The following is a 72089-nucleotide window of genomic DNA, read 5'->3' as shown; positions in this document are numbered from 1 at the left end:
TGGCAGCCGTTGTGGGGATGCTTATGGAGCACCATAAATCTGCAGTGACGAGGACGGGGCCACGCCCCGGGGCCCTCCAGACAGTGGGCTGTCCCAGCCTCTGCCAGCCCTGACAGGACGCGTAGACTGCTGCAGCTTCCACAGAGCCGAAACACATGTGCAGGCACGCAACGTCGAAACAGTCGAAAACTTGTGTCCTCAGGTGGCTGGTTCCCCCGCAGCCGTACCCAGAGTTCCTGCTCAGAAACACTTTCTCTCTCTTTCAGTCATTTTTAGCAGAATTTCTAGTCTTTGGCTGTGTTTGCTCATCGATCAGACAGTATGCAGAGCGTTTACCCACAATGCATTTCGCTCCTGCCCGGGCTGAAATCAGCCGGCCTGAAGCTGATTTCTCTTAAGCTCTAAACTGTGTAAACTTTAGCAACATTTGAAACATTTTCAGGTGAGAAAGTAGTCGTTTAGATCCCCAACGTGTTGAAAACCTGACAAAATACCGGCTGTTTACAATTTTGTTCCCACGAATTCGGCGCTACTAAAGCTAGCCGCAGTGAGCTAACGCACTTCCTGTTATTTTCACAAAATAAAATACCCGTTGCCTTTTATCATAGGGAAAGCCATTACCATACAATTGGTGCTTTTGTTTTGAAAACAGGAAGTGAACCTACCCTCGTTGTAGCTAGCTTGAAACTGCCGTTTTGACAGGAAATGACGATCGGCGACGTCACGTTACGTTGCATCTTGGGTAGTTTGAGTATGAGTAGTAACCTCATGATGCATACCCAACATTTAGGAGAATCTAGTATGCATCCGGGAAAAAAGTCAGTATGAGTAGTAGGAGTAGTAGGAGTAGTAGGAGAAGTATGCGGTTTCGAACACAGCCTTTGTCATTGTTGGTGATTGTATGCCTGCTCATGAACTTTCACCTCCTATAATTGACCTCCTGTTTCCCTAACAATGTGGCGCCCACAGCACAAAGCGTGTTACACATCCACGTGTGATACATGTGGCTGGAATCTTAATGAGCAGCAGCTACCACTCGCTTAAACATCGTTTTCAAATAGCTGCTGATTAGCACTCATTCTAAGGAGTTCGGGCTAATTCTTGCCAACAGTCTGAGTATGCCCACACTTTCCCGAACAGCGGTTTGGACTGAGATGATCTTCACATCTCTGTCTTTGGGCATCTCTGCTGGAACTGCTCCATCTTTAAGGTCCTCCAGAGAAGATGCAGTTTGGTTTCCATCATCTTCCATCTGTGTCTTTTGGCCTCTTTCACAGAATAACTGACACATAAGGACAGGTGGAAACATCTCTACGAATTGGTTTGGATGTAGTTTTACTCACATGACCGGTCTGAAACTGCTTTCTGCTTTCAATTCCTAGGAAATCAAACTATACTGTCCATAGCCTAAAAAACATAGATTTTCGCCATATTTTTGGATTATAATGTCACATAAATCAGGCCAGGAATGATTTATCAACAAATCCTTCCATAAATATCTTAAGAATACTGCTAAGTGTATAACTGGAAAGTTTGGTGTTAGTAGGTGCTCCATTGGCATTGGAATGCTAACTTTTTGGTAAATTCGGGCGAAACGTTTGGTTTCCATCGTCTTCCATCTGTGTCTTTTGGCCTCTTCCACAGAATAACTGACACATAAGGACAGGTGGAAACATCTCTATGAATCGGTTCGGATGTAGTTTTACTCACATTACCGGTCACATGAGCAAACAGCTGTTTTTTTTTAACTTCTTGTCTCACCAGAAAATGTGTGATTGGTGCGTTTGTGTCGCCATCCGTGGTTAGAGATGAGGAGATGGCGGCGGGAGCTCGGGCTGTTCTGTGCGGGGCAGCAGCTAAAGAGCCCAGAGAGCCAGAGCTAGCGCCCACAGAGCCCAGAGAGCCAGAGCTAGCGCCCACAGAGCCCAGAGAGCCAGAGCTAGCGCCCACAGAGCCCAGAGAGCCAGAGCTAGCGCCCACAGAGCCCAGAGAGCCAGAGCTAGCGCCCACAGAGACCAGAGAGCCAGAGCTAGCGCCCACAGAGCCCAGAGAGCCAGAGCTAGCGCCCACAGAGCCCAGAGAGCCAGAGCTAGCGCCCACAGAGCCCAGAGAGCCAGAGCTAGCGCCCACAGAGCCCAGAGAGCCAGAGCTAGCGCCCACAGAGCCCAGAGAGCCAGAGCTAGCGCCCACAGAGACCAGAGAGCCAGAGCTAGCTCCCACAGAGCCCAGAGAGCCAGAGCTAGCGCCCAGAGAGCCCAGAGAGCCAGAGCTAGCGCCCAGAGAGCCAGAGCCAGAGCCCACAGAACCACAGTCCATGGACCAACAGCTTCAAGCCCCTCCCTCCCACCCTCTTTTTGGGATGTCTGGGATCCATCCCTTGAAGGGGGGGGGGCTCCCACGTCGCCAGACGAGAAACAGAAAACATGTTGAAAATGAAGATTCCAGCATATTTGATTCATATTTATTCCTAATTTCATAGAGAATGAGATGTTTGTTTTTCTGATTATCTAACAAAGGAAACAACGATGTCACGTGATCACAACACAGACTGAATTAGACTCCCGGTGAAGTTTTCTGCTTGTTTCACAGACACTAAGCGTGTTGTGTGACGATGGCTGAGCCCTCAGGGGGAGCAGAGCGTGGAATAAATGTACGTATCCGTGTCCGTCGTGTCATACTTTGTATGTTAATACTTCACGGTGTTTGAGACAAGCGGTTTCCTGAGCTCAGCAGGGATCAGACACCACCAGCAGGCGGGCAGATTACACAGAGAGATGACTTCTGTGATGCAGGATGATGCTTTCCGGTCCGGTTCGTGCTCCTAAATGTTCTCTTTTTCCCTTCATCATTTTACCGTGCATCACCATGACAGCCATTCAGGTGGAGTTCTTCTTCCTCCGCCTCACCGAGTCATTAGCATTCTCATGAACTTTCACACCGTCTTAATTCTCAAATTAAACACCTGCTTCGTTCTGCTGTCTTTCTCCCCGTGCCTCATGTTTCAGGATTTCATGCTCTCTGCCTCTTTGTTTGTCCTCAGGATGCCAAAAAACGGTATTTACAGCTCGTGTTCTTTTATAGAAAATACAAGTTGATATTTTGAGATCAAAGAGAGAATATTTTCTCTTGAATGGATTAAATTTAATCCAGCATTTAGTCTGTGGTAATGTCAGAGGGATGACAGATGGAGGGCCAATCGTGGTATTCCTGGAATTACAGCAGCCCCCCCACCATGAAAAGCACAGACTGTCCTGCCAAAAACGGCCCCGCGGGTCATTAGTTTACGCTGAGAATAAATCACCTGTAATTAATCTTGATTAACAGACTCTATTGGTGATAAGAGCAGCTGCGTGTAAAGTTTCAGAATGTTCCAACTGCAGCAAAGAATGAGAACGAGTAAGAGGATTTGAGATTACGTCTGATTTAAAGAGACGCTGGTGTGTCTGTGGTGTAAAGTCATCACATTTGTTTGTGTGTTAGATCTCTGATAATTAGTGCTGGGCAGGGGCGTCTGTAGCTTGAGCAAACATTCGGGGCTGTGGCCCAGACATATTCATATCCTTGTCTCTACTAGGTATTTCATGTAGTGTCAGGCTGGACATTTCTGATGTGTGTTAGGCGAGTTTCTCTTAGCTATAGCCCTTATCCATCAGATTCTAAAGCGAATTAGCTTTGTTTTGTAGCGAAGTAAGGTGCGCCTTGTTGGCTTTTAATCAACAGGACGATTATAGCGAAATATTCTTTTACATTCATCATGACATATCAAATTGCTTTCTTTTTCCTTTTAAATTGGCATTAGGAAAACAAAACAACTTCCCCTTAAATATAAGTCTATATATATCGGCATAAAATAAAAGACTCAATACACACAAGTTCCAAAATATCACACCATTAACAACCTCAGTTCACTCTCATAGACTTTTATATCACCACAACTTTCTTTAGCACACCGAGAAGCAACAGAAAAATAGCCTCAGAGCAGCTAAAAAGACAAGTTTCTCACCGTTGCGCTCTGTATTTCAAAGTACGCCGATATCGGAGCTTGCAGCGGCTCTACAGGTGACAGGTGAGTGTTAGCCTGTTAGCCACAGAGCTAGCAGCGGCTCTACAGGTGACAGATGAGTGTTAGCCTGTTAGCCACAGAGCTAGCAGCGGCTCTACAGGTGACAGGTGAGTGTTAGCCTGTTAGCCACGGAGCTAGCAGCGGCTCTACAGGTGACAGGTGAGTGTTAGCCTGTTAGCCACGGAGCTAGCAGCGGCTCTACAGGTGACAGGTGAGTGGTTAGCCTGTTAGCCACGGAGCTAGCAGCGGCTCTACAGGTGACAGGTGAGTGTTAGCGTGTTAACCACAGAGCTAGCAGCGGCTCTACAGGTGACAGGTGAGTGGTTAGCCTGTTAGCCACGGAGCTAGCAGCGGCTCTACAGGTGATAGGTGAGTGTTAGCCTGTTAGCCACGGAGCTAGCAGCGGCTCTACAGGTGACAGGTGAGTGTTAGCCTGTTAGCCACGGAGCTAGCAGCGGCTCTACAGGTGACAGGTGAGTGTTAGCGTGTTAACCACAGAGCTAGCAGCGGCTCTACAGGTGACAGGTGAGTGGTTAGCCTGTTAGCCACAGAGCTAGCAGCGGCTCTACAGGTGACAGATGAGTGTTAGCCTGTTAGCCACAGAGCTAGCAGCGGCTCTACAGGTGACAGGTGAGTGTTAGCCTGTTAGCCACGGAGCTAGCAGCGGCTCTACAGGTGACAGGTGAGTGTTAGCGTGTTAACCACAGAGCTAGCAGCGGCTCTACAGGTGACAGGTGAGTGGTTAGCCTGTTAGCCACAGAGCTAGCAGCGGCTCTACAGGTGACAGATGAGTGTTAGCCTGTTAGCCACAGAGCTAGCAGCGGCTCTACAGGTGACAGGTGAGTGTTAGCCTGTTAGCCACAGAGCTAGCAGCAGCTCTACAGGTGACAGGTGAGTGTTAGCTACAGAGCTAGCATTAGCATGGACGACGGTAAGCGTTAACAAGCCTTTATTTTGATAACTGACTCGTGTTACCGACGTACTTGTCTCCGGACTTCCAATCGGTATGTGCTCTGACTTTCTTTCAGTGTAACTCCGGATTTTTCTCCTTTTTCTGTCCTTTTCACTAGTAACTGTGCTTTACTTCTCTGGTTAAGGTCAGAAAATAACGAAAAAATCGCGCGCCTGCAGTTCACCTCCGAGCTGAGAGGCTGAACGTGCCTGCGTAGCCCCTGATTGGCTGTTGAGGCACTCCCCACGTGGGGTCATACGAACTGTGTGGTGCATTCAAATGCAACAGGAATATTAAACTTTACCGATGCAAACATAAAATAAATACTCTCCCGCTTCTTTTATTGGTCTCTATGTCAGTCCAGAGAGATTCGAGGCTGAAGCCCCAAATGACCAGGTCTCTCGACGCCCCTGGAGCTGGGCGAGTTAACTCATTAATTATTTAACACCAATAAATATTTAATTGCGCATTAACGCAGGTTCTTTTTTTAAAACGAATTTTAAATTATTTTTTAAAAATGAAAAAAATAAAGAAATTGAGAGCTATTGTGCCTTTATTGGTTAGGAAAGTTCAGAGAGACAGGAAGCAGGGGGCAGAGAGAGGGGGAACAACACGCAGCACGGACCACCCCTGTATAATTATTTATTTTATTATTGTAAAAGTCTGTTTCTCACAGGCTTTTATTTTGTAAAAGTCTGTTTCTCACAGGCTTTTATTTTGTAAAAGTCTGTTTCTCACAGGCTTTTATTTTGTAAAAGTCTGTTGCTCACAGGCTTTTATTTTGTAAAAGTCTGCTGCTGTCTGCTGTGGAACAGGAAAAGAAAGTAATCGGCGGATCCACCAAACATGGAGAAGGGTACGGAACTTTTACTCGGCCATTTTCATGTTAAAGTTCGAAGCTTAAGACCTTTTTAGACTGGCGTTCGAACTCCGATTAGGGCCACTATGCATCCATTCTATCCGCTCTTTTTAAATTATCTTAATTTTATACAAATTTTATTCAATTCATTTTATTGCACTTGTGGAAGGCTTTTAATGCCCTGCAGCACTTTAACCATTTCTGAATCGTGTTTTATGTATTGTTGTTCTTATCCTGTTGTAAAGCACTTTGAATACCAGTTGGCTATTGTTAAAGGGCTATATAAATACAGTTTGATTGATTGATTGATTGATTGATTGATTGATTGATTAAAGTTCTTCCAGACGGCAGAGTCGACAGAACCAAAGTCATCTGTAAACACAGCCAAGTTGAATTGTCTTCTCAGCGTAGTAGTTCCAGTCTAAAATATCACTTAAAGGCAAAACACACAACTGATAGCAGCAAGTCATTCAAGGAAACAGACAGTGGAGCGAGGCTTCTACATAAAAACTACAGAAAGATGCTGATGTTAAAAGTGTGTTTGCACAACAAATGTTATGGCACTTTCATTCATATGGCAGCACATTTAAAATAAAGCTAAATGCTAAAAGCTATACACTACTTTTGGATTCATTTTTGGATTCTGCGTACAAATGAGATTAATCGTGATTAATCAGGGAAATCATGTGATTAATTAGATTAAACATTTTAATCGTTGCCCAGCCCTACATAAAATATTTATTATCATTCACAGATAATCACAGATTTATGATCAGTACCTCACAACAACCCTGATTTAAAAAGAGAAAAAGTTCAACTCAGTCAGAATCCAGAACAATTCATTCCGACGGCGTTCATAAAGGGAAGATCTGTGAAACATGGTCTCGCTGAGGAAACCATCAGATTGGACTGAATCTCCACTTTGGTTCAGGGTAGATATCTGGAACAAAAAAAAAATAGTTCTTATCATTAAAAACTGTGGCCTGTTGTTTTTCTGCGACCTCAGAGTGAACCGCAGCATCACCGTCCCGGAAGGAGAGAACAAGGGAAGAAGAAGGAAAGAAGAAGGAAAGAAGAAGGGAAGTACCGCAGAGGGCCTGAAGTGGAGCAGCGCTGCTTCTTCAGAGGCTTCAGGAACATATCTGAGAGATGGAGGATCACACTTTGTTATGTAACGCAGAACCGTGGCGAAAGAAGACAAAAGATGAAGATGAGAAGAGGATCCAGGATGGAAACAACACACTCTGAATCAGAATCAAACACACGGGTGAGATTCCCAGGATGTATCCTTCAGGGTCTATCTGCTGGCATGAATATCAGATGTGCTCATTCACGGCGGAATCGTACAGAAGGAGTGATAAGGCTCGACTCCGCGCTCCGCGGCCATGTTTGCGCTCTCAGGTTTCTCTGCTGACGCTGGAGTCATTGATCAGTGATCAGTTTGATACCCAAACACATAAATAAATACAGACTGAATGCTTTCTGCTTTTAATTTCCTCCCACTTTGGTCATATGTACTGTGTAATGGTGTTACTTTTTCCGTTTCAGAAGAGATTTTCTGGTTCTGACAGCAGAAATCTGCTGCTTTATTCCGTTTTTAGGCAGCACAGATTGTTTAATTACACCCACAGAAAAAAAAGAGAATGTCAGTGACTCTTTTAAAACAAATTATGATGAAGATTTGCGAATGAAACTGATGTTTTTTTCTGGTTGGGTGCCAAGAAGTCTTAATTGTTTAACTCGATTAAAATGACATCTGTCATTAGTTTCTGTCGGCCCTTGTTTTATGGATGCCTTTTTATTCCAAAGCAGGGAGAGAAAAAACGAAAAAAGGTTTTTAATTGCCTCCTGCAAAACAATGAGAGAACATCTGAATGGCCGCAGATCAGCTGTTTCAGTGCGCGCTCCGGTGCCAAACGCGCGCTCCGGTGCCAAACGCGCGGTCCGCTCCGCACTCACTGAACCGCGACGCCAAAGTGAGAGCAGCGGAGTTCAATAACAGCACTTCAGTGCGATCATTTGAGAAGCTGTTACAAGCTGTTTGGCCCAGAAGTTGATTAGTCCCAAACTATAACACATAAAGTCTAATTTATCCACTGGCCGGGCCCCCCCGCCCCCCCGCCCCCCCGCTCACCTCGCGCTCCGCATCCATCCGGATCCTGGCACCGGGATCCACCGTTTGGCAGGAGCCGGCCTATAAATACAGAGAGGCCTGCACAGAATAACGTGTTAATTACTAATCAGAGAGAAAGGGACCAACTGAGGGGTTTCTGGAAGGCTTTGTGGCTTTCATGTGTGAGCTTCAGTGTGTGGGTGGGTGAGCGTTCAGTTCTATTCTGAGCTGCGCGCTGATGGTGCCGCCGCAGCCGAGCACCTCCAGTCAGATGGGGGGGGGCAATGTGCAATGACTTCAAGGTGCAATGAGACGTTTCTGTCTTCCAAAACTTCTACATTGTTCTGGAGCCATGAGCCTGAAACCCGTCTGTGTAATCAGAGGAATGTGTTGGTGCTCAGGTGTAAATACCTGCTCTGAGCAGCTCGTGGTTCAGTCAGTGGTTCAAAGTTCTGCAGCCAACAGGAAGGGGCAGAAAGGGGCAGAAAGGGGCAGGAAGGGGCAGTCTGAGCAGGTTTAAAGGGAACTTAGATCTGAGTGCACTGGAAAAAATGCCCCTCCAAAAATAAGTAAGAAAAACAACAATTAAAAGACGTTTTTGCTTGAAATAAGCAAAAAAAATCTGCCAATGGAACTAGTGAAAATCGGCTTGTCAAGATTTCTTGACATAAAATGTGATATTTACACTGGAAAAAATCTACGTCTTACCAAGTATATTTGTCTCATTTCTAGTTAAAATATCTCATAACACTTAATATGAGACACAACTGCCTAACAAGTGCTATTTCAGCCAGATATAGGGACTTGTTTGAAGACAATACATCTGGAATATCTTGTTAAATGAAAAAGTCTTGAAAGCAAATTGTTTTGAGTCGGATTTCATATGAAACAAGCTTTTTTTTTTTACATTTGAAGAGGTTTTTAAGCTAATTTCAAGATCACTTTTAACTCAAAAGTCCCAAATATCACATTTTATTTCAAGAAATCTTGACAAGCCGATTTTCACTAGTTCCATTGGCAGATTTTTTTGCTTATTTCAAGCAAAAACGTCTTTTATTTGTTGTTTTCCAGTGTAGGACTTTTGAAATAAAAGTGATCTTGAAATTAGCTTAAAAACCTCTTCAAATGTAAAAAAAAGCTTGTTTCATGTGATATGTGACTCAAAACAATTTGCTTTCAAGACTTTTTCATTTAAGAAGATATTCCAGATGTATTGTCTCCAAACAAGTCCCTATATCTGGCTGAAATAGCACTTGTTAGGCAGTTGTGTCTCATATTAAGTGTAATGAGATATTCAATGAGAAAAATATACTTTGTAAGATTCAGATTTTTTCCAGTGTGGAGCATCTGGCAGGATGGGCTTCACTGTTTACTATGAGCGGTGAGCAGACTGTGATGCACACCAGAGAAGAAGTGGGGATGTGGATGTGCTGCTGGGACTCTGTAGCATCTGAAGCTAAGCTTTGTTCACCAGATTCTAACAGTAGGACAGACCTGTTTATGAGCCATTTTTAATCTAATTCTGTTGAATCCGTGGGTCATCTTTACATTCTTATCTGGGCTGTATGAATATCCAGAGCAGAATCTTATTAACTTCCCACAGAATGATGATAATAGAGCTTTCATTAGTAAACAGGGTTTTAGGAATCTTCAGGAACCATAAACCATAAATCCTGATTCTGCAACCTGAACAGAGGAGTGACTCGTGCACCAGGCAGCTGAGGTACCGGCCCAAGATGGATGAACCAAAGGCAGTTAGACACTTTAAAGGGACAGTTCGCCTCTTTAAAGGGACAGTTCGCCTCTTTTCACATGAAGCTGTGTAACATCCCATATCAGCAACATCATTTCTGAACATCTTCTTACCCCCTGCTGCGTCCTGTGAGCAGAGTTCCAGCCTCGTTTTGGTGCTGATGAAGGTAGTCCGGCTAGTTGGCTGAGGTTTAAAAAATAAAGCGTTTTGCTTCTCAAAACAATATGCGTTCAACAGAGTAATACATTTGCATCACAAAATGGTTCTCCAGGAAAAAGTCAGACCTCACAATCTCTTGGCCCTATTTTCTCTCCCTTCGTATCACTGCCTGCTGCCGCCTGCCGACAGCCGCGCCTGTTACGGTGTTTGCTGCTCGGAAGCAGGGTACTGCTCGCTCTGCACTTCGGTCTGCACAGCAGGCAGTGATACGAAGGGAGAGAAAATAGGGCCAAGAGATAGTGCCAAACCTAAAGCTGGTGAAACCTAAACTAAAAGAGAAAAGAACTGCTTTGTAACAACGACTCAGCACAGAAAGATTCTCCGTGTTTTAGTCTGAAAGCTTGAAAAACAGTCGCTACATTTCCATCTTTAATGTTTGGGATAGGTTTTACTTTCCTAAAGCAAACCAAGACAGAATTATGAGCCACATTTGGGGCTCCTAACGGAACGTTTTTAAACCAAAGAGTACACTGACCTTTCCTTAATAAGAATCCTAAACCTTATAACCCTGTTGATGTTAAAAAGGAGTTCCCAACCTCCTTCTTTTCATCAGACTGTTTTCCTAATATGAAATAATAATGTCCTGTTTGCAGCGGCTTCACGACGGAGCTGCAGCGGGGAAAGAAAAGTAGGTGAATTAAACTTTAAGGAGACAGCTTTGGAAATTTAGCCTCGTCTATTAAAAGTCCCATTTGAAGGAAACGGGGGTGGGGTGGGGGGTGGGGGTAAAGACGAAGAAAAAGGTTTGAAATAATGGTTTTCTTTTCTCACTTTGCACTCTCCTGGTTGGCTGACTGGTTGCCAGTTTGGCAGGGCCTCGTCATTAAAGATGGCATATGCAGTCGACGGGTCCCTCAGAGTAAATGCGAACTTCTTCTGCAGCCTGTCTCCCCAGACTCCCCCCCCCCCCCCCCCCCCCCCCACGTCCCACCCATCCCACCGAGCGCTCGCCTTCCTCTCACTGATGTTAAAAGAAATCTTTATTGTCAGTCACATATCCCATTCACTTTGTTCACCTGCACTGACAACCCTGAGCTGTGTCTGAGGGAAGTGTGTATACAGGTGAAGCTATCTGTGTGTGAGGATGCTGCCTCATGTGTGTGTGTGTGCGTGCACGTGTGTGTGCACGGCGGCTTACAGCTTACTCCTCACCTCTCCCCCATTCATCTCCTTCTGCTTCTGGATGTCGGCGTCCCAGAGTTTCTAAATGCTCCCTCATTAGCTGAAATCTGTTTGAAACCTCCGAGTGAGAGGTTGGTAACGAAGTGGTGCTATCTCCATCCCTCTGTCTCCCACCGTCTGACAGGTTGGGGGGGAGGGGAGGGTGGGGCGGGGTGGGAGGGCTGTTTGATTTCAGGATGAGGAGGCGAAGGAAACAGGGAGGACAGGATGTGGTAGGTGGACCGACGAGCGGTGGGGGTGTCACCTGTTTTGCGAAGCCTCTCCACCCCAGGAAAGCCTTCATGTGTCGGCCTGCTCCTCGGTGAATGCGAGAAGGATGACAAGCCCCGTTAAATTATTTATCCGGCTCAGCCAGCGAGTTTTGCCGGCTGCTTCATTATACCTGATTGGCTCCGTAATGGGGGGAATCATCTGGAGGCGCCGGGGCCGGCCGCGGAGATGTCCTCCTGCAGAAAGACGGCGCCGCGCTTCTGATCTTTCCCCCGCCGTAATGAGGAGGAAGAGACCAAAGTCCAGGTGCTTTCTCTTTGAAATGAGCCGGGGTGGCATGGCGGACGGCTGAGTCTGTTAGTGATGGGGCTGTTTCTGGGGAGTCTGGTGACAGGGGAGCCCGACGCCGCCCGGTGTGGGCTGCAGCTCAAACAATGGCTGTGTTCGAAACCATATACTACATACTACATACTACATACTGCATACTACATACTGCATACTGCATACTACATACTGCATACTGCATACTACATACTGCATACTACATACTGCATACTGCATACTGCATACTACATACTGCATACTCATCGATCGGACAGTATGCAGAGCGTTTACCCACAATGCATCTCGCTCCTGCCCGAGCTGAAATCAGCCGGCCTGAAGCTGATTTCTCTTAAGCTCTAAACTCTGTAAACTTTAGCAACATTTGAAACATTTTCAGGAGAGAAAGTAGTCGTTTAGATCCCCAACGTGTTGAAAACCTGACAAAATACCGGCTGTTTACAATTTTGTTCCCACGAATTCGGCGCTACTAAAGCTAGCCGCAGTGAGCTAACGCACTTCCGGTTATTTTCACAAAATAAAATACCTGTTGCCTTTTATCATAGGGAAAGCCATTACCATACAATTGGTGCTTTTGTTTTGAAAACAGGAAGTGAACCTACCCTCGTTGTAGCTAGCTTGAAACTGCCGTTTTGACAGGAAATGACTATCGGCGACGTCACGTTACGTTGCATCTTGGGTAGTTTGAGTATGAGTAGTAACCTCATGATGAATACCCAACATTTAGGAGAATCTAGTATGCATCTGGGAACTTCTCGCTTACTCAAACTCGCTTACTAACTCAGAAAGTGAGCATGAGTAGTAGGAGTAGTAGGAGAAGTATGCGGTTTTGAACACAGCCCAAGTCCGGTTTTATGGCCGGCTGACGCCCGGCCCAGGCTGTTCCCCGCCTCTCACTCTGAGGCGTGAGCTGGGATAAATGTGATGGACAAACTGAGAAGATGCTGCACGAGGTGGCTCATTTCATTAAAAAAAACCTGTGCGGTGAAAGAGATCCAAATTTCCTCCAATGTCAGGTGATTCTCATTTGATTTGAATTATTACACTTCAGGGAAACCAATTATGGAATAATTACATTCTCATTAACAATGTCACAGATGACTGCTTTAAAAAACATCAATGTTGAAAACAGAAAACACAAGAAAAAGAAGTAACTTTGCTCCCAATTACTGAACAGAATAATTCCAACCTGTTTATCTCAATAACTAAACAGAGAGAAAGAAACAAACGAGCTGAGCAAAGGTGCGCGCCTCCAAGAAGATGGCTCATTTTCAATTAACCTGATGACATGTAGTGTGATGCTATCTGTTCACGGCAGGAATCTGAAACAGCACAAAGATCCGTCACACAAAGATCCGTCACACAAAGATCCGTCACACAAAGATCCGTCACACAAAGATCCGTCACACAAAGATCCGTCACACAAAGATCCGTCACCGCTCTACATCATGAAGCTCCGGGACAGACCATGGCTGTGTTTGAAACCGCATACTTCTCCTACTACTCATACTAACTTTTTGAGTTAGTATGTGAGTTTGAGTAAGCGATAAGTTCCCGGATGCATACTAGATTCTCCGAAATGTTGGGTATGCATCATGAGGTTACTACTCATACTCAAACTACCCAAGATGCAACGTAACGTGACGTCGCCGATCGTCATTTCCTGTCAAAACGGCAGTTTCAAGCTAGCTACAACGAGGGTAGGTTCACTTCCTGTTTTCAAAACAAAAGCACCAATTGTATGGTAATGGCTTTCCCTATGATAAAAGGCAACGGGTATTTTATTTTGTGAAAATAACAGGAAGTGCGTTGCTCACTGCGGCTAGCTTTAGTAGCGCCGAATTCGTGGGAACAAAATTGTAAACAGCCGGTATTTTGTCAGGTTTTCAACACGTTGGGGATCTAAACGACTACTTTCTCTCCTGAAAATGTTTCAAATGTTGCTAAAGTTTACAGAGTTTAGAGCTTAAGAGAAATCAGCTTCAGGCCGGCTGATTTTGGCTCGGGCAGGAGCGAAATGCATTGTGGGTAAACGCTCTGCATACTGTCTGATCGATCAGTATGCAGTATGGAAGTATGTAGTATGTAGTATGTAGTATGCAGTATGTAGTATGCGGTATGTGGTATGTAGTATGCAGTATGTAGTATGTAGTATGTAGTATGTAGTATGTAGTATGCAGTATGCAGTATGTAGTATGTAGTATGCAGTATGTAGTATGTAGTATGCAGTATGTAGTATGCAGTATGTAGTATGCAGTATGTAGTATGTAGTATGCAGTATGTAGTATGCAGTATGTAGTATGCAGTATGTAGTATGTAGTATGCAGTATGTAGTATGCAGTATGTAGTATGCAGTATGTAGTATGCAGTATGTAGTATGCAGTATGCAGTATGTGGTATGTAGTATGCAGTATGTAGTATGTAGTTTGTAGTATGCAGTATGTAGTATGCAGTATGTAGTATGCAGTATGTAGTATGTAGTATGCAGTATGCAGTATGCAGTATGTAGTATGCAGTATGTAGTATGTAGTATGCAGTATGCAGTATGCAGTATGCAGTATGCAGTATATAGTATGCAGTATGTAGTATGCAGTATGTAGTATGCAGTATGCAGTATGTAGTATGTAGTATGCAGTATGTAGTATGCAGTATGCAGTATGTAGTATGCAGTATGTAGTATGTAGTATGCAGTATGCAGTATGTAGTATGCAGTATGTAGTATGTAGTATGTAGTATGCAGTATGCAGTATGCAGTATGTAGTATGCAGTATGTAGTATGTAGTATGTAGTATGCAGTATGCAGTATGCAGTATGTAGTATGCAGTATGTAGTATGCAGTATGTAGGATGCAGTATGCAGTATGCAGTATGTAGTATGCAGTATGTAGTATGTAGTATGCAGTATGCAGTATGCAGTATGTAGTATGTAGTATGCAGTATGTAGTATGTAGTATGCAGTATGCAGTATGTAGTATGCAGTATGTAGTATGTAGTATGTAGTATGCAGTATGCAGTATGCAGTATGTAGTATGCAGTATGTAGTATGTAGTATGCAGTATGCAGTATGTAGTATGCAGTATGTAGTATGCAGTATGTAGTATGTAGTATGCAGTATGTAGTATGCAGTATGTAGTATGCAGTATGTAGTATGTAGTATGCAGTATGCAGTATGTGGTTTCGAACACAGCCCATGTCTCCATTAGAGGAAATCCGAGGCCCCTTCAGCTCTTGAAATAATCTGTCGTCCCGTCCTGACTTTTTTCAAACCCACTGGCAGCTTGACTCACTTTCAGCAGGACTCAGAAAAGCCTGACCCCCCCATTTCTCCCCCTCCAGCCCGACCTTTCATGGCCGGCGGGCTAATTTTATGCTTCAGCGGACAGCAGTGGAGATGTGTCACTTAATTCAGCCTGGGATGGATACAGGTGTGCATGACACCTCTGGCTGAACTGAGCTCTTCTGTGGGGAACCCGAGGAGCATGTGGGGGGAGATAAAAGGCTTGGGGGGGACATTGTCTCTCCTGGAGAAGCAGATGACTCAGTTTGCTATGAGGACATGAAGCTCCATCATAGACGTGTTATAGTTTATAAAAAGTGAAAGAAGTTTAAAGCTACAGATCCAGCTGGGCAAGAAGATTTGGGTCAAACATCATGAAACTGGTTAGTTTTCTACGGTTAAACAGCAAATCTGATGTCATTGGTTGGTTGGTGTCTGGGGAGTAGAATTACAGACATTTTGCCCTCTGACGGCTTCTTTCCATCCCAGACGTTAGATCTGAGCAGGGACAGTCTGATTAAACTGTCTGTGTCACTGCTGGCCATCAGTGAGGATGCAGGTTTCACTCTTCAGTGGCGGACATCTTAAGTTCAGTCATTGGAAAAAGGAACTTAACCCTAAATCAGGGACGTCCAACGTCGGTCTGGAGGTTTTAGATGTTTCCCTGCTTCAACACACCAGGGGGGTACAAGCTGCTGGATCAGGAGTTCACTTAGTTTCTCACTCACTGCTTCTGTGTTTTGCTCATTTGAAGACCCAAGAAGAACCAGATGATGTTTATTATGTCCTGATACTGAAACTTTAAAACTGAGAGACGGGCTGAGTTCGAAACCGCATACTACATACTACATACTGCATACTACATACTACATACTACATACTACATACTACATACTACATACTACATACTACATACTCATCGATCAGACAGTATGCAGAGCGTTTACCCACAATGCATTTCGCTCCTGCCCGAGCCAAAATCAGCCGGCCTGAAGCTGATTTCTCTTAAGCTCTAAACTCTGTAAACTTTAGCAACATTTGAAACATTTTCAGGTGAGAAAGTAGTCGTTTAGATCCCCAACGTGTTCCTAAAGCTACTAAAGCTAGCCGCAGTGAGCAACGCACTTCCGGTTATCTTCACAAAATAAAATACCCGTTGCCTTTTATCATAGGGAAAGCCATTACAATACAATTGGTGCTTTTGTTTTGAAAACAGGAAGTGAACCTACCCTCGTTGTAGCTAGCTTGAAACTGACGTTTTGACAGGAAATGACGATCGGCGACGTCACGTTACGTTGCATCTTGGGTAGTTTGAGTATGAGTAGTAACCTCATGATGCATACCCAGCATTTCAGAGAATCTAGTCTGCATCCGGGAACTTCTCGCTTACTCAAACTCGCTTACTAACTCAAAAAGTTAGTAGGAGTAGTAGGAGAAGTATGCGGTTTCGAACACAGCCAGAGTCTTTCCTTAAACTGCGTTAACATGCAAAGAGCCCACAGAGACCGGTGAGGGGGGGTGTTATTACTTCTGCTTTAAACTGGGACTGATGCGCAGACAGCAGGATCGACCTTGAAATAAGACTTTAATGTCTCTGTGGTCTGAGTTTAGTGGGCAGTAAACGCAGATCTCTGTACTTTTGATGAAGCCAGCATCTAATAAAGTCTTTTTACGCCGGTGATCACAGGCAGGAGTGGAACTTTTAAACCATATTTAACAGTTTCTTCACTGTGTAAACTGGCAGTAAACACTTCATTTTCAGCAGTGAGGTCTGTTTGAACGTCTCTGTTGTTCCTGTAAACTCTCACGGAGGAGCTCGTCCGTTTAACTCGCTGCTGATTTAAATCTGATTCTCCTGTTTTCCTGGATTGAGTTTGACCATAAAACAGTGTATTTTCCTTTCTCGGGCCTCGGACATGATGAGTTTTCTGCCCTCCAACATCCGGTTTATGGGTGGAACATGTGAAGAGTTTCCCTGGTTGAACATGACGTTCTGCAGCTTTATGATTTAAAGTCAAACGTGCAGACTCCACAGATAAAAGAGCTGTTTTTCAGACGTATAATGGCTGCCGTCCGTGATTGAATATCTAATCTAAAACTGATTGTTCCAAACAGATGGCTGAGAAAACTCAAGGTGAAGGTTGGAAGCTGTTTCAGATCTTTAGAACACATTATATGATTTTCATTAGGAGTCATTACGTCTGCCCAGGTGTTATTGAACTGTTGATGGATTGACCAAACTTCCATTTCTCTTGTCTTCAGCAGCTGTGGGGGGAATGTTTCAGTCTGCGGTCAGACTGAACTCCTAACTTCAGTTTGACGACCTTTAGCTATTAAACGGTTTGCTTTGGACACGATTGGATTGGTTTGCTGGAGTTCTACCTCCTGTAAAGGTAAAGTTCAGTTCCCATTGCACATCAGCCCCTTCACTGTCCATTTTTAAAACTCATCTTAAAACTAATTTTTATTCCCTGGCTTTTAACCCAGCATGAGACTCTGTTTCTGTTATTGTTTTATTGTTTTTATTGTTTTAATATTGTTGTTGTTTATTGTTGTTTTTGCATTGTTCTTGTGTTTTATGCCTGTACAGCACTTTGTTTCAGCCACGGCTGTGTTAAAGGGCGTTATAAACAAAGTTGAGTTGAGTTGAGTTCATTTAAATTATATTTACTTTAAAAAAAAATTACAATTATTTTTTTTAAATGAAAAAATATATAAATATTTGAGGGCTTTTGTGCCTTTAATGGAAAGTTCAGAGAGACAGGAAGCAGGGGGCAAAGAGAGGGGGAACGACACGCAGCACAGGGGCGTCCGATTGCCACAAACCACCCCTGTTTTGTTATTTATTTTATTATTGTAAAAGTCTGTTGCTCACAGGCTTTTATTTTGTAAAAGTCTGTTGCTGTCTGCTGTGGAACAGGAAAAGAAAGTAATCGGCGGATCCACCAAACATGGAGAAGGGTACGGAACTTTTACTCGGCCATTTTCATTTTAAAGTTCTTCCAGACGGCGGAGTCGACAGAACCAAAGTCATCTGTAAACACTGCCAAGTTGAATTGTCTTCTCAGCGTAGTAGTTCCAGTCTAAAATATCACTTAAAGGCAAAACACACAACTGATAGCAGCAAGTCATTCAAGGAAACAGACAGTTGCACTGGAAAAAATGCCCCCCCAAAAATAAGTAAGAAAACAACAAATAAAAGATGTTTTTGCTTGAAATAAGCAAAAAAATCTGCCAATGGAACTAGTGAAAATCGGCTTGTCAAGATTTCTTGAAATAAAATGTGATATTTGGGACTTTTGAGATAAAAGTGATCTTGAAATTAGCTTAAAAACCTCTTCAAATGTAAAAAAAAAAAAGCTTGTTTCATATGATATGTGACTCAAAACAATTTGTTTTCAAGACTTTTTCATTTAACAAGATATTCCAGATGTATTGTCTTCAAACAAGTCCCTATATCTGGCTGAAATAGAACTTGTTAGGCAGTTGTGTCTTATATTAAGTGTAATGAGATATTTTGACTAGAAATGAGACAAATATACTTGGTAAGACTTAGATTTTTTCCAATGTAGAGCGAGGCTTCTACATAAAGATGCTGATGTTAAAAGTGTGTTTGCATCTGCTTCTGCCCAGTTTTCCAAGGCAAAGGTGAAGCCACACTCTTAGGAAATAAAGTACAGAATTGTACCTTTAGGGGTACGATGGCTTGTCACTGGGGCAGTAGCCTCAGAAGGTATAGTTTTGTACCCTTGTGGTTTGTACCTTACAGAGACCAATCTTGTACCTCTGGTGGCGATTTTGTACCCTTATACTGAAGTAGCCTAACACAGACTGTCTATTGTACCCCAGCATGTAGAAAAAAAGGTACATATAGGTACATTTTACCACTTGAGTGCATATATTTACTATTTGGACCCTCATAAAGGTACATATAGGTACCTTTAGGTCCAATAATTAACCCTAGGGGGTACATTAGTATAGATTGTACTGTGGACGGAGGCTGGTGGGTTTCCCCCCCGATGCTCAGAGTGCTGCTCGGTATCAGCAGAGCGGAGGAACGTGGAAATGTGGCACAGCTGTCCTCTGTGGGATTTGTCAAAGAACTTCTTTTGATTGTCTCTCCTTTCTTCTTTGTCTTTTTTCCTCTCCTTCTTCTTCCTTCTGTCTTCCTCTTCCTTCACCTTCAAGCTCACTGTCACCTCCCCCCCCCCCTCTTGCAGCTCATCAGCTGCATGCCCCAGCACACCTAACACCACCCATCCAGCCTTCATGAGGAGGTGGATGGATGGGGGGAGGGTTGCGATCGCCCCTGTTTATGCAATCCCCCTTGTTTTGAAGTGACAGGCCAGGGATAGATATGCAATATTAAAGAGAGGCCTTATGAATTTTTGACATCTAATTAGTTGCTTCCCCGTTAACATATCGTTGCTCGCGGGGGCATAGAGAGCTCCACCGGGGCCCCTCTGAAGTACAGGGCAGAAAAAAAGGGGGCCCGCTGCCACCTCTAATGTATTCTCTTCTAATGTAAGTGGTAATCATAGCACTAAGGTTAATTAATGGCCCTCCGAAGCCCTGCTTTCCACAGAATACCAGGCCTGTGGAGCCACCCGAGCACCAATTAGAGGCTTTTTTCTGCCCACCGCTTCAAATGTTAACGGCCACGGTTTCAGGGCCGCAGAGCGACGGGGAAGAGGAGGTGAAGCGCTGAGGCGACTGTCGTTAACGCTTTATGGCTTCAGAGGCCGGCCGAGTGGTTGTGGCACCGAGAGCCACAACCAGTCGTACCACTTCCTGCCGTCCTGCACAAAACCGCCATCATTTACCTGTGGGGGGTTCTGGATCGATATCATCGACTCAGCCAGCAGATCTGTGGGATTCAAATGTTTTATGTTCATGTTTGCTCACACAATCAAACATGATTGCACAGAAGCTGACGCGCTCCACAAAGACGCGTTTATCGATCGTCCTTCGTGCTTATGAAAAGATGCTCAGAACAGGAGGAGCTGCGTTAGCTGGAGGAGCTCATCATAAGAAATTGCTTTTAAAAAAGTGGTTTAAATGCAGCCGACAGAGGCAGAGACTGCCTAACACTTCTAAAACTGGTGGATCCTCCACTTCCACAGTTAAATTCGTGCTTTTATCACCACAGAACTTCCAAATATGAATGCAAAGTTTGTCATCGAGGCATCTTACGATGGATTCCTCCGGCCAAACCTGGGACTGTTGGAGTCTCGTCTCACTCCTCGCTCTTCACATCTTCATGTTTCAACGACTTCTGAAGAGCATCATGACAGCGTTGGTGCTAGGGTTACATAGGGTTAGGGTTAGGGTTACCTAGGCTTAGGGTTAGGGTTAGAGTTACCTAGGGTTAGGGTTACCTAGGCTTGAGACAACTTGAGAGACTTTATTAATCCCCAATGGGGAAATTAAACAGTCCATCATAAAAACACACAAAGAAGGGTTAGGGTTACCTAGGCTTAGGTTTAGGGTTACCTAGAGTTACCTAGGCCTAGGTTTAGGGTTAGGGTTACCTAGGGTTAGGGTTACCTAGGGTTACCTAGGGTTAGGGTTACCTAGGGTTACCTAGGCCTAGGGTTAGGGTTACCTAGGCTTATGGTTAGGGTTAGGGTTACCTAGGGTTAGGGTTAGGGTTACCTACGGTTACCTAGGCTTATGGTTAGGGTTAGGGTTAGGGTTACCTAGGGTTAGGGTTAGGGTTACCTAGGGTTAGGGTTAGGGTTACGGATACCTAGATTTCGGGTTACCTAGACTTATGGTTAGGGTTGGGGTTAGGGTTACCTAGGCCTAGGGTTACCTATGGTTAGGGTTAGAGTTACCTAGGGTTACGGATACCTAGGTTTAGGGTTACCTAGGGTTAGGGTTAAAGGGACAGTTCGCCTCTTTTGACATGAAGCTGTATGACATCCCATATCAGCAACAACATTCATGAACATTTTCTTACCCCCTGCTGCGTCCTGTGAGCCGAGTTCCAGCCATTAAACATTTTAATCATTGCCCAGCCCTAATTTAGAGCCATCAGGGAGTTACAGAGTAAGGAAAACTCCAGAGGAAAGTGTGGAGGTTCCACGTTAACTCGCCACCAAAGCAGAACCTCGGTGCTGTGAATGCTTCTGCTTCTGCACAGCTGCACAGAGCTCTGTGTAACACTGGGTAAACACAGGTTAAAAGGAAAGTGGCCGTGCACACACATGCACACAGCCTGTCAGTCAAAGCTCAGCTCAGAGCTCACATAATGATGAAGTGACCAAAGCAGAGTGTGTTGACGTGCATGTGGACCCTCCGCTCCACTTTGAACTGAGAATGTCAGCGACTCCGCCGGCCTGTCGTCTTCCCCTCTCTCCTCTGATGTTGCCCCTCTCTGTCTCCTTCCACAGGCCTCTGTGTCTCCCAGCCTCCCGGCTTTGTTCATATTTGATTCTCAGACTGTCGGTGCTGCTATACAACGCTGAAATATGAAATTAAAACTGAGAACTTTTCGTCTAAATGTAGAATCGACCGTTCTTAAATGACCAAAAATAACCTTTTTGATTCAGCTCGGCTGTGACTGAATCCGTTGGTGAAACTTTGGGCATCTTTTTTTTTCTAAAAAACACACGAGACGTACAAAGAGTGATGGAAAAGTCGTAATGAAACACAGAAAACATCAAACCTTCCCCATTCTCTGCTGAACTTTGGCAGCATTCAATTCAATTCAATTAAGTTTTATTTATATAGCGGCAAATACAACAAATGTCATCTCAAGGCACTTAGATAATAAAGTCCAATTCAAGCCAGTTGGAATTCAATTCATTGTAATTAGAATTATTTATAAAATACTCCAATGACTTTAGAGCTTGGAGCGCTGGGAGAGATCATCAGCAATCACGCCATAACATTATGACCACTAAACAGCTGAAGTGCACGCCATCGATTACCTGTCAGTTGGTGGGATATAAAGAAATAAACAAAATGATTCCTATGAAAACAGCTGGAGAGACAAAAAGCTAAATCCCATTTGGAGCAGCAAACCCATCTGTTTTTGCATTTTTTGTTGTTACAATTGGCAGCTCTGAATCTGAGCGAGTGGCCATGACTTGTGGAGTCCCCCAGGGGTCAATTCTTGGACCTCTTCTGTTTAACTTGTATATGTTCCCTTTGGGTCAGATATTGCAGAACTTTAACATCAATTATCACAGTTTATGCAGACGATACACAACTTTATGTGTCTCTGTCACCATGGCGACTGCAGCCCAGCAGACGTACTGTGTCAGTGTCTGGAGGAAGTAAACACCTGGATGAGAGAGAATTTTCTACAATTAAATGAAGACCAAACTGAGATCATTCTGTTTGGGAGCAAAGAGAAGAGGGTCAGCGTTACGTCACGTGACTCCGGTTGATCGACGGCTGACTGGACGGCGTTAATGGGAAAACCAAAGGTAATAATGTGGAGTCATCATGGATCATCATCATGGTGAAAGACCAAAGAAGCCATCAGGTGCCCAGTTTAGAAAGAGAAGAAGAGAAGAAGAGGAGAAACGGGCAGAAGATAAAGGGATGCAGATTTCTATCAGTGACCTGAGGGACGTAGGCTACAGGCTATCTGTTAGCCTCTTGCTAACATGTTGCTGTTAGCCACGACTGTGTTTGATTTTTAGTTTTGCTGAACTGGAATCAGAATTGAGGCATCATGTCATGCAGATAATTTCACCCAAAGGCAACCTGGTCTGGTTTGTGTTTGCAACACAACAAGAAGTCCTGACTGTGGATTAGTTTTATTGTCATATCTGTGGGGTTTTTGCCACGTTTTTAGTTTCTGTTTAAGGCCCCGTTTACACGATAGGAAGACACAGATATTTTCCTGCGGTTTGGCCTCTCATTTACACCAAAACTCCGTTTTTATCACAGAAAACGATTATTTCTAAAACCTTCGGCCAAAGTGGAGATTTCTGATAACGCCGGTTATGTGTTGCCGTGTCAACTGGGAGAAACAGCGTTTTAGGTTCTTAAACGTCACATTATGCGCCAGAAAATGCTTAACGTCATGCAAGCGCCTTGTGTTTACAGTTTGTTTGGCTACTGATCAGGATTATCATGGATGATGTTAAAGTTCTACTAATTTTTACGTTTGTGCAAACGATTCTGGCCTTATTGCATTTGCCAAACCTGCTCGCACAGTTCAAAATAGAGGAGCACCACTCTTCCGTGGCCGCTCCTGCGTCCAGTGTCCATTGACTGTCTATATTTCCCTCTTATTGCCTTCAGTTTTGTTGTGATATTTGCTCGCGTTATCTCCTCCTTCACATGAGGAAAGTCCTCGATTCTGAGGATTTTGATTGGCTTGCATGGCTTTATTACTTTACCTACACTGCCATATCTTAGTTTAGTTAAGTTTTAGGTTCAGGTCTTGTTTTTAGTTTTGCCATGATATGCCACCTTTTTCCTCAGTCTTTCTCCTGCCCTGCCATCAGCTTAACTTCCCTCACCTGTGTTTTCCCCATCAGCTGCACTCACTCACCAATCACCCTCAGTATTTAGTTTCCAGGGCTATGTTCAAAACCGCCTACTACATACTACATACTAGCAAACGGCATACTCATCGATCAGACAGTATGCAGAGCGTTTACCCACAATGCATTTCGTTCCTGCCCGAGCCTGAAGCTGATTTCTCTTAAGCTCTAAACTCTGTAAACTTTAGCAACATTTGAAACATTTTCAGGCGAGAAAGTAGTCGTTTAGATCCCCAACGTGTTGAAAACCTGACAAAATACCGGCTGTTTACCATTTTGTTCCCACGAATTCGGCGCTACTAAAGCTAGCCGCAGTGAGCAACGCACTTCCTGTTATTTTCACAAAATAAAATACCCGTTGCCTTTTATCATAGGGAAAGCCATTACCATACAATTGGTGCTTTTGTTTTGAAAACAGGAAGTGAACCTACCCTCGTTGTAGCTAGCTTGAAACTGCCGTTTTGACAGGAAATGACGATCGGCGACGTCACGTTACGTTGCATCTTGGGTAGTTTGAGTATGAGTAGTGACCTCATGATGCATACCCAACATTTCAGAGAATCTAGTATGCATCCGGGAACTTAAAAAAAGTTAAAGTTAGTAGTAGTGGTGGGAGCAGTAGGCGGTTTCGAACACAGCCACTCTGTTCATTTCACTGATTTATTCAGATCTCTAGAAGCATGTCTCCAACATACCACGACCCGATGAAACCAGTATCGTAATAAAACCCAACCGACCCCATTAGCTGGTTCTCCAAACGGCTCCATGGGTTTGGTTCAGCTGTGATGGCCATTGCTCCTCATACTGCAGCAGATACCCACACGACTGATTTCTCTTTAATAAACAAATTCTGACCCTCTCAAGCCACCCACACACAAGCAGAACACACCCCATCCCAGACAGCTCCTCACTGCGATCAATTAACTGATTATCTCCTGCGCTGTCTGGCTATTAATCACCCCGTATCAGGGCCGATCAGCGGATGTCTATCAGGTCCTCATACACTTTAAAATGTGTGTTTGATGGCTGAACGAACACTCACACATGCTGAAAAAGTTCACCAACGGGCCTCTTTCTGCTGTTTTATGAGCATCTTTTGAGTTTGCTGCAGATTTTCTGCTGCAGATTTTCTGCTGCAGATTTTCTGCTGCAGATTTTCTGCTGCAGATTTTCTGCTGCAGATTTTCTGCTGCAGATTTTCTGCTGCAGATTTTCTGCTGCAGATTTTCTGCTGCAGATTTTCTGCTGCAGATTCTGCGTAATCTTCAGAAGAACCAGAGGAGTAGATGTTTGAGTAAAAGCACTTCAGATGGAGACCGTCCTACCCCTAAAACATGCCAATGTGGTGTTTTGTTTTTTTTGTATGGAGGGTAGGAACCGCGTCCATGACGGTGACGGTTAAGAAAACAGCTTCAGCACTCATAACAGGATCATTTCTCTGGAGCATCACCATATCATGTCCAACACTTTGCCATTCTTCACAACATCCAGAAGGTGACCAGAGAACTTTACAGTGAAGATAACACAGCGGTAAAAACATTAAAAGCACATAAAATAGAAAACATATTGTGTAAAAGCAGATGTCAGAGCGCCACAGTAGTTCTAGGCATTAAACGCTAAGTTACTTCTGAGGTGTATTGATCTGAAGACCTCAATGTCCTTTCGTGTTTACAAAGAGTAAGAACTCGGGCTGGGCGAGTTAACTCGTTATTATCGCGTTAACTCGTTAATTATTTAGCGCTGATAAATATTTTATCACGCGTTAACATATTTTTATTGTAACATCATACTTCTGTGATGGCATGGACAGGTAAGAATATATCCATGGTCTTCAGCCACAGTTCCTGAAGCCCATCCATGTGTGTGATGTAGTACATGCACATCATGATCACATCTGTGTCCATCGCAACCACTACAGCCCGTTTGTGGTGCAGAATTTGTAGAGTATGCACTGTGAGCAAACATCCTGGTATCTATATAATAATGCATTTATTGACAGCTTACCAAACCCACTAACAATTTGTGGAAAATTGTAATTTTCCAACATTTTCTATCAAAAACAGAAGGGTACATCCACTAAAATGGCGGGGAAGTATGATGTTGCAGCTTCAGATCTTACATCAGCAGTGAAATCATCACAGATCCAATGATTTTGGTTGGATTTTTCCATTTTTTTCTGTGGAATGAGCATACTGTTTGGTGAACAGAACGGCATATTGACTGATGTCATAATTTGGGGGACTAATTGATTGCCAATGAAGTAAAGATGAAAATATTGGAAAAAAGTGAAAAAAACACCTGATTTCTTTGCATTAAATTGAGCCAAAATCATGTAGAAATGTATTTTAAGAGTTATAATTTAATTGGATGTTGTCTCCACATGTATTCTGTGCTTCTGGAATGCATATATTGACCCAACCCACTGAGGATTTGTGGAAAATTGTAATTTTCCAACATTTTCAATCAAAAACTGAAGGGTACATACACTAAAATGGCCACAATTTGTTTCTGTCATGTTTCCGGCAGAGCAGACCCTCTGATTATTGCTTCTTAGGGTCAAAGTGAACATAAAAAGCACAAATAAAAAGTATGGCAGACCATGTCAGGTTCATCCCAATGACTTTAAAGCCATTTAAAACACACACTGTCACTATGGAATGAAAATACTGTTGAATTAGGGCATTTGGTGCACATTTAACACAGATTACAAAGTGCAGTCAGTGGCCTGTGGTTTGGTGGTGGAGCTGAGAGGAGTTCAGCAGGTTGGGGGGGCTCTTCGCCTCCTTGTCGGTGGGTTACATCACCTCAGATGCAGCTCTATTAATGTAATCTGTTTCCTGAACACTCACCTCATTGAATGCGTTCGCCTCTTTCTGCCATAATATTCTTTTTTTGTTATTCCATCTCTTTTTTTTTTTTCAATTAGAGTCAATTGACCTGACAGAATTGCCGGCAATTAAGTGATTTTTGTAATGGTCCTGGGCTAATTTGCCTCGGCTTGTCAGCTGTATTTTATGTCACCAACCCCCCACCTCGCTTACTCTCTCTGGCACATAATAGCTTATAATTTCAAAATCTTTACCCTCCGCTTCCTTCTCAATAAATCGCAATTACAGGAAGTTGTTAGAGATGCCTCCACTCCGCCCGCGCAGCTTTACTTTGTGCCATCAGAGATATTCTTGTATTTTTCTGTGCGCATTGAGAGCGCGGCAGAGGAAATCTATTTGTTTGCAGAGCCTTAATGTAATCACACTTCATGCGTGTACAGCGAGTCCAACTCTCCTGGGCTCCGGCGCGCCGAGAAGTTTGCTCTCTCCACACTGCTCATTAAGAGCGGGATTCTCTGGCAGCTGGTCTTCGGATGCAATGCTTTTTTATTTCCTCCTGAACTGAGTTTTTTAAGGAGGTTTGGTTTTCCACAGATCTGTCGGTGGGTTTGGCGACACTTGGACACCAAATGACGGTGGTCACGCCCCTGCAGGGTCCGGCTGCAGCTTTGGAGCAGCAGGTCGGGGAAGGAGGGTTTTTTTTCCACCTCTCCATCCTCTCAAACCCGCTGCCACGCTTCAAGTCTCCTCATAAAATATGCAAATGAAGCTGAGATGAAATACCTTTCTGCTCACATGAATGCCTCCCACACACACTCACACACCCATCTCACCCCAACACTAATCATCTCTGTATGTAATAACTCCAGAGCTGAGCATCTGCTTGCCTCCATAACACTCCACCATCCCCTCCCCCCCCCATTCTCCAACGCAGGCTTGGGCCGTAATGACTTAGCACTTAAAAGCAAATAGATGCCAGGGGACAGAGTCACGCACATGATGCCACCATCACAGCCCAGGATGCCCAACTCTGGCTACTGCAGATAAATCAGAGGGACTGAGCCCCATCGACCCCAGAGAGGCTGGTGGTCCTGGGATAAATGTCTGTGAACAAGCAGAGGTACTCAAGTAAAAGTACTGTTACTTCAGAATAATATGACTCAAGTAAAAGTAAAAAGTATTCATCCAAATAATTACTTGAGTAAGAGTAAAAAAGTGCTCGGTGAAAAAACTACTCAAGTACTGAGTAACTGTTGAGAAACGTCTGATTTATTTGTTAACACAAGCATTCAATCAGACAGACAAAAATACTAAATAATCATCTTTAGGCAAATTAGAGTTCATACAATTGATAAAATAAATTAAAATGAATGAATTAATTACAAAATAACTTAAATTAAAATAATCCAGGTAAATTCAAGTACTTCAATAAAACATAAAAGAGACTTAGGAAATGTTTAAAACATATGTAACCCATATGTAACCTAAAAAACAAACATTCACCTATCCATGGGGAAAAACGAGTTTAGGAAACTTAGCGCTACATGTTTCCTCAAGTTAGATGTTGAGTTTCTGCTGAAATGTGCGTTTGTTTTGGTTGACACAGAAGACACATAATGTAGCTGCTGTTTCTCACTCTTTGTAAGGTAAACATGCTTTCAGTATGAGGCCTCGTCTGCGTCTTCATTTCCCACCGTTGGTTCTGACATTTTTCATCTGTTTCTTTGTTTGTTTGCTACGACTGCTAATGCTAAAGCTAACCCGTCCCGCCGCTGAGATCGAGTACGGTCACGTGACCAGACTGCACGGCTGCGTCTGATTGGTGGAACACAGTCAGGTGGTAGAGCCTTTGGTGGAAGTCACTGGCTGTGTTCCAAACCGCCTACTTCTACTACTCATACTAACTTTCTGAGTTAGTATGCGAGTTTGAGTAAGCGAGAAGTTCCCGGATGCATACTAGATTCTCCTAAATGTTGGGTATGCATCATGAGGTTACTACTCATACTCAAACTACCCAAGATGCAACGTAACGTGAAGTCGCCGATCGTCATTTCCTGTCAAAACGGCAGTTTCAAGCTAGCTACAACGAGGGTAGGTTCACTTCCTGTTTTCAAAACAAAAGCACCGATTGTATGGTAATGGCTTTCCCTATGATAAAAGGCAACGGGTATTTTATTTTGTGAAAATAACAGGAAGTGCGTTGCTCACTGCGGCTAGCTTTAGTAGCGCCGAATTCGTGGGAACAAAATTGTAAACAGCCGGTATTTTGTCAGGTTTTCAACACGTTGGGGATCTAAACGACTACTTTCTCACCTGAAAATGTTTCAAATGTTGCTAAAGTTTACAGAGTTTAGAGCTTAAGAGAAATCAGCTTCAGGCCGGCTGATTTCGGCTCGGGCAGGAGCGAAATGCATTGTGGGTAAACGCTCTGTATACTGTCTGATCGATGAGTATGTAGTATGTAGTATGTAGTATGCGGTTTCGAACACAGTCTCTCTCTGTCAGAATAAAACATTAAAATGAGGCGTACGCGGGGGGATAAAAATAATGAGGCGTAGAATACCAAAGAGGTAAGAAGAAAAGTAACCAGCTCATTGTAGCCTAATGTAGCGGAGTAAGAGGACAGTTTCTGCTGCACACATCTACTCAAGTAAAAGTAAAAAGTATAGAGATTTAAAACTACTCCTAGAAGTTTTTCAGAAACTTACTCAAGTAAATGTGACTGGTTACCACCCACCTCTGTTAACGAGCTTTGGTGTCAGCAGCAGGATGTAAAGGAAGTAAAGAAGAAGTGTCGGCGAACAGGAAACAATGGGTTGCATCCAATTATCAGGTGAATATTGGCTGCTGTCTCAGTGTTTGTGTGTCTGCAGCGTCACGCTGACACCAGCTCTCTGCGCCTGAAACTCGGCGTCTTCGTGTCACCTGGGCTGCGGAGGTGGCTGATCAGTGGGTATTTTGCTGCTTGCAGACTCTATTACTTCAAACAATCTGGTTCCAGTGAGCATAAGTGCACAGATTCTGGGCTGTAATGGCGCTGCGTGCTGTGCTTAATACGGTCTGAAATGAATAGCCCCCGCTAACGGTCTCATAGCCATTATAAGCAGGACGTAAATGATCATCTGGGAGGATGAACCCACTGATAGCATTTGTGAATTATTGTAATAACATTTTTTAGTTTGCCTAAATCATTCTAATGAGATGTGCTGCTAATAGATTCAGTTTGGAGCTGAAATAAAACCTTGTTTCAGCCAGGATGTCAGAAATATGGCGTCTCACCCAACTCCATCTGAACCACACTGGAAAAAATGCCCCTCCTAAAATAAGTAAAAAAAACAACAAATAAAAGACGTTTTTGCTTGAAATAAGCAAAAAAATCTGCCAATGGAACCAGTGAAAATCGGCTTGTCAAGATTTCTTGAAATAAGATGTGATATTTAGGACTTTTGAGATAAAAGTGATCTTGAAATTAGCTTAAAAACCTCTTCAAATGTAAAAAAAAAGCTTGTTTCATGTGATATGTGACTCAAAACAATTTGTTTTCAAGACTTTTTCATTTAACAAGATATTCCAGATGTATTGTCTTCAAACAAGTCCCTATATCTGGCTGAAATAGAACTTGTTAGGCAGTTGTGTCTTATATTAAGTGTAATGAGATACTCAATGAGACAAATATACTTGGTAAGACTTTGATTTTTTCCAGTGCACGCAGGGATTCCTCCAACCAGCAGATCGTTTTGTTGTTGTTGTCGTTGATCGAAACATTTTATTTTCTAAGGATACAACCACCCACACACTCACAAATGGACTCGAGAGGGAAAAAGAGACGGATACATACATTCAGAGGGATCAACAGATAAATTATTCACAGCGATATGACAGCAGATGTTTGGGAGGCCGTGATTCGGCGGTGGTCTGCGCTGCAACTTTTGATCAGAAATTCAAAAACGGGCCCTGCGTGGCCGACAGACGGCTCTCATCTCCCTCCTTCTGCCGGCTTCTCATCCCGGATATTTCTGAGGCCGTTTGTTTTTCGTGGGAGAAGCTGCAGACCAGAGAAGCCGATCGTATTAACAGAAGGTGTGACATTAAAACCAAGTAATGAGCCGGCCTCTCTTATTCTAACACAGGCAGAGAAACGGAGGGCCAAACACATTCCAAATCGCTTTCAAGGGAGACTTTTTTTCCATTTTTGTTGGGTTACCATGAATATTAATGAGCTAAATGATGGTTTTCAAAGTTTATGTTGTCTGGAGTTGCATTATTATTGGTCTACAGCAAGAAAAAGGTTCAGCTTGGATCAGTTTACATCAAACAGATTATGATGTTTACACTGAAAAACTCCCTTTAATAGCAATTTACCACCAGAGTTGTGTTTAAACTGTCGAAAACAGGGAAACACGGTAAAATAAGGTGGTCAAATTCTGTGTTTTTAATTCTATTTAATTTAATATTATTTGGAAAGCACCAACATCTGAAGACACTTCAGATAGAAACTCTCTCTGATCCAATCCCCCGTCCTGAGCTGCACGAGGCGACTGTGGGGAGAAAAAACTCCCTTTGAACAGGAAGAAACCTCCATCAGAACCAGAACCAGAACCAGGAAGAAAGAAACCTCCATCAGAACCAGAACCAGAACCAGGAAGAAAGAAACCTCCATCAGAACCAGAACCAGAACCAGGAAGAAAGAAACCTCCATCAGAACCAGAACCAGAACCAGGAAGCAAGAAACCTCCATCAGGACCAGAACCAGGAACCATCTGCCTGGACCAGCTGGGGGCTGAGAGGACAGGAAGGAGGGGACAACAAACACTGTAACACCAGGCCAGGGACACCTGCTGAGAGAGCGAAACACAGTTAATGACAACAATGATGTCACACGTACATGGAGAGGTGCATCATGGGAGCTCTGATCTTTTGTGATCAAAGGGCTACAACCCAGCGACTGCTCTGACCTTCAGAGGAAAAGTCCGCGTCCAACAACATGAAGCAGCAGCATCATGTCCTCAAACCCAACCGTCCTCAGCAGGAAGATACAAAAAGAAACTTTCATCAAATGGAGGTATTTCAGACATCTTTACGTTCTCCGTGGTCAGAGCATCGTGTTCCAGTGTTTCTGTAAATATCAAGAAAATCAAGATACTGTTGGAAAAAAAGTAGGGCAGGGCAACGATTAAAATGTTTAATCTAATTAATCACATGATTTTCCTGATTAATCGCGATTAATCTCATTTGTACGCAGAATCCAAAAATGAATCCAAAAGTAGCGTATAGCTTTTAGCATTTAGCTTTATTTTAAATGTGCTGCCATATGAATGAAAGTGCCATAACATTTGTTGTGCAAACACACTTTTAACATCAGCATCTTTCTGTAGTTTTTATGTAGAAGCCTCGCTCCACTGTCTGTTTCCTTGAATGACTTGCTGCTATCAGTTGTGTGTTTTGCCTTTAAGTGATATTTTAGACTGGAACTACTACGCTGAGAAGACAATTCAACTTGGCAGTGTTTACAGATGACTTTGGTTCTGTCGACTCCGCCGTCTGGAAGAACTTTAACATGAAAATGGCCGAGTAAAAGTTCCGTACCCTTCTCCATGTTTGGTGGATCCGCCGATTACTTTCTTTTCCTGTTCCACAGCAGACAGCAGCAGACTTTTACAAAATAAAAGCCTGTGAGCAGCAGACTTTTACAAAATAAAAGCCTGTGAGCAACAGACTTTTACAAAATAAAAGCCAAAATAAAAACCTGGTTTGAGTCCCGCATCGGACGGCCCTGTGCTGCGTGTTGTTCCCCCTCTCTCTGTCCCCCGCTTCCTGTCTCTCTGAACTTTCCATTAAAGGCCCTTAAAAAACAAATAAATCCACAAACATTAAATCGTCTTTGGAATTTCAGTCATATAAATGTTTTAAACGTATAGACAGCTTATGTCTTTAATGGGTGCTCCACTTGTTAAAGAGGCTGAGGGAGATTTTACTCGATGAAACAACATAATTATGATCCTCTGGCTGCTTTTCCATCGGTCAAACCTATGAGCTGCTCCCACCCAACACCTTCAGCTTCTGCATGAACCCAACAGCGTCTGAGCAGAGATCCAGCGGGCAGCACACCGAAGCAGAGAAACAAACAAAATATATTTATATATATTTGTAGAGATCCAACAAAAGTCAGCTGATCTACACTGGAAAAAAAATGCCCTTCAAAAATAAGTAAAAAAACAACAAATAAAAGACGTTTTTGCTTGAAATAAGCAAAAAAATCTGCCAATGGAACTAGTGAAAATCGGCTTGTCAAGATTTCTTGAAATAAGATGTGATATTTAGGACTTTTGAGTTTAAAAGTGATCTTGAAATTTGCTTAAAAACCTCTTCAAATGAAAAAAAGCTTGTTTCATATGAAATCCGACTCAAAACTATTTGTTTTCAAGACTTTTTCATTTAACAAGATATTCCAGATGTATTGTCTTCAAACAAGTCCCTATATCTGGCTGAAATAGAGCTTATTTTTGGAGGGGCATTTTTTCCAGTGTGTTAATGCGCTGTAAAATGACTAAAACACAGTTATCCTACCGTCATGTACTGTAATCCAAAAAAACAGTATTATACTTTTTGATAAATAACAGTAGTTGCACTGTAAAATAACAGGGAATTATTTTACAGGGAAGTTCTTTACAGTGCAGCACGGATGTATTCGGGGAGGCAGGGGCTTCTGCAGAGGCTGGGCTCTGAGCAGGGATGTTTTCTGGTCCTCCATCTGAGCCCCATCATGGCTGGAGTTGGGCCCCAGCAGCCAGCGCTGACACCCGGGTCCCTCGGAGCAGAAAGCTAATACTGCGACAGATGTGCAGCCTCCCGGCCATGCAGAACCTCTCCTCCCTGACATCCCCCCCCTCCTCCTCAGATTGAGCTCTTCCTCTGCTGTGATGAAGCTGTTTCAAACACAGACTTCTGACCAGGATGTAGTTTAAAGAGATCGTTTTTAAAAAGTGGAACAACAGAAAAACAGAAAATGCTGAGACGGCACCGTGTCTGGATTTAAAAGAATATGCAAATAAAGCTTTTTGGCGAAGCTGCAGGAGGTCTCGCTCAACATGTTTATGAGGTGTTTACAAAGATTTACAAAGAGACGTTTGTTTTTTATTATTTGTTTTTATTATTATTTTTTGGGGCTTTTGTGCCTTTAATGGAAAGTTCAGAGAGACAGGAAGCAGGGGGCAGAGAGAGGGGGAACAACACGCAGCACAGGGCCGTCCGATGCGGGACTCAAACCGGGTTTTTATTTTGGCTTTTATTTTGTAAAAGTCTGTTGTTCACAGGCTTTTATTTTGTAAAAGTCTGCTGCTGTCTGCTGTGGAACCGGAAAAGAAAGTAATCGGCGGATCCACCAAACCTGGAGAAGGGTACGGAACTTTTACTCGGCCATTTTCATGTTAAAGTTCTTCCAGACGGCGGAGTCGACAGAACCAAAGTCATCTGTAAACACTGCCAAGTTGAATTGTCTTCTCAGCGTAGTAGTTCCAGTCTAAAATATCACTTAAAGGCAAAACACACAACTGATAGCAGCAAGTCATTCAAGGAAACAGACAGTGGAGCGAGGCTTCTACATAAAAACTACAGAAAGATGCTGATGTTAAAAGTGTGTTTGCACAACAAATGTTATGGCACTTTCATTCATATGGCAGCACATTTAAAATAAAGCTAAATGCTAAAAGCTATACACTACTTTTGGATTCATTTTTGGATTCTGCGTACAAATGCGATTAATCGTGATTAATCAGGGAAATCATGTGATTAATTAGATTAAAGATTTTAATCGTTGCCCAGCCCTAGTTATTTTATGTTTGTTACAACAAATTCAAAATGATGCAAAAGGAAAGGTTTCCTGAAACTTTAGAGATGTCTCATGTCTCCTTTTTATCTTAAACTGGACTCCAGCTCTGTGGTCATAACGTCCCCGCGGCGCCACCTCAGCGCGCCCGTGAGCTTTTCCAAAAGGTTCCAGAACCTCAGCAGCACCGATCCTTCCTCCTCTCTCTCCTTGCTCGCTGTCTCTTTGTCTCTCGGCCTCCCTTCTGCACCCCTCCCATCCCCCCTTCCCTCATCTCTCCGCCTCCGTTCGCATCACGAGGCTCGGAGATTGACAGCCTCCCCAAAGAGTGAGAGCTGGAACAGATGGAATATGAATGGTTCAGTCGTGTATGAAAAAGGTGCCTGGCTGAAGGAAGTGGTGTAGGGGGACCCTCCATTGCAAGTTAAGTATGACTAAATCCCGTTACCCCCCCCCCCCCCAACACACACACACAATAATGAATGACGATCTTGGTATTGTTCCATGTAAAATATCCCACTTTGTGCTTTTTGGATGCAAAACAGTGAAGACTCAAAGACTGATGCTGTTCACAGGTTACTGTTCATTTACATTAGAGGAGATAACATGTTTTATCGTACACTGGAAAAAATCAAAGTCTTACCAAGTATATTTTTCTCATTTCTAGTCAAAATATCTCATTACACTTAATATAAGACACAACTGCCTAACAAGTTCTATTTATATAGATATAAACTGGAAAAAATGCCCCTCCAAAAATAAGTAAAAAAACAACAAATAAAAGACGTTTTTGCTTAAAATAAGCAAAAAAAATCTGCCAATGGAACTAGTGAAAATCGGCTTGTCGAGATTTCTTGAAATAAAATGTGATATTTAGGACTTTTGAGATAAAAGTGACCTTGAAATAAGCTTAAAAACCTCTTCAAATGAAAAAAGCTTGTTTCATGTGAAATCTGACTCAAAACAAGATTTTTTCACTTAACAAGATATTCCAGATGTATTGTATTAAAACAAGTCCCTATATCTGGCTGAAATAGAACTTGTTAGTCAGTTGTGTCTTATATTAAGTGTAATGAGATACTCAATGAGACAAATATACTTGGTAAGATTTAGATTTTTTCCAGTGTGTCCATGAACCGGCAGTTATTACCCACGGCTCTGATCCCGGTCTCCTGTGAGCGGCATCTAATCTCTAATGTCATTATGGTCACTTTGTCCGGGGAGCGGCCTTCAGGGCCTCGAATCAATAGAAGCTGTTTAGCAACTCGGTCTCCGAGGTCTTCTCCGGCCATACTGTGCAGATTAGTTCCATTCAACTTTGGCCAAAACTGACCCAGGAGTCCTTTGGCCCCTCGACTGGCAAACAGGCCTGTGGTCCCGTGAAGGAGCCCTGAGGGACCCCGGGGGTCGCTGAGCTGCTGTTTCCAGCGCTGAGCTCCAGCTGCTGTTGTTGTTGTTGCGTCTGATGCTGTTGTTGTTGTGGAGTGGAGCCGCCTCCCTCCCTCCCTCCATCCACTCCGACCTGCGGGGAATACAGAAGCCCGATGAATTAATGAAAATGAGTGAGATAATTAAACGCTGACACAGATCCTGGGAGGGTTTCAGAGGGACAGGAGGTCCGCGGGGGGCCTCGGCCCGCCTGATCCCCCCTTTCCTCCGTCCCCCTGGTCTCTGGATGCATGGCACGCAGATATGGCTTGATTGGCCTGCTGGGCACAGGGAAGAGAGGAGGGGGGGGTTGGTGAAGTTGGCACCCAGGGGAGGTGGAGGGAAAGGCAGGGATGGAGGGGGGTAGATTAAGCTCAGGCCTCACCTGTGGCCCCGGTGCCCCTCCCTGGATCCCTCCCCTGGCAGCCAGGTCACACTGCGTGGTCCAAACACCCCCCGCCGGGGGAGGAGAGGAGCAAAACAACAGCACGGAGGGGAAGGCGTGGAGCAGAGGATGGAGCAGATAAGGGAGATAGGGCAAGAACCATAGGAGCACTTCCAGGGATTATGGCCCCACGCTGGCCCACTGGGGCGCAGCCTTGATGGACGTCTGCCTGGCAAACGTTTGCCCTTTTGCCTGATGTGATGCCGGCGGACCGGCTCGACATCACCCACCCAGCAGCAGCCAGTGGTCACTCACCTGCGCTCGGTGTCGAGGCTTACATATATATATATATATATATATATATATATATATATATATATATATATATATATATATATAGATATATATATATATATATATATATATATATATATATATATATAGATATATATATATATATATAGATATATATATATATATATATATATATAGATATATATATATATATATATAGATATATATATATATATATAGATATATATATTTTGTTTTTTGTTTTTTTTATTTGTTTCTCTGCTTCGGTGTGCTGCCCGCTGGATTTCTGCTCAGACGCTGTTGGGTTCATGCAGAAGCTGAAGGTGTTGGGTGGCAGCAGCTCATAGGTTTGACCGATGGAAAAGCAGCCAGAGGATCATAATTATGTTGTTTCATCGAGTAAAATCTCCCTCAGCCTCTTTAGCAAGTGGAGCACTCATTGAAAACATAAGCTGTCTATAAGTTTAAAACATTTATATGACTGAAATTCCAAAGACGATTTAATGTTTGTGGATTTATTTATTTTTTTTAGGGCTGGGCGAGTTATCTCATTATTATCGCGTTAACTCGCTTATTATTTTACGCCCATAAATATTTTATCACGCATTAACGCAGTTTTTTAAATTTATTATAATTTTATTTTATTTTATTATTTTTTGGGGCTTTTGTGCCTTTAATGGAAAGTTCAGAGAGAAATGGAAGCAGGGGGCAGAGAGAGGGGGAACAACACGCAGCACAGGGCCGTCCGATGCGGGACTCAAACCGGGTTTTTATTTTGGCTTTTATTCTGTAAAAGTCTGTTGCTCACAGGCTTTTATTTTGTAAAAGTCTGCTGCTGTCTGCTGTGGAACAGGAAAAGAAAGTAATCGGCGGATCCACCAAACATGGAGAAGGGTACGGAACTTTTACTCGGCCATTTTCATGTTAAAGTTCTTCCAGACGGCGGAGTCGACAGAACCAAAGTCATCTGTAAACACTGCCAAGTTGAATTGTCTTCTCAGCGTAGTAGTTCCAGTCTAAAATATCACTTAAAGGCAAAACACACAACTGATAGCAGCAAGTCATTCAAGGAAACAGACAGTGGAGCGAGGCTTCTACATAAAAACTACAGAAAGATGCTGATGTTAAAAGTGTGTTTGCACAACAAATGTTATGGCACTTTCATTCATATGGCAGCACATTTAAAATAAAGCTAAATGCTAAAAGCTATACACTACTTTTGGATTCATTTTTGGATTCTGCGTACAAATGTGATTAATCGTGATTAATCAGAGAAATCATGTGATTAATTAGATTAAACATGTTAATCGTCTCCCAGCCCTAACTGAAATATTCACAGCTGAAAGGCCCTGAAAACGCTTTGAGAACAAACACATCAGGAATGCTGCTCCAGCTCTGAGAGACAAAGGTTGAGACTGAACTGTGAAGAAAAGCAAAGTTCTTTTAAATCCGAACTTTAACTGCATCAGTGTCACAGATTATTTCCTTTTGGAAGGATCAGCATCTCATTTCCTCTCATAAAAACAATCTCTGATGAAGCCACAAAAAGGGAAATCATTTGATTTGAGTTAAATGGTGAAATCTGGTTTCTGCTTTGAGGCAAACAGTTATTCTTCTAACATTAACCACATCCTGCCAAAAATAATGTTTCATTCTGATTTGAAGAGAAACGGTATGATGGAGGGCATTCATTCAGGAGATCTGTGGACGGGGAAGTGTTTCAGTGTCAATCTTCTCCTTATAAAACTTATACTTATAGATTCTCTCAGGAAAGTTTCACAAAAAGCTGAGAAAACTAAAGGACATGAAAACTAAACGGCACGAAAACTAAAGGACATGAAAAATAAACGACACGAAAACCAAACGACACGAAAACCAAACGACACGAAAACTAAACGACACGAAAACTAAACGACACGAAAACTAAACGACATGTAAACCAAATGACATGTAAACCAAACGACACGAAAACTAAACGACACGAAAACTAAATGACACGAAAACTAAACGACACGAAAACTAAACGACATGTAAACCAAATGACACGAAAACTAAACGACACGAAAACTAAACGACACGAAAACTAAACCACATGGAAACTAAACCACATGGAAACTAAACCACATGGAAACTAAACCACATGGAAACTAAACGACATGGAAACTAAACGACATGAAAACTAAACGACATGAAAACTAAACGACATGAAAACTAAACGACATGAAAACTAAACGACATGAAAACCAAACGACATGGAAACTAAACGATATGAAAACTAAACGAAATGAAAACGAAACGACATGAAAACTAAACGACATGAAAACTAAACGACATGAAAACCAAACGACATGGAAACGAAACGACATGAAAACTAAACGACATGAAAACTAAACGACATGAAAACTAAACGACATGGAAACGAAACGACATGAAAACTAAACGACATGAAAACTAAACGATATGAAAACTAAACGACATGAAAACTAAACGACATGAAAACTAAACGATATGAAAACCAAACGACATGGAAACGAAACGACATGAAAACTAAATGACATGAAAACCAAACGACGTGAAAATTAAACGACGTGAAAACCAAACGACATGAAAACTAAACGACATGAAAACTAAACGACATGAAAACCAAACGACATGAAAACCAAACGACATGAAAACCAAACGACATGAAAACTAAACGAAATGAAAACCAAACGACATGAAAACTAAACCACATGGAAACTAAACGACATGAAAACTAAACCACATGGAAACTAAACGACATGAAAACCAAACGACATGAAAACTAAACCACATGGAAACTAAACGACATGAAAACTAAACGAAATGAAAACCAAACGACATGAAAACTAAACCACATGGAAACTAAACGACATGAAAACTAAACCACATGGAAACTAAAGGACATGAAAACTAAACCACATGGAAACTAAACCACATGGAAACTAAACCACATGGAAACTAAAGGACATGAAAACTAAACCACATGGAAACTAAAGGACATGAAAACTAAACCACATGGAAACTAAAGGACATGAAAACTAAACCACATGGAAACTAAACCACATGGAAACTAAACGACATGAAAACTAAACGACATGAAAACTAAATGACATGAAAATTAAATGACATGAAAACTAAACCACATGGAAACTAAACGACATGAAAACTAAACGACATGAAAACTAAATGACATGAAAACTAAATGACATGAAAACTAAAGGACATGAAAACTAAACGACATGAAACCTAAACGACATGAAAACTAAACCACATGGAAACTAAAGGACATGAAAACTAAACGACATGAAAACTAAACGACATGAAAACTAAAGGACATGGAAACTAAAGGACATGAAAACTAAAGGACATGAAAACTAAACGACATGAAAACTAAACGACATGAAAACTAAAGGACATGAAAACTAAAGGACATGAAAACTAAAGGACATGGAAACTAAACCACATGGAAACTAAACGACATGAAAACTAAAGGACATGGAAACTAAACGACATGAAAACTAAAGGACATGGAAACTAAACCACATGGAAACTAAACGACATGAAAACTAAACGACATGAAAACTAAAGGACATGGAAACTAAAGGACATGAAAACTAAACAACACGAAAACTAAACAACACGGAAACTAAACAACACGGAAACTAAACCACATGGAAACTAAACCACATGGAAACTAAAGGACATGGAAACTAAACCACATGGAAACTAAAGGACATGAAAACTAAAGGACATGGAAACTAAAGGATGTGAAAACTAAACGACAGGCCTCCCATCTTATCTGCGGCCGCACAGGAAGTTGTTCTAATCAAATCAAATTTATTTATATAGCACATTTCATGTACAAACAGTTCAAAGTGCTTTACATAAAATAAAAGCATTGCAGCAGGGAGTGCAAGAAGCATTAAAAATACATAAAATAATATAAAGAGAAACAAATAAAATCATTTAAATGAATTTAAAATCAGGCAACAGTCTAGATAAGTTAAAAGACATTTCATGCATAGACACATGAGAAAAGAAATGTTTTTAACCTGGATTTAAAAATGTCTACATCTTGTTGTCTCTAAGATTTGTTCCTTTACCAACGCTCCCTGAATCTTAATAAACTGCTTTCACTAAATTAATTTCAACGTATTTCAAACACTGGAGATGCGAGAACATTTGGCTGTAAGTGTTAAAACTGAGCATTTACCCCCTCTGCTTATGGTGCTGCCATAACTTCATCTGTCTGAGTATTCAGATAACTTTTTATATTATATATGTGTTATATATGTGTTGTATATGTTATATTATATATGTGTTATATATGATATTTATGTTATACATGTGTTGTATGTTGTATATTTGTTTTATGTGTTATATGTTATACATGTGTTGTATGTGTTATATGTTATGCACGTGTTGTGTTAAATGTTATATATATATTATAGATGTGTGATATCTGTTATATATTATATTTATGTGTTATATGTTATATATATGTTATACATGTGTTATATGTGTTAAATGTTATATATGTGCTATATGTTATATGTGTTATATATGTGTTATATTTGTTATATGTGTTATATATGTGTAATATGTGTTATATATGTGTTTGTAATGTTTCTGTTCTGAGCTGCTGCTGCTCGTCTTGGCCATTATATTCTTAAAAAGGAGGTTTTAAATCCCCAGGGTTTAATTTCCAGCTAAATTATGGTTGAGATAAGAATAATTATTTTGTGGCACAATTAGAAAAACAAACTATAAACAAAAATGAATGAATGTGTGAAATAATTAGTCAGACACAGTTGTTGGTTGTACGTGTGGTTCACAGTTTTGGATGAGCTTGTTTTATACGGGATGTCGGGTAGAAAAACAGATGCATGAAAACAGAAGATAGAAAGGAAATAGAAGGTCAGCACACCTGTGCAGGCTCTGATCGGTTAATGTAAAAACAGACTACAGCAGCTTCATTGAGACTGAACACATCCTCCATGTGACGGATTCATCGTTTGCTCGTCATCAGTCGTGTAAAATACAGCTGATTCTGGATTATATCAACAGAACGGCATAAAACATCTCCTTTAAAGTGGTTTTATAAATTAAACTTTGTTTAAAAGTTTATTTTTCTGTATTTATTCATTTAAAAATGATTTTTCTGTATTTATTATTCATTTAAAGTTTATTTTTCTGTATTTATTCATTTAAAGTAGATTTTTCTGTATTTATTATTCATTTAAAGTAGATTTTTCTGTATTTATTCATTTAAAGTAGATTTTTCTGTATTTATTATTCATTTAAAGTAGATTTTTCTGTATTTATTCATTTAAAGTAGATTTTTCTGTATTTATTATTCATTTAAAGTTGATTTTTCTGTATTTATTCATTTAAAGTAGATTTTTCTGTATTTATTCCTTTAAAGTTGATTTTTTTTTTTTTTTATGATAGTATACTGCACATGCATCGGGCTCAGTGTTAACTCACTGGTGCTCGGGTGTATGGTGTTATTAACAGACTAAAGCCGACAAAGTGAACAGATGGATCTGATGATGAAGCCCAGGGCGAGGCCGTGAGGTGCTGCTCTGGGTCTCCATGACTCTCAGCACCATTAGGACTCCACCAGCACCAGAGGCAGATCTGCTCCAGCATCCTCACCCAGGAGAGCTCCCCGAACCCGCTCCGTGTTTATTTGTTATCGCAGCCTTCGCCGGACTAATTAGACAGGCCCTAACTTTGGTCTGGAGCCAGATTCCTGCCCCCAGGGGCGGCAGGACAAGCTCCACTTACAGCCGGCGGGCCTCCCCACCTCCCAGCCCACGCCAGAACACGTGTCCTCCCGCTGGCTTCTGGGAATCGGACGCCGTGGGGCAGCAGGTAAGATGTTTTGTTTAGCCACGAGTTAGCGCCGCTCGCATCCCCCCCATCTGCTCCAACCCCCCCAAAGCACCTCTTCCTCCACGTCCCAAGATGCCGCTCGTCGGCAGTGACCTGAAGTTCGTATGTAAACAAAAATTTGCTCTAATTAACAGGAGGAAAGTGTCGTCTGGGGAGCAGCCGGGGAGGGCGGGTGAAGGCCAGGTGGCCTTTGGTGCCTCGTGTTGTCTGCCAGCCTCAGTTCACGAGATTATTCTGACGCGCACGTGTGATTAAACACATTTCAAAAGGAGGAAATGATGACCGAACATCTCCGAACACACACTGGAAAAAATGCCCCTCCAAAAATAAGTAAAAAAACAACAAATAAAAGACGTTTTTGCTTGAAATAAGCAAAAAAAATCTGCCAATGGAACTAGTGAAAATCGGCTTGTCAAGATTTTTCTTGAAATAAAATGTGATATTTAGGACTTTTGAGTTAAAAGTTATCTTGAAATTAGCTTAAAAACCTCTTCAAATGTAAAAAAAAAAGCTTGTTTCATATGATATGTGACTCAAAACAATTTGTTTTCAAGACTTTTTCATTTAACAAGATATTCCAGATGTATTGTCTTCAAACAAGTCCCTATATCTGGCTGAAATAGAACTTGTTAGGCAGTTGTGTCTTATATTAAGTGTTATGAGATACTCAATGAGACAAATATACTTTGTAAGACTCTGATTTTTTTCCGGATATAGGGACTTGTTTGAAGACAATACATCTGGAATATCTTCTTAAATGAAAAAGTCTTGAAAACAAATAGTTTTGAGTCACATATCATATGAAACAAGCTTTTTTTTTTACATTTGAAGAGGTTTTTAAGCTAATTTCAAGATAACTTTTAACTCAAAAGTCCTAAATATCACATTTTATTTCAAGAAAAATCTTGACAAGCCGATTTTCACTAGTTCCATTGGCAGATTTTTTTGCTTATTTCAAGCAAAAATGTCTTTTATTTGTTGTTTTTTTACTCATTGTTGAAGTGGCGACGAGGCAGAGAAACAGACAATGTCTGCGGTCCCGGGGGGGCAGCCACGTCCTCTTCATCAATGAGGAAGTGCAGAAATGCACTGATTGCAGAAGGGCGGGATGGCAGGAGAACAGGTGTGCTGCAGACCCCCCTCCCGGGACCACCCGACCACCCCTGGGTCCTCGGAGGGAGGCAGGGATGGGGCTGCAGAGGAGGGAGAGAGGGGAAGAGCTTAGCTCATTAGAGAGGGTTTGCTTTCTGCTAACTCCCCCCCCCCCAGGAGGCGGCTAATCATCGCTCAGGGACCAGCAGTCAGCCAGAGGAGAAGCAGGGAAACAGGCTCATCCAGCATCCGTCCCTCCCGCCCGCCCGCCTCCATCTACCCAAAGTGCACTCATGTGATGTGCACCCAACGAGGGCTTTCCAATGGAGACGCGTCCAGCATCACTTCAGAGCTGCGACATTAACCTTCAGCAGCTCCTTTATATCACTGCTCACCCTGCAGGGCAGCAGATTACAGCCGCTTCACTTTAACTGCTCCTGAACTGGAAATAAAGGGACTCTAACAGTGGAAGAAGTGAGGATGGCACTTAATGTAGTGAAGCTGCATTAAAGGGATAGTTCGCCTCTTTTGACATGAAGCACTGGAAAAAATGCCTGCTGCTGGGGGGTGGGGAACGTTGCTCTGTTTACCTGTTTGCTCTGATACATCTGTGCAGAACATGTTTATTTTTTTTAATGTAAATATGTTTTATTGATTTTCTGGAGATTTTTTACCCCACAAGAATACAGCACATGTACACGTTATTTCCATTTACACAGTCATCTCCAAAACACAGGGTACAATGTTCATCAGTTACATTGGCCAGTTGAGTTCACCCTATCCTTCTTACCCCCCCCCCCCCCCCCCCCCATAGGGCTACAGGTTCCCAAACACACTCAATTTCATTTTCATTTCATTTATTTATTTATTTAAAACAGGGACAATGCACAAAAGCATTAATCATGGGAGAAGAGATGCCTTGTGCCAGGTTGTAGCAACATTTGCTAATTTCCACCTGTAGTCCCTGGGCACGTAAGGTAAGAACAGATTAAGATTGTAAAATATGACAGATAAAAGTAATATGTAGACTATTTTTTTTACAAAAAAAAATTTACTATTAATTTTCTTTTTCATTTACTTAAGCAACCAAATGAAAACTAGAAAAATAAAAGAAGACAACCAGGAAAAAAAGAAAAAAAAGGTAAATAAATACATACGAACCTGAAATAATAAAAAGGGGGAAAGTTCCACCAATGCAAAAGGTCATGTATATGTTCAAGTCTACTCATTATCAAGGGAGTAAGGAGTCATAATAATCAAGAAAGGGCCCCCATACCTTGAGAAATGATCGGGAGGATCCTTTAAGTGTGTACTTTTTTCTAACTTTAAGAAGTACATGATATCTTTGACCCGGTGAGAACAGGATGGAGGTGTGTGTTGCTTCCATTTGAAAAGAATCTCAGAACATGTTTTTCGCTCTTCAGACTGCTGCACTTTTATCAGCCCTTCTGGTCTGTTGGGGGGGGGGGGGGTCTGGTCAGTATGAACCAGCAGAGGCGCCCCGCACAGACATCTGAGTTAACCAATCAGAACTCCTGAAATGAGAGAGAGTTTGTGTTCCACGGATGGTTTTCACCTTCTGCACAGAAGAAGAAGAAGAAGACGAAGAAGACGAAGAAGAAGAAGAAGAAGAAGAAGAAGAAGAAGAAGAAGAAGAAGAAGAAGAAGAAGCCAGTACCAGCGAGGGAAGGCGGCCTCAAACACAGGTGACTAACAGCTGGAAGCATTTCCAAGTCATCGCTCCACACGCTAATTGTTTGTCAGTTGTTTTGATCCGAGACAAAATAGGTGGACCGGATCCCAACAATGCTAACAAGCTGAAGCAGGGCACATCTCCACCTCCTCCACCTCCTCCACAGCGGAGTCAGGCGCACTTTGGCTGATGAATGGATGCTCCTCCTGGGCTCCAGGACGCCGAGTCCAACAGCCTTTTGGAGCTGTAACAGTCAGAAACATTCTGTTAATGCACCACAGATACCCAACCCCATCATTAGCCTTCAGATCTGGGCTAAAAACCTGCTTATTTAGGATGGCTTTTAATACCCAGCAGTAGGATGACACTTTTATCTTGTTTTATCTTATTTGATTTTGTTGTATTTTATTGCTCACTGGAGAAAATGCCCCTCCAAAAATAAGATAAGTAAAACAACAAATAAAAGACGTTTTTGCTTGAAATAAGCTAAAAAATCTGCCAATGGAACTAATGAAAATCTGCTTGTCCAGATTTCTTGAAATAAAATGTGATATTTAGGACTTTTGAGATAAAAGTGATCTTGAAATTAGCTTAAAAACCTCTTCAAATAATAAAAAAAAAGCTTGTTTCATATGATATGTGACTCAAAACTATTTGTTTTCAAGACTTTTTCACTTAACAAGATATTCCAGATGTATTGTCTTCAAACAAGTCCCTATATCTGGCTGAAATGGTGCTTGTTAGGCAGTTGTGTCTTATATTAAGTGTAATGAGATATTTGGACTAGAAATGAGACAAATATACTTGGTAAGACGTTGATTTTTTTCGAGTGTGGCGTCTGGCCTGATCACAAAGTGTAATCTTGTTTTTTTCTGTGTGTGTAAGTTGAACAAAAATATCAATTTATAGAAAAACAGACTCACTAAAGCTCAAAATGTCCAGTTTTTCAATTCAATTCAAAATGTATTTTTATAGCATTCACTGGAAAAAAATGCCTCCAAAAATAAGTAAGAAAAACAACAAATACAAGACGTTTTTGCTTGAAATAAGCAAAAAAATCTGAGTCAAAGTCTTACCAAGTATAATTGTCTCATTTCTAGTCCAAATATCTCATTACACTTAATATGAGACACAACTGCCTAACAAGCACCATTTCAGCCAGATATAGGGACTTGTTTGAAGACAATACATCTGGAATATCTTGTTAAATGAAAAAGTCTTGAAAACAAATTGTTTTGAGTCGGATTTCATATGAAACAAGCTTTTTTACATTTGAAGAGGTTTTTAAGCTAATTTCAAGATCACTTTTATCTCAAAAGTCCTAAATATCACATCTTATTTCAAGAAATCTTGACAAGCCGATTTTCACTAGTTCCATTGGCAGATTTTTTTGCTTATTTCAAGCAAAAACGTCTTTTATTTGTTGTTTTTCTTACTTATTTTTGGAGGGGCATTTTTTCCAGTGAAGTACTTGTTAGGCAGTTGTGTCTCATATTAAGTGTAATGAGATATTTTGACTAGAAATGAGACAAATATACTTGGTAAGATTTAGATTTTTTAGAAATAAAGTACTTTTACACCATATCTGAAAGTATAACAGGAGTTTTCTACAGTGTTGGGCGTGCAGCTCACGCTGCTTACAGTCTCAGGACTTCAGATTTCTTCCTGATAATTAAGAAGTGTAGCCGCGTTCCTCGGCTGTGTTGACACTGAGAGCGAGCTGGGTGACGGTTGGAGCTGCCGCGCTCTGTTTTGACTGATTGTCTGCAGCACGAGAGGCTCTGATTGCCATTACGTAGCCGTCTGCATTCACAGTGCTCGACTAAGGAAAATAAACCATGTAATCACGGGCTTCTTTGCTGCTTGCCATGCTATTTCATTGTTATGACAAGCTAAGATAGCTATCTCGTGAGCGCTAATTAGCTTGCATTAATGAAAACAAACAAGGAGAAAACTCCGAGAAGTGGCTTCAGTATTCTGCAGTGGATGCAATCGCCTGTGAGTGGAGTCCTGTTAGTTCAAATTAAGCCTGAACGGGAGTGGAAGATTTCCAATCAACCCATTCAGGCTCAATTCAAAACTATTGTTCAAAGAAATCACAAAGGGAGCCGGAAACTCCTCCAAACTCCAGTCGTGTTGTGAGACAAGCACCCGGGGCTCTTTGGCATCGTCTCTCCCTGATTTTTTGAGGACCACTCCAGGTGAATTCAGCCCCGCCGACAATAGGACGGAAAATTGTACGGCGAGAACACGAGGACGAACACAGCAGATGCAAAGCGGGAGCTTTTTCCTGAGAGCCCTTCAGAGGATCCGAGTCCTCCGACGGAGCGGAACATTTAAGATTGATCATTGTTTATACCTGTTAGGACAAAACTTTCCTTTAATGGCACAATAAATCGGTGATTTCTCCAACAAAAAGCCGTCCCAAGTGCATCTACGAGTCGCACGATCCGGCTAAAACGGTGAAAAAAACAGGCCTCGCAGCTGGAGCCGCGTCAAGCATCATTTCTGTTTCCCAATGATTAATTTGAATTTAATATCTTACATCAAAAGCTAATTAATTTAGATACACTTCTGATGGTGCCACGTTACTAATACACATGTTGTTAATTAGATGTAGCCTAATGTTACCCCCCCCCCCCCCCCTCCCTTTAATTGAAACAGAGGATCCCGATCCATGTGAACTAATGTTGGTACAACCCGGAACAGAAGGTGGTGCGATGCTTGATGGGGAAACGTGATTTATCATCGCGGGCTGGAAGGATGACATGTGAGAGGTGGGTGAAAAAGAGACCCCAACAGTGATGATCAGGGGGTCTTCACTTTGTGCAGAAAGTTGGATATTTACACCTAAATCACATCATGGTGTGAAAGAAGTAGGGCTGGACAACGATTAACATGTTTAATCTAATTAATCTCATGATTTCCCTGATTAATCACGATTAATCGCATTTGTACGCAGAATCCCAAAATGAATCCAAAAGTAGCGTATAGCTTTTAGCATTTAGCTTTATTTTAAATGTGCTGCCATATGAATGAAAGTGCCATAACATTTGTTGTGCAAACACACTTTTAACATCAGCATCTTTCTGTAGTTTTTATGTAGAAGCCTCGCTCCACTGTCTGTTTCCTTGAATGACTTGCTGCTATCAGTTGTGTGTTTTGCCTTTAAGTGATATTTTAGGCTGGAACTACTACGCTGAGAAGACAATTCAACTTGGCAGAGTTTACAGATGACTTTGGTTCTGTCGACTCCGCCGTCTGGAAGAACTTTAAAATGAAAATGGCCGAGTAAAAGTTCCGTACCCATCTCCATGTTTGGTGGATCCGCCGATTACTTTCTTTTCCTGTTCCACAGCAGACAGCAGCAGACTTTTACAAAATAAAAGCCAAAATAAAAACCCGGTTTGAGTCCCACATCGGACGGCCCTGTGCTGCGTGTCATTCCCCCTCTCTCTGCCCCCTGCTTCCTGTCTCTCTAAACTTTCCGTTAAAGGCACAAAAGCCCCCCCCCTGCAATTTCTTTAAAAAACTTAAAATTTTAAATAAAAAATGTAAAAAAAACCTGCGTTAATGCGCGATAAAATATTTATCGGCATTAAATAATTAACGAGTTAATGCGATGATAACGAGTTAAAGTGATAATAATGAGTTAACTCGCCCAGAAAGAAGTAAAACAAACTTTTAATTCATGGCAGACGGTTTGAACTCAATATATTTAATCTGTTAACAAACATCATTTTCAGACATCCCATAAGTCTTCTCCCACTTTGTAACGTTTCCTCCTCCCAACACTTAAAGGTGCCTGACATTAAGTGATGAAGACTTTCAGCTCTTATTTTTGTCCTTGAAGATTCCCTGAATACTTTGATGATACTCTTCACTACAGAGGAAGAAATATGCTAATTCCTTCCAATCTTTCTGTGAGGAACATTGTTTTTAAACACTTCAGTAATTACTCATTAGCTCTCCTTTTGGAATGAGTTGCAGGCCTGAAACGTCTGACATGAAGGGTTTTTATGTCCTTTACCCAAACAAAGGTTCTGTTGGGGATTTTATTACGTGTATAAAATAAGAAAGGAGTGTTCCGTACATTTTTTGTGTCCCTGTATATCTTTGTGGATGGCTTCCCCTTCGTGATAATTCTCAACCACAAATAAAGTTTTTAATTGGCAGGGTGTGTGTTTGCGATGTGCCGTCGCTCTACCGGAAACGTGTGGCTCGGCATTTTTTTACAACCAATTAAAAGTTGAAGAACTCCATTATAAAAATCCCACTGTCTGTATCCAAGCAAAGCAGCTGAAATATTAGTTATTAATTGATATCCATTCAGCGTCGCATTCGTTTGCGCCGAAGGTAAAACACAGCAGAGAGCTGTAAATGTGTTCTGGTTCTGTTCCAAAGTCATCTGCAGCCTTTAGAACGACACATTTATTTATTTTGTTTACACTCGTGTGCATTATGCGGTTAAAACCCATCGCAGACGCTGTTATTGTTATCAATAACTGCTGTTTATGTAGCCGTTTAACTTAATGTGTATCTACGTTTTCCCTGTGTGCAGTTAGATCGATGTTCCACAACATTACGGTTAAATTCCACCACTGTCAGGTAACTTCGCTGACAGCTAGAATAGCCGGCGTGACTCCTGGACTGGCTATAAATGAAACAAACAGCCTTTTATTGCTGGCTGGCATCAGTTTTCCCAAGGTCAGCTCAACTGTCTGCCTGTATTAACATTTGTTGTAGTGTTATGAGACAGTTGGGCATTCATCCTGTCAGAGTGGGAGTGTGCGGGTGTCCTTAACCCTTGGACGTGTTTCAGAGGTTATGCTGCTGCAGCTTTCGTACAGTACGGAGACAGCTACACATTCTTTAAACAGCTTATTATATGCAGACACACATCCAGACTGCGCTCCCATGAAAGAGTCATCTGGAGACTGTAACAGGTAATCTAAGGTGTGCAGAATTTAGCACAGTTAGCATTTCTTACACTGTAAAAAATGTCCCTCCAAAAATAAGTAAAAAAATAACAAATAAAAGACGTTTCTGCTTGAAATACGCAAAAAAAATCTGCCAATGGAACTAGTGAAATTCGGCTTGTTAAGATTTCTTGACGTAAAATGTGATATTTACACTGGAAAAAATCAAAGTCTTACCAAGTATATTTGTCTCATTTCTAGTAAAAAAATCTCATTACACTTAATATGAGACACAACTGCCTAACAAGTACTATTTCAGCCAGATATAGGGACTTGTTTGAAGACAATACATCTGGAATATCTTGTTAAATGAAAAAGTCTTGAAAACAAATTGTTTTGAGTCGGATTTCATATGAAACAAGCTTTTTTTTTTACATTTGAAGAGGTTTTTAAGCTAATTTCAAGATCACTTTTATCTCAAAAGTCCTAAATATCACATTTTATTTCAAGAAATCTTGACAAACCGATTTCTGGGCAAAGGATGTCTGGGATTCTCCATGACCCGACCAAGGATGGATGGATGGATGGATGGATGGATAGTTCGATGGATGGATGGATGGATGGATGGATGGATAGTTCGATGGATGGATGGATGGATGGATGGATGGATGGATAGTTTGATGGATGGATGGATGGATGGATGGATAGTTCAATGGATGGATGGATGGATGGATGGATGGATGGATAGTTCGATGGATGGATGGATGGAAGGATGGATGGATGGATGGATGGATAGTTCGATGGATGGATGGATGGATGGATGGATGGATGGATGGATGGATGGATGGATGGATGGATAGTTCGATGGATGGATGGATGGATGGAGGGATGGATGGATGGATAGTTCGATGGATGGAGGGATGGATGGATGGATGGATGGATGGAGGGATGGATAGATAGTTCGATGGATAGATGGATAGTTGGATGGATGGATGGATGGATAGTTCGATGGATGGATGGATGGATGGATGGAGGGATGGATGGATGGATAGTTCGATGGATGGAGGGATGGATGGATGGATGGATGGATGGATGGATGGATGGATGGATGGATAGTTCGATGGATAGATGGATAGTTGGATGGATGGATGGATGGATAGTTCGATGGATGGATGGATGGATGGATAGTTTGATGGATGGATGATGGATGGATGGATGGATGGATGGATGGATGGATGGATGGATGGATAGTTCGATGGATGGATGGATGGATAGTTCTATGGATGGAGGGATGGATGGATAGTTTGATGGATGGATGATGGATGGATGGATGGATGGATGGATGGATGGATGGATGGATGGATGGATGGATGGATGGATAGTTTGATGGATGGATGGATGGATGGATGGATAGTTTGATGGATGGATGGATGGATGGATGGATGGATAGTTTGATGGATGGATGGATGGATGGATGGATGGATGGATAGTTTGATGGATGGATGGATGGATGGATGGATAGTTTGATGGATGGATGGATGGATGGATGGATAGTTTGATGGATGGATGGATGGATGGATGGATGGATAGTTTGATGGATGGATGGATGGATGGATGGATAGTTTGATGGATGGATGGATGGATGGATGGATGGATGGATGGATGGATAGTTTGATGGATGGATGGATGGATGGATGGATGGATAGTTTGATGGATGGATGGATGGATGGATGGATGGATGGATGGATAGTTTGATGGATGGATGGATGGATGGATGGATGGATGGATGGATGGATAGTTTGATGGATGGATGGATGGATGGATGGATGGATGGATGGATAGTTTGATGGATGGATGGATGGATGGATGGATGGATGGATAGTTTGATGGATGGATGGATGGATGGATGGATGGATGGATGGATGGACTTGCCTGATACAGGAAGAGTTAAGTACACCCTACCCTCTGGTGATAGCTGTTTCCTTCATTTTCACGAGTTCTCCATAATCCTGAAACACGAAAGGTTTTAAGATATGTGAATATTTTCAGGATGGGGATTGACCCAGCATAACCCAGTGAAACACCCCATTAAGCCCACACTGTGACTTAGATTAATTTAATAAAATAATCATATTATTGTTAAGATGAACGGCTCTCAGTCATCACACGTATAATTCCAGCCGCCCTGCCTCCATTTGCTGGAGGGCCTGGGTCAGTGTGCTCCCTCAGCACCCAGGCCTGATTGAGTGATCTTAAGTGATACCTCACTCTTTTTCTGCCCTCTTTGCCATATTACCACTAAGAGGGTTGGAGAGGCTGAATTCTCCGAGTTAATCAGAACTCTCCTGGAAGCTCTTCAGAAAACCTTTCATTGGAAGTATTATGTAGTGTTGCATAGAGATTTGCTAATACTATGTTTCGGCTTGATTTGGTTGGATTGTGCACATGCACAACATATTCAGTCTGGTTTTTTTTGAAATGTTGAACAGAAATAAGTTTAATTTGCATTTTTTTTTAAGTTGAAGCTTAATTTAAAACAGTCCATCTATGTCTTTCTCACCATGATAAGCATCTGTAGCTCAACAAGTTTAAAATGTGGTGTGACGTGTTGAATTAAGGCTTAGAATCAGTTGGTTATCATGGTTAGAACCGCTAACTATGCTACCGTCCAGCGGCGCCAATTCACCCAAAGCTAACGTATGGCAAGGTCACTAATAGTCACATGACTACAGTATCAATAAATCAATAAATATACAATAATCACCACAAAAGTCTGCTATGTAGCTTATCTGTGTGCAAATGCAGTCTCCCTGTTAGCATTAGCATTAGCATTAGCTTCGCTAACAGCCTGAATCCCGCCTTCACTACCTGGTCCTCCTTCCTCCGCCGCTGGGGCAACATTGGACCCCTTTTTTTGGTGATAAATAAATCTAGTTTTCTGCTTCCTTTTCATATTTTACATTAATTAGCAAACAACAAAATCCCGCTAATAACATCAGCTTTGACCTCCAGGCGCCATCATCTCGTGGGAGGGAGGGGGAGATACCACATTTCAAAAGGGAAGATGATACTTAGATAAATTGATTGTGTTGTTCAGAATTTTAATTGTAGTTCATCTATATGTATTAAATAATAGAATAACCAATACAAATTGACACAGAGTAATTCCATAAATTCATTAAAAAAAAAAAGAAAAACGAACATTTACATTTTCCCCTGGAGCCAAGGTGTGGCAGCTGCCATACCCAGTTGACGCACATGCTACCGTCACCTAAAATAAAGTCACTCACAGGTACCAGAGATTGTATCTTCTGTGAATGTTATAGTTTAATAATAATAATAAAAAAACACCTGTAGTAAAATGTCTGCTCTGATCCAGGATTGGGCGGCATTTTGCCAACACGAGTACAACCTTGTACTTAATAATTTAAGGGAACTAAAAGAGTCTGACTCACAGTTTGTACAGGTGGCTGAAACTAAAGACATGAGTTTCCTCTCAGGGATTCATGATGGACAAGTCGACCCGAGCTGCTCTGTGTGCAGCAGCTTTGTTGTTATTGTGCTTTATCAAGTCAAAGGTTTGTACTCACTTTTATTTTTACAACCTTCCTCCCTCCATCATCCCTCCCTCCACCCTTTCTTAACCCTCCCTCCCTCCATGCCCCCCTCTCGTCTCCACACCTCCTCTTCCTGTTCTCTGACTTTCAGAGAACAGAAGCCAGCTTAGGGGGGGAGAGGCGAGAAATCAATAAGGCATGATTTATTGATCACTAAAAATGATGGTGCTCATTAGCCCCCCAAGGGGACCTCAGCATTAAGCTGATGACAAAATGTCACACACCCTCAGCCCACCCCACCTGACCAGCCCATCTGACAGAAACAAAAAAAAGGAAACACCTCTGGCCGTCTGACAGGATGATGAAGGCCTCACGGACTCCAGTGAGGTTGGTGTCATTCGGTTCACTGGGACGCTGACGCAGTTTAGGTTTACATTTAAATCTAAAAAATGATTTGAATTACAGAATAAGAAAGGAAGACTGGACAAACATCTGCGGAGCATCGATTAAATCCAGGTGTGAACGCTTACCTGGTAAGATGCCGTGCGGTGAGTCCCTGGATGCTAACATAGCTAACACAGCAACAACAACACAGGAGATAAAGGCTGTGTTCGAAACCGCCTACTACATACTGCATACTGCATACTACATACTGCATACTACATACTACATACTGCATACTACATACTACATACTGCATACTACATACTGCATACTACATACTACATACTGCATACTACATACTGCATACTGCATACTGCATACTACATACTGCATACTACATACTGCATACTACATACTGCATACTGCATACTACATACTACATACTGCATACTACATACTACATACTACATACTGCAGCCTACATACTACATACTGCATACTGCATACTACATACTACATACTGCATACTGCATACTGCATACTACATACTGCATACTGCATACTACATACTGCATACTACATACTACATACTACATACTGCATTTTGCATACTACATACTGCATACTACATACTACATACTGCATACTACATACTACATACTGCATACTGCATACTACATACTACATACTACATACTGCAACTACATACTACATACTGCATACTACATACTGCAACTACATACTACATACTGCATACTACATACTACATACTGCATACTACATTCTGCATACTACATACTACATACTACATACTGCATACTACATACTACATACTGCATACTACATACTGCATACTGCATACTACATACTACATACTACATACTGCAACTACATACTACATACTGCATACTACATACTGCAACTACATACTACATACTGCATACTACATACTACATACTGCATACTGCATACTACATACTACATTCTGCATACTACATACTACATACTGCATACTACATTCTGCATACTACATACTACATACTACATACTGCATACTACATACTACATACTACATACTGCATACTGCATACTACATACTACATACTGCATACTGCATACTGCATACCAAGGCAGGAATTTCACGAGGGCCACGAGGGCCATGGCCCTCCCACTTTGGCCTTGTGCCCTTGAAAATTATATCTGCCATAAGGCCACAGTGGCCTTGATGCCCTCTCTGTCTGACTAAGTTTTGCGGTTTAGCAGTCTGCCTCTTTTCTGACACGGCTTCAATGATCAATGAGCATCTGGTGGAGAAAAAAAAAATCAGCGGTGCGCTTGATTCGAGCCTGGATTTACACCGCTGATGACAGTTGACATCAGTCTATCTCCGCCCACCCCCTCACGCGTCCGTGTGCGTAGCCAGCTGATTCTCCGCTCAAGAAAAGGCTGAGGTGAGGTAAGGTTTTGTGATGATCCTGTTTGCCTTAAGTTTTTCATTTGTCCAGCTTTAAGTGTAATTTTATGGATAACATTACTATTTCTTGCTCGTATGGTAATACATAATTACAATATTTTGAAGTGTTTTTGTTACTACTTGGATAAGTTACATTGCAGTTGTGTTCTTTTATTTTTATCTAGTGCTAGGCAGTTAGCTAACAACTAGGCAGTTAGCGCTGTGTTGTTAGCTGTCAAAGACCTCTGTGCAGACTAGGTTTGTTTGCTGCTCGTTTATATGATATAAACTCTAAATTAACACCCGCCAACACGCCAAATGCGGGTGAAAGTTATTTTTGGCGTGTATTAAAAAAAACTCACTAGCCGGCTTGGCCGATGATAAATGAGGAACTTTACCATCTATTTCGCGGGACGCGCGAGCGCAGTTTCTATGGGAACGCATCCGCCGAGGCTGCCGTACTAGGGGAGTGGGTCACTCTTGGTTTGGAAATACGATAGACGCCGGTGTTCAGCCGATTTCTCCTACTTGTCGAGAATTACTACTTTGTGCATGCGCCAAGCCGATTTTCTAAGTTTCATTTTCACGCCCATAATGTTTTGCTACCCTGCGTCTGATTATTTTCTCTTTTGGAAGACATGCAAAGTAATAAAACACTTATCAGTTGCAGTTAGCTAACTTGCAGTTAGCTTATCATGCACAAATGGGGTGTCATTCACCATTTGATTTTTGTATTTGGGACACTTCTGTCTTTATTTAGGTGACTCTGCTCCATCATTGTAAATGAATGCATTGCGTTATTGGTACAAATACAGACGCAAACACTAACAAAATGTTGCGATGGTTGGGACAGCCGGCCGTGAAGAGAAAAGACATGCCTGCCAAAGGAGGGGAGGAGGATGATATTTTGAATATATTGAATCTGGCATGGTGACAGTTTGCGCACACGCCGGCCACACTTTGTGAGAAAAGGGAAAAATGGAACTGATTTAGATGGATCCTAAGACAGTTCAGAGAGCTCGGACGATGTTTAAGCATTTCACAGTATCCATAATTCCATAATTAGTCTCTGCACATAGTTTTGTGTTTAATTTTGTGCATTATCTGCACTAAAACATGGTTAGAAAGTTGTTAAATATTTCCATTTTTGTAGATTCAGGGTTCACATGAATATAGATCAGTTTTAAAGTTATTTTTTTTATGTACAAAAAATGTGACCCTGAATAGTCTGTGAGGGTTGAGGAGTAATGAAATGTTAGATTAAGTTTTGTATGTACATAAGTTTAATTATTGTAATTATTTTAATTGGATGTACATTCCCAATTTCACTGTAAAATGAATTTAAAGCTTTAGTTAATAAATTGATCAAATGAATTCAGTGGGTCTCATCTGTCTGTGGCTAGTGGATATAAATGATATCGCCCCATTTTCAAAACGCAATCAAAATACCCATTCACATGTCTTGTGGCATGCCTAAACTGTCCACAAAAAAAATACATTACACCCACTGGCCAGAACTAGCTTAGTTAGCTTAGCATAGCAACTGCCTTTCACTTACATTGTAAGTGACGTCCTTTCAACGTAGGCCCACTACCACCGTCTCACAGTGAGCCAAACATGTCTGTGCTATAAGAATCCTGTGTAGTTTTAATAAAAAAATTGTTTAATTGCAATTTGGTGTCCATTAAATGCTTAATAAGTATATATAAAAGTATTGTAAATGCATATACAATCGTAGTCACTTCATATCATATGTTAAATCATTGTTTTAATTTATGGCCTTGGTGCCCTGGCTTTTGGCCTTTGTGCCCTTAAAAAATTGACAACTCAAAAGGCCAAGTGGCCTTGCCCCTAAAATGACGAAATTCCAGGCCTGCTGCATACTACATTCTGCATACTACATACTACATACTGCATACTACATTCTGCATACTACATACTACATACTACATACTGCATACTACATACTACATACTGCATACTGCATACTACATACTACATTCTGCATACTACATACTACATACTGCATACTACATTCTGCATACTACATACTACATACTACATACTGCATACTACATACTACATATTACATACTGCAACTACATACTACATACTGCATACTACATACTGCAACTACATACTACATACTGCATACTACATACTACATACTGCATACTACATACTACATACTGCATACTACATACTGCAACTACATACTACATACTGCATACTACATACTACATACTGCATACTACATACTACATACTGCATACTACATACTGCAACTACATACTACATACTGCATACTACATACTGCAACTACATACTACATACTGCATACTACATACTACATACTGCATACTACATACTACATACTGCATACTACATACTGCAACTACATACTACATACTGCAACTACATACTACATACTGCATACTACATACTACATACTGCATACTACATACTGCAACTACATACTACATACTGCATACTACATACTACATACTGCATACTACATACTGCTTACTACATACTACATACTACATACTGCATACTACATACTACATATTACATACTGCAACTACATACTACATACTGCATACTACATACTGCAACTACATACTACATACTGCATACTACATACTACATACTGCATACTACATACTGCATACTACATACTACATTCTGCATACTACATACTACATACTGCATACTACATTCTGCATACTACATACTACATACTACATACTGCATACTACATACTACATATTACATACTGCAACTACATACTACATACTGCATACTACATACTGCAACTACATACTACATACTACATACTGCATACTACATACTGCTTACTACATACTGCATACTCATCGATCAGACAGTATGCAGAGCGTTTACCCACAATGCATTTCGCTCCTGCCCGAGCAGAAATCAGCCGTCCTGAAGCTGATTTCCCTTAAGCTCTAAACTCTGTAAACTTTAGCAACATTTGAAACATTTTCAGGTGAGAAAGTAGTCGTTTAGATCCCCAACGTGTTGAAAACCTGACATAATACCGGCTGTTTACAATTTTGTTCCCACGAATTCGGCGCTACTAAAGCTTGCCGCAGTGAGCTAACGCACTTCCTGTTATTTTCACAAAATAAAATACCCGTTGCCTTTTATCATAGGGAAAGCCATTACCATACAATTGGTATAGATGGGACCAAGTCACACATGTGCAAGTCTCAAGTAAGTCTCAAGTCATTTTTTCTTGGTCAAGTCAAGTCACCTTATTATTGCAATTTTACCTGCAGAATCTGATCTTAATAAAGTGAAAAGACAAGATATAATGTGTCCAACCTGTTTAAAAAATATGACAATTTGGATTTGCATTGTAATTACTGGTCATCTGTAAAATACATAATGGAATCAAACAAAACAGAAATTACTTCATAAAATTATTTATTGATGGCTTTCAATCTAAACAGGGTCACTTCTGCCTCACTTCTGCCACTAGTTTAGTATTTTAGTTGCCTAACAAGAAAAAAGGCAAACATAAAAATCTTTTGAAAAAACATACTACCGTATAGAGCACCAGAAACATCTGTATGTTTGATCTGTATCATCTTGAGACACCAGAGCTCTAAACACACAACAAAAAAGAGATTATTAGCTTATTGTTCTTAGAAAAATGTCATGTCTGTGGGTTTTTGCCACGTTTTTAGTTTCTGTTTAAGTTCTTAGTTTTTTTTTTTCCCTTGTCCTTTCCAGCATTATGGCAGCAGAATTGTAATCTGAATACCGTTTATGCTAAACACATTTGCTATGCCAAGGGAAGCTTTATGAATGTAAAGCTCCCCTTGTAAAACTCCTCATTTTTATTTATTTGTTTTTGTTACAATATTTAACATGATATGATAATAGTGAACCTACCCTCGTTGTAGCTAGCTTGAAACTGCCGTTTTGACAGGAAATAACGATCGGCGACGTCACGTTACGTTGCATCTTGGGTAGTTTGAGTATGAGTAGTAACCTCATGATGCATACCCAACATTTAGGTGAATCTAGTATGCATCCGGGAACTTAAAAAAAGTTAGTAGGAGTAGTGGGAGTAGTAGGCGGTTTCGAACACAGCCAAAGACTGAAGAGTTTTACACCACCACTCGGAGAGGTCAAAGGTCATCGCTGCATACTGACAGCTTTGGTCACATGATGCTCTTCATACGTTCACATCATTTAATAACTGATCATCCTCACAGCTGACCTGTGTGAGTTTATCATGAGGTGAGTCAGATAAACTCAAAATGTTTTCAACATTTGAACAGAAACGTTGCCATGGAAACAAAGATAAATTAAACATGTTAAGTTTTCAGGAGTTTCCTGATGAACTGCCATCACTTTGAAGATGACATTTGTTGTGATTTGACGCTGTTTAATAAACTGAATTGAATTGAATTAAATTAAATTAAATTAAATTAAATTAAATTAAATTAAATTAAATTAAATTAAAGTAAATTAAATTAAATTAAATTAAATTAGATTAAATCGAATCGAATTGAATTGAATTGTCCATTTCCAGCCCAGAATAGTGCCGGCCTGAAGGTTCATCCACCCCATCTGGGATCTGAAACACTGGTAAACATGTGCATAACCTCTAGCAAAGCTCTTCTGCTCTATTGGGAGGTGCTCGTCACGTTCAGCCCGGGACTCATAAATATCTTTTTGACACCATAATCGTCTTCTTGCTGCAACCTTCTGACAGAGATTTCAGGATCTGGACCGGTGACAGGATCCAGGTCAGAGTCAGACTTTTAAACTAAGAAGGAGGACGAGCCTGCGTCTGATTTGCACCTAAAAGACAATTATCCCAGAGGCTCACATGCCCTCAACGCCTACAAATCTGTAACACTGGATCTAAACTCAGTAATACTGGTGTTACTAAACCTAAATATGACATTTATTCCCTCTCTCGCTCTCTCTCTAAAAGTCTGTTGCTCACAGGCTTTTATTTTGTAAAAGTCTGTTGCTCACAGGCTTTTATTTTGTAAAACTCTGCTGCTGTGGAACAGGAAAAGAAAGTAATCGGCGGATCCACCAAACATGGAGAAGGGTACGGAACTTTTACTCGGCCATTTTCATGTTAAAGTTCTTCCAGACGGCGGAGTCGACAGAACCAAAGTCATCTGTAAACACTGCCAAGTTGAATTGTCTTCTCAGCGTAGTAGTTCCAGTCTAAAATATCACTTAAAGGCAAAACACACAACTGATAGCAGCAAGTCATTCAAGGAAACAGACAGTGGAGCGAGGCTTCTACATAAAAACTACAGAAAGATGCTGATGTTAAAAGTGTGTTTGCACAACAAATGTTATGGCACTTTCATTCATATGGCAGCACATTTAAAATAAAGCTAAATGCTAAAAGCTATACACTACTTTTGGATTCATTTTTGGATTTTACAAATGCGATTAATCGTGATTAATCAGGGAAATCATGTGATTAATTAGATTAAACATTTTAATCGTTGCCCAGCCACAATTTAAGCTGAGACTTTCTTTGTCCAGTTAAAGCTTATTCTCTTCCACTCTGCTCTCCTTCATCATCAGCTTTAAACAGCGGAGCTTCTCTGCTGCGCCCCACAGCTCGCTGGACGATCCCTCATGTCCGACTGTGTGTTCGTGTCACTGGGGGGAAGGCGGGGCCCGGGGAAGGCCCCAGGAAGGGCTGAATGGATGCTTCATCACCCGACGGCCAACCTCTCACGATGATGCATGAAGCCCGGCAGGATGCGGCGCAGAGACCTTTGATACCGAAGCACCAAACACACTCAAGGCATCACGGGTAGCGTTGCAACAAACCTCTGTAACAGACGTGCGTTCGCATCTTTTGTAAATTATGTTTTACTCAGTTGTGAAATAACTCAATCACAGAAAGTATTTCAGGGTTCAGAGTTGGAGAATTCGAGCTGACATTCAGAGAATGAGCCTAAAAAATGCTCCAATAAAGGTGCTCTATCCATCACCTGATGCCTTCTACACAGGTTTAGCCTTATTTGTCGGTCTATTACTACACATTGAACTTGGAGAAATTAATGTTTGTTCTGCTTTGCTTTTCATTCATTCATTTTCTGTAGCTGAATCCAGGGGAGCTGGAGCTAGACTACCGCTCATTTCCATGTCAAGTTAGTGGAGTGGGCGCTGGGGCCTCATTGTCACGTTAACTTGCTGCTGAGAGTCCTACAGGTTGTGTGTCAGAAGAGGCGGCGGGGGGGGGGGGGGTGTTGTTATAATTGGCAGCTATGAATCTGAGCGAGTGGCCATGACTTGTGGAGTCCCCCAGGGGTCAATTCTTGGACCTCTTCTGTTTAACTTGTATATGCTCCCTTTGGGTCAGATACTGCAGAACTTTAACGTCAATTATCACAGTTTATGCAGACGATACACAACTTTATGCGTCTCTGTCACCATGACGACTGCGGCCCAGCAGACGTACTGTGTCAGTGTCTGGAGGAAGTAAACACCTGGATGAGAGAGAATTTTCTACAATTAAATGAAGACAAAACTGAGATCCTTCGGTTTGGGAGCAAAGAGAAGAGGGTCAGCGTTGGTAAATAGACGAGGGGGGATAAAACTGATCCCAGGCCACAACACAAACTGCTGCCAATCCAAATAAACTGTATTACATTCGTAAAATGAACATAGACCCATAAACCTTCATATAATTAACTGTGTTGTGTGAAAAATGTAAAAAAAAATAAAAATCTTTGCAGCCATCTTCGTGAATGTGTTTACGTCACGTGACTGCGGTTGATTGACGGCTGAACGGACGGCGTTAATGGGAAAAGCAAAGGTAATAATGTGGAGTCATCATGGATCATCATCATGGTGAAAGAGCAAAGAAGCCATCAGGTGCCCAGTTTAGAAAGAGAAGAAGAGGAGAAACGGGCAGAAGATAAAGGGATGCAGATTTCTATCAGTGACCTGAGGGACGTAGCCTATAGGCTATCTGTTAGCCTCTTGCTAACATGTTGCTGTAGGCTATAGGCTATCTGTTAGCCTCTTGCTAACATGTTGCTATTAGCCACGACTGTGTTTGATTTTTAGTTTTGCTGAACTGGAATCAGAATTGAGGCATCATGTCATGCAGCTAATTTCACCCAAAGGCAACCTGGTCTGGTTTGTGTTTGCAACACAACAAGAAGTCCTGACTGTGGATTATTTTTATTGTCATGAGCTATATGCTGAATTAAATAACTTAAATAACTTCTAATATACATTGACATGGCATTTTGTAAGCTACATGTGGTATCTTTTTGTACCTTTTTGTATTTAGGATTATATATAATAAAATAATACAAATAATATAATATGTTGTTGTGTTGGTGGCGGGGTGAGTCTTTTTTTTTTTGGAGGGGAGGGGGGGGGATGGTTCACCCTGGGCGTAAATCTAGCCAGGTCCGCTGCCGTCTGAAAGCACTTCTGTTTTCTTGAAAATGGTTTAATTCTCAGTGTTTGCCATGAAATACAACTCTAATGGCTTCCATGCTGCAGGAGGCATGATTCCCAAACTTCCTCCTCATCTGTTGGGCCCTATGAATATGCTAATTAGCTAATATGCTAATGAGCTCTTAGATCCAAGGACTCAGGTCAGCTGGTCCAGTCCAGAGTCCAGACTAAACATGGAGAAGCAGCATTTAGCTGTTATGCTGCAAACAAGTGGAACAAACTGCCAGTGGAGATTAAACTTTCACCAAATGGAGACATTTTTAAATCCAGGTTAAAGACATTTCTGTTCTCATGTGTCTATGCATGAAATCTGCACGCTATCTTTGAACTTATCTAGACTGTTGCTCGTTTTTGATCATTTTAATTATTTTATTAGTATTCTTTTATGTATTTTTAATGCTTCTTCCACTCCTTGCTGCAATGCTTTTATTTTACGTAAAGCACTTTGAACTGTTTTGGACATGAAATGTGCCGATATCCAGAACCTTCCTGCTGTGAGGCGACGGCGCTAACCACCACAATGATGCCCCCAATGTCATGTCAATACCCTCAAAATAAAGTTGATTTTGCACTTTAGGCTCATATTGATGATGTAATTGAACCTTAAGTTTTCTGCCTCTTCTCCGGCCTGAATAACAGACAAAAGAATAGCAATTATCCAAGGCAACAAATAGTGATCGCTGTCCCTGCTGTGGTCAGATGTTCCCAAACATTTCCTCCGCCCCGGTCCCTTTGAGCTGGATGTTACGCTCAAAGAAAGGAAGACCGCAAAGAAGGCCTGAAGTTAAAAACGCTAAGAGTCCCAGTGAAAGAATCCCACGAGCTGGATGGAGAACCGTGGCACAAAAGGACCAGTGTGCGGTGTGCTAAGTGCTGCGTTCAGAGCCAAATTAATGGCAACGTGCATCATGGAAAAAGTACAGTTACAATGGTGCATTCCTCAGTAAACAAAAGTCTGAGAGCAGGCGGTAGCTTGGCGAGGAGGCCTCTGAATGTTTTGTAATGGCATCCGTGGTGAGTTCTCCATCTGCCGACCATTCGCAGAGCCTCTTCAAATAAATGCTGGAAATGAGGAATTCTACTTCCCACCACTTTTGTTGATTTGGCAAACTGTAAAACCGAGCTGGGAAAAACTTCTCTGGCTCACATTGCTTTGTTTATGTGAGCTCTGGAGATGCTTAGTCCTAATTATATCATTTCTTAATGCTGCGTGTGTGTGTGTGTGTGTGTGTGTGTGTGTGTGTGTGTGTGAGCTGCAGTGTTTGCTTGCACATGCAGAAGGAATGTTACAAGCCAAAGGGAAGTGGTTTAATCCGTTTGAAACCAAGAGGTCAGCATTGCTGAAAGCTTTATTAGTCCATTTACCTTCAGTGAGAGCAACTCCCTGCCAAGGACTTGCATCCACTTCACTGTGATGATGTTATCCATACCCGCCGGCGCTGTGGTACAACACGAGTCTGAATACTTCTTAATGATTTCTGCTGGAGAAGCAAGTGATTCTGATTTACAGTTTTAAAAAAAAAGAGGATAGTATCACATTGCTGAGAGGTGTGAGAGAGACGGAGTGACACAAAGAAGCCTCTATCTGGCCAAGTGGTCAACAGACGGAGCGCTAAAGGCCTTGATGTTCCCCTCGCGCGGCGTTTAGCGCTGCCTCGCAGCCGCCAGACGCCTGGTCACGTCAGCCGCCTCCATTTGCGCTTCAGTCTGTGCAGAAAGCTGCCACTTTCAGGCTGCTGGCTGTGGAACTTTTTATTTAGCTTAGCTGAATGAGGAGCATTGAGCTGTTGGGTTTGTGTGGGCGCCGAAGCTTCAGCTGATCGCTGCTTTGTGTTGGAACACTTTGGCTGTGTTCGAAACCGCATACTACATACTACATACTTCCATACTGCATACTGCATACTACATACTACATACTTCCATACTGCATACTGCATACTACATACTGCATACTACATACTGCATACTACATACTGCATACTACATACTACATATCAGACAGTATGCAGAGTGTTTACCCACAATGCATTTGGCTCCTGCCCGAGCCGAAATCAGTCGGCCTGAAGCTGATTTCCCTTAAGCTCTAAACTCTGTAAACTTTAGCAACATTTGAAACATTTTCAGGTGAGAAAGTAGTCGTTTAGATCCCCAACGTGTTGAAAACCTGACAAAATACCGGCTATTTACAATTATGTTCCCACGAATTTGGCGCTACTAAAGCTAGCCGCAGTGAGCAACGCACTTCCTGTTATTTTCACAAAATAAAATACCCGTTGCCTTTTATCATAGGGAAAGCCATTACCATACAGTTGGTGCTTTTGTTTTGAAAACAGGAAGTGAACCTACCCTCGTTGTAGCTAGCTTGAAACTGCCATTTTGACAGGAAATGAGGATCGGCGACGTCACGTTACGTTGCATCTTGGGTAGTTTGAGTATGAGTAGTAACCTCATGATGCATACCCAACATTTAGGAGAATCTAGTATGGATCCGGGAAAAAAGTCAGTATGAGTAGTATAATAGTTGATAATATATAATAGTAGGAGTAGTAGGAGAAGTATGCGGTTTGGAACACAGCCTTTATCTTCCAGGGTTCTCTTAAAGTTTGTCTGAGGAGCGCGGCGTCTGGCGTCCTGTTGGAATAAAACACCGGAGCCGTTACTTTCATCATTACATTACGATCATTCTGCAGACGCTTTTATCCAAAGCGACTTACAATAAGTGTGTTCCACATCGGTCGGCAAAAGAACTTCAGGTCACAAGAAATCATGAGTGCATTTCTTGGAACTTCACTGTGGGGTCTTTGGCGCCGTCTGTTGTCACTTGGTGTTTTCTGGCCTCTCGGCGTTTTCTCAGGCCAGCACGGCGAGTCTTTGCCTGCAATCAGATGAGGGATGACAGCTGCACTCCTTGTGGTCAAACCACCCTCCTGGGCCCAGCTACCCACCAGAGCTACAGTCTCGCAGAAGCTAGCTTAAAGGTATTAACGGACATGATGTCAGCGTGCGCCTGGAGGCAGAATCACTGTCCAACAATTCCCGATCCCCGTCTACCCTTCAGAACCTCAAAGTCATGCAGTGGTTTCTGCCATCAGAGGTGGGCCAAAAAGTGTACTCAAATACGCTTGAGTACTTGAGTCTGTCAATCAGACAGACAAAAATACTAAATAATCATCTTTAGGCAAATTAGAGTTCATCCAACTGATAAAATAAATTAAAATGAATTCATTAATTACAAAATAACTTAAATTAAAATAATCCAGGTAAATTCAAGTACTTCGATAAAAAATAAAAGAGACTTAGGAAATGTTTAAAACATATGTAACCCATATGTAACCTAAAAAACAAACATTCACCTATCCATGGGGGAAAAAACGAGTTTAGGAAACTTAGCGCTACATGTTTCCTCAAGTTAGATGTTAGCTCATTGTAGCCTAATGTAGCGGAGTAAGAGGACAGTTTCTGCTGCACACATCTACTCAAGTAAAAGTAAAAAGTATAGAGATTTAAAACTACTCCTAGAAGTGTAATTTTTTCAAAAACTTACTCAAGTAAAAGTAACTCGTTACGACCCGCCTCTGCTTGCCAACGTACATCTGAGGGCCTCAGTCGTGTTATTTCATGGTTAAAAACGATGTGACTTGAATGGTACGGAGGGGTTTACCATCTCAGTCCATCACAGACTGCAGTCGGGCGAGTTTCTGCTGTGCATTTGCTTTAGTATTAGTGTGGCACTGCACACATCCAGAATCACAGCTGGATAAACTACCTCACTGCAACAGCTGTATTAACATCACGATGTTCTAACGCAAACATATCATACGTTTGTTTTATTGCTTCAGCTATTTACAATATCCATAAATACAAGAAATAAATACAATAAATACAACAAGCTAACTCCCTCCCCCGGGCTCTGAGGGCCGCGGATCTCAGGCTACGTCGTCTTCTTCCCGGCTGCTGTGCGACGGTTATTCTTTGCCAGATGTGGACTGATGTTTCCTGCGGTATAGGTTGCCTGTGGGTCATTGTGATTGGCCAAACTGTCTCCTCGTGGGCCACCGGGAGGATTTCAGAAGTCTGATTTAACAACACAACACATAGCCGGTATGCAGGCCGTCCCCGTGGCTTCATTTTTAAGCCTAATTGTATAATTCACCAACAGGAAGCTGTTTTCAAGCCTTCACTTTCCCCCTTTTTTTTAATCCATGAAATAAAAAGGGATGAGAAAAGAAGCAGTAAGAGGCGGCGGGCAGGTGGAGAGGCGAGGCTGTGATGCAGTTTGTGTACGCCGGCACCAAACTGCCACCAAACTGTGTACACACACACACAACATTAGCATAAAACAGCTTTGCATATGATCTGAGCATTTTCCAACAGAGTCGAGATGACACAGACAGAGCGAGTTGAGAGGGAATAAATTAAAGCTCTTGCTTTCTTTCTTTCTGAGACGATCACTTTCTGTCAACAAGCAGCCGCCACACACCCCCCCGACGCCGGGTCGGCTGCTAATCCTGCTCAACACACACTTATATAAGCACCGAGCAACACCAGGTGAGCTTTCCTGGCTCGTGTCGGCTCTGAAATAAAGTAAAATACGAACAGGAGATGAATGAAACCCCATCCTGTCCAACGTCTGGGGGGCTTCATCACCCCACATCACTGCTCATGCTCATTTTGGGGCCCGATGAAACACTCTTTTCACGTCTCGATCGACACTTCTTTCTAGGGCTGGGCAACGATTAAAATGTTTAATCTAATTAATCACATGATTTCCCTGATTAATCACGATTAATCGCATTTGTACGCAGAATCCAAAAATGAATCCAAAAGTAGCGTATAGCTTTTAGCATTTAGCTTTATTTTAAATGTGCTGCCATATGAATGAAAGTGCCATAACATTTGTTGTGCAAACACACTTTTAACATCAGCATCTTTCTGTAGTTTTTATGTAGAAGCCTCGCTCCACTGTCTGTTTCCTTGAATGACTTGCTGCTATCAGTTGTGTGTTTTGCCTTTAAGTGATATTTTAGACTGGAACTACTACGCTGAGAAGACAATTCAACTTGGCAGTGTTTACAGATGACTTTGGTTCTGTCGACTCCGCCGTCTGGAAGAACTTTAAAATGAAAATGGCCGAGTAAAAGTTCCGTACCCTTCTCCAGGTTTGGTGGATCCGCCGATTACTTTCTTTTCCTGTTCCACAGCAGACAGCAACAGACTTTTACAAAATAAAAGCCTGTGAGCAACAGACTTTTACAAAATAAAATGAATGATAAAACCTGCGTTAAAGCAGGGCTCAGTAATACGGGGTTTGTTTACCATGCAATACACACCCCAAAGCTGTAGGGGGAGCTCCGTAGAAAATAGGCGACAGTCTAGCCAGACTGTCGTAAACCCACCAGAGGCAATTTACGGTTTATTTTTCAAGACACTGGCAGAGAGTTGGAGAAGACTACGGAGGTTTGCGATATCTTCAAAGGTATGTAGTAAAAGTAATTATCAAAGCAGTATAAAAGCAAAGAATGAATTGTAAACCATATGTGCATGTTTGTCTTGTACTATATCATACCTGGCTCGGCTCAGAGCCCTTTACGACCTGCCGTGAAGCAGTAGTTCTCGGCTCTCGTGTGTCGCGAGACTTCCAGAGCTAAACAAAGCACGCAGCGCCACAGGCAAAGTTGCAAGCGCTGTTTCGGGCTAGGCCAGATGGAGATGGAAAAGTCACCGTTTTCATCGGAACGGGTCAGCCAAGCAAACTGATGATTGCCAAGCAATTTTATGACCATGAAAAAGTTGCATAGCATGTCTTTATTGCGCAATAAAATATGTATCGGCATTAAACAATTAACGAGTTAACGCGATAATAACGCATTAACTCGCCCAGCCCTACTTCTTTCACGTCCGTTTTGAAGGTAAAAGGTTGATGGAGACTTGATGCTGAAAAGGAGGGACGGAAACCTTTCAGGAATCAGTTGTGACATCACGAATGCCAGCGATCAGCTGTTTGCTAAATATCATAAGACGTGAAAGATTAAAAACACCAGTGAAGGCCGTCTCCTGCTTCTTCAGCTGCTTCGGAGAGCTTTTACGAATAAAGGAAATATTTCCTACAAAATAGTGTGTACCATACCTTGACCGCCACAAGCCCTAAACCTTTAAGATCTAGTTTGTTTTGTTTAATCATTTTGGCCTTGGTTCACTCAGAGGAGAAGCTTCATTTTCAGTTTTGTGTGCTGAGCAGCAATAACCTCTTTGACTATATGCGTGTAGACTCCTGCATATAAATGTACATAAAACTTAAAACGTAAAAATGTTCTGTTGGATATGTGTGTATATACATACACTACATATCTCTCTCTATATATATATAGATATCTCAATTCAATTCAATTCAATTCAAATTCAAATTCAAAAATACTTTATTTATCCCAGAGGGAAATTAAATGTTGATGTAGCTCAATTAAATCAAAGAGTTATTATAGATGCTGATGGCTGTGGGCAGGAAAGATTTCCTGTAGCGGTCCCTTTTGCATCCAAACTGAAGAAGCCTTTGACTGAAGAGACTCTGTTTTCCGATAACAGTCTCATGGAGAGGATGTTCAGGGTTGTCCATAATTCTCTTGATTTTATGCAAAATCCTTCTTTGCATTATTGTCTCCAGAGGTTCCACAGTCGTCCCCAGAACAGAACCAGCCTTCCTTATCAGGTTGTTGAGTGTTTTTAGGTCCCTGGTTCTGATGCTGCTGCCCCAACAGATGACGCAAGAGGAAACGACGCTCTCAACAACAGACTTGTAGAAGATCTGCAACATCTTGTTGCAAACCTTGAAGGACCTTAGCTTCCTCAAGAAGTACAGTCTGCTCTGTCCTTTCTTGTAGATGGCTTCACTGTTGTGTCTCCAGTCCAGTCTGTTGTCCACATGAACACCAAGGTATTTATATTCCTCAACCACCTCCACTTCTTCTCCCATGATGGAAACAGGGTTTGATCTGACCTGTTTCTCCTGAAATCTACAATCATCTCCTTTGTTTTGTTAACATTCAAGATGAGATGATTGTTCCCACACCATGCCACAAAGCGGTCCACCAGCTCTCTGTACTCAGCTTCTTGTCCATCTCTGATACACCCGACAACTGCAGAGTCATCTGAATATTTCTGTAGATGACAGGAGTCTGACTTGTACTGGAAGTCTGAAGTGTACAGAGTGAAAAGGAATGGTGAGAGTACAGTCCCCTGTGGTGCTCCTGTGCTGCTGATCACCTGGTTAGACACACATTTCTTCAGTCTGACAAACTGTGGTCTGTTTGTCAGGTAGTCATTAATCCAGGTGATTGTTGAGGCCTCCACCTGAGTCTTCTGGAGTTTTATTATCTATCTATCTATATTTTTTATATATATTTTTATATATATATATATATTTTATATATATATTTTTATTATCTATCTATATATATAGAGAGAGAGGTATATATATATATACATACAGTCTAGGTAAATAAGACAAATACACACACTGAAAAATTAGCTTAAAGAAATGGCATCTATCTATCGATCGATCGATCTGTCTGTCTGTCTATCTATCTGTCTATCTATCTATCTATCTATCTATCTATCTATCTATCTCTCTCTCTATCTATCTATCTATCTATCTATCTATCTATCTATCTATCTATCTATCAACCCAACCATCTATCTATCCATCTTTCTCAAACGCAAACGGGGAGTTTGTGCTAGCCAAACACAACTGTCCGACGTACAGCCAATCACAATGTACTCCCATTCAAGTGTACAGCCATATTGTGACGTGTTCAGCAGACAACGGACCCCGATCTGGTACCTACACCGGAAACCTTTCAGGAATCAGTTGTGACATCACGAACGCCAGCGATCAGCTGTTTGCTAAATATCATCAGACGTGAAAGATTAAAAACGCCAGTGAAGGCCGCCGCTTTGTCCTGCTTCTTCCTGCCTGTTTCACATGGCGTGTAGCCTGCAGCGCCACCTGCTGACCACAGCGCACGCAGTCGTTCGTCGGCGTTGTTGGAGACAAACCGGACGAGTCGTTCCTGGTTGAGATCCAACATCTGGGCAGAAAGTTTGTTTCTCCGACGCCACGCTGCTTCAGGATGAATCCGAGGGTCGGTTCCAGCTCTGAAAACAGACCCCTCACATGGACCACTCTCCCTTTTATCGGTTTTATTTTCAGTTTTTCTCATTTCTCCTCTGGACGTGACGAATTCTCAGTGTTGCGCGTTAAACTCATGAACTATACGGCACAATTAAAGCCTCTCAGCCACAGGCCTGTTAGCTTTAAATCACCCGAGATGAAAGTTGGACGGCTGTAAAGAGCGAGCGGCATATGGCTGTTATTATTTAGTGTCGCGGCGTAAACTTCTGAGGGATCGCTCGTGTGCAGCTGAAAGAGTGTTGACAGATGTTGAAGCATAAAAAACATGGAGAAAAGTGTAGTGAGAGCGAGGATGGAAGAGTGGCAAGAGAGGGAAAGAGGCAAAAGTGACGATGGAGGAGGTGAAGCCTGAGGGGAGGCGCCGCCTGAGGGGACAGCCGCGGGTGAGAGGCGCTGACAGACGAAGAAGACGGGAGGATAAAGAGCTGCGTAACGCGGTACACGGAGACGTCCCGGTGGATTCTGGGAGGCAGCGGTGCAGCTCTGCAGAACCTGTGCTCAGCAGCGTGTTTACATTAATGAGCTAAGAGCTTCTCCCAGTCTCCGAACACGCACCCACACGGTCGTCTTTCCATCACATTACGTCCGACTTACATTCGTTTTCCTGCAGATTTAGCCTTCAGAACTGCTGCTTTTTACCCAGAAATGAACTCCAGCCGCGCAGAATAACGGCGTAAACGGGTTTATGAGCCCACGGCACGCAGACAGTTTGGGTTCCTGCTCGTCTGTCAGGAGTGACAGGGAGCACAGAAGTGACAAAACCATGCCACCCGGAGCATTTCTACGCTGACACATAAGTCAAACACCACAAACAGCCAGATAAAAATATCCCCAGCATGGATGGAAATCCCAGGGTACTAATGACTCTGAGACACCCGAAAGTCTCACTTTTACAGTCGTGTAATACAGGTTTTTAAACACTTCACGCTAAGTTCTGCTCATGTAATACCAAAGGTGAGCGATGAAGCTAAAAACCTGATATATTTGACAGGATAACCATTGATTAGCCTTTTTAAAGATGGTCCAAAAAGTTCAGAAAGTTCATAAATCACCAAATCACAACAAAAACCATCCCACTTCAAAGATACCGTCCAATTCAAAGCCGTCACATTTCATACACTGGAAAAAATGCCCCTCCA

The sequence above is a fragment of the Odontesthes bonariensis genome, chromosome 17, assembly GCF_027942865.1.
Source record: "Odontesthes bonariensis isolate fOdoBon6 chromosome 17, fOdoBon6.hap1, whole genome shotgun sequence".
Classification (NCBI taxonomy): domain Eukaryota; kingdom Metazoa; phylum Chordata; class Actinopteri; order Atheriniformes; family Atherinopsidae; genus Odontesthes; species Odontesthes bonariensis.
This window is presented reverse-complemented; position numbering follows the sequence as displayed.